This window comes from Daktulosphaira vitifoliae, unplaced genomic scaffold (genome assembly GCF_025091365.1).
Source record: "Daktulosphaira vitifoliae isolate Bord-2020 unplaced genomic scaffold, ASM2509136v1 Scaffold_1, whole genome shotgun sequence".
Lineage (NCBI taxonomy): Eukaryota > Metazoa > Arthropoda > Insecta > Hemiptera > Phylloxeridae > Daktulosphaira > Daktulosphaira vitifoliae.
Window position 1 is genome coordinate 18129743 of NW_026099572.1, and position 72089 is coordinate 18201831.

A 72089-nucleotide genomic window follows, 5' to 3' on the forward strand; every position below is an offset into this window, starting at 1 on the left:
ACGTTACTGTGACACACGTGCCGGTTTCAAATGTTAACTGTTGACCGCCGCCGCTGGAACAGAACACGCGTGTGTACCTGAGTTCTCAGCGCCATCTACACCTCAACATGAGTCAACGGTGCATTGTATTGTTATCGTACAGACAACTATGTCCTTTATCGGAGAAAGCCCAACGAAATGCAGAAAAAATGACCAAATGTGTATTAGACACGCTATCGAAATATGATTGGTCTATGACATTTTAATTGACAACTGGCTGTTGATGTATTCATTAACTTATTTTTTCATCAACCGACACTCATACACTTGTTATGGTAAAACCTAATTAAACAGTTGAAACTGAAAAAAATTATAAATTTTCTTCACACGAACATCACATTGAAAGCGGAAGTACACATACGATCTTATAATTGTTTTATGTCGTATAGTCTATTCTGTCTTCCTGATGCGCGCCCTAGAAAACAATAAAACGCGATATTAAACTACGTGAAAGTTTTTATACGTCGATTATTTTTACTTTTTTTAGGATATTTCGCACGTTTAAGGAAACAAATGCGTGTAATGTAAACCAACATTACTTGTAATGTTCAAAACCACTGTTCTCAGACTTAATATGGATGCTCCATATTAGCACCAACAATTTTTTCTAGAAAAGTAATAAGAAGTTTCTTTTTTTTAAATAATATGACTTCATTTGGCTAATTTGAATCATACCCAATCTATACAAATATTATTATATTTATGAGGTTCAATCAACCATTCGACTTTCGGTTTACAAATAATTTTATATGGTGTTACTTAAATGTTTTTATTATTGTGTGAGTTGTGTTATTTTTAATATATTTTTATAAAGTAATGTGTAAATAGTACTCTTTTTTTTTTAATATCTTTGAAAAATGTACCCAATTTATTGTACCATCTAGTAAAAATTAATGAAAATATAAACCTATACATTGAATCAAATATAGCTATGTTATACTTATCAGTTTTTCCACATATACGCGATTAATACTTAAGGTATTAGATATAAGAATGAATAATTATTGTGAAATAGAAAATTCATTAAAAATCATTAAATAATGTCACGTCTTGTATAATATATGTAATAATATGTTAATGAAATAAATCATCATAAAATAGTTTATTGTACATAATTGAGCAAAAGAAAATATTTAATACACATGTTTGAATACTACCGAAATTATTAAATGTAAAACTTACAAAATAATATTCATAAAGAAAAATATCATTATTTTTTAAATATTAAAATACATGTTATTTACATTTATCGTTTTCAGACGCTTAACTAAATTAGTTAAGCGTCTGAAATATAACGGTTAAATATTGTATTTATTTTTTATATAAATGTACTCTTAACAAATGGTATTTGGTGATACGTCGACAATGAAATTATTGCTGTTTAATGACGTACTAACATTGTTACCATCGTTACTGTGTCAAACGATGATAATATCAACAGGATAGCATATAAAAAATTATTTCTACATTAAAGTTTATTGGAAAAAGCAATTTTATTTCTATTTGTGTTATATTACAAACAATAATTATTATCGTGTTTCATTAATGGTTTATAGTTTAGCTTAAATGTGTTCTTTATGATGAGTTAAGAATATTTTGACTGTTGCTATAAAAACACCCACCGTACTTTTTAAGGTCTATTACGATTTATAAATACAAATAATTCTTTTCAGAAAATATGTTTATGAACGAATTTATTTGGTCAATCAGGTTACTAAATATTTATGTAGTAATTAAGTATGAATCATATACAGTGTTTCTAACTTCTTAGTAACAGTTATTTTATAACATTACCTTATATTTCTCAGCGCAAGATCACATGTATTTAAATTTATAATTGTACTCGTATCATATTGATTAGAAACGATTAAAATTTGAGAGCAAAGTTCACAATTGATAGATGATGGGGTCAAGATTTAGGATGATCTGGAAAAGTATTGGCTATTAATAATAAAGGATGTCATTGATTTAATAGCAGAGAATATGGAATAATGTAATACCTTTGCATTGGAATTATAAATGATATTTAATTTAAAAAGTTCGACGTATGTGTCAAATTCTTTAGAAGCGGTTAACATTTATTTATTTGACACTATTATGGAAAAAACGCTTCGGGTCAAAAGGAAAGTATTACAGGATAGCATATCAAGATTCATCTAAGATGTAGTACGTTACGTAGGTCGTAGGGGTGAACTACAACCGTGTCTGACCTCAGTTAAAAAAACAAACAAATATATTATACGCTTGTTCTAGCAAAAGGAAACTAACTTAGCATGGCTGGTAAAACACATTTGGATACTTGAACTTATTGTTATTCTCACGTTTTGCTGTGTTACATCATTACATTTTAAATATTATACCAAGAAATTAAGAGTTTATCTGGTTGGATTTAATTTATCTTTTCTAAACGTGATGCGAATACAAAGTGAATTGACAAAATGTTTGTGGTTTCTTTATTTTACATTGAAATTTAAATAAATACTACTAAGAATATAAAATTTTCCTTAATGAAATTACTAAAATACTTATAAGAAAGAGAAACAATAAAAATGGTTTTCACTAGATTCTTCAGATAATTATGAAATGCAAACCACTTAATATAAAATAAACAATGTAAATAAATATGTTATTTTAATTTTTTAAATCACTATACAAAAATACTTTATTTTATATTGATTTACAAAAATTATTCTCGGATATATAAAATTTCTTAAAAGTTGTACTTTGTAGATAAACTGTGAAAAATATCTCGGGCAACAAAATAGATGAACTAAAAACAACAATATAAAAGAATCAAATCATAGCTTTATTATAAAACATCAATTAATATTTTTTAAACTAATTACAAAATTTTGTTTAATAATATTATTATGTTCTATCCAGTTGACATAGCTTTTATAACATAAAGTAGTGGGGATATTCATCCCTCTACTACCTCCACTACTATGATTTTATGTCCGGGCCCTATGAATCCCTGTAAAAACGCCATTGCACTAGTTTATTTCAAGCTATGTCATTCATCTAGTTATTTACATTATATTAATGAATGCATCTACATATAATTTAGTAAATTTTATTATGTAGTTTCAATAATCAAGTTTTTATACGTGTGTAAAACATTAAAAGAATATACCTTGAAAATTTTTTTTCATTGACCTTGTACGTTCACTGGACGTAGTTAAAATAAAATAAATGAACCACGACGATCACTGCTTTATTACAATTTGTGGGCCCCTTTAACAGTAAATTTAATGTCGAGGTCAAAATTGGTTGTCACTTGCATTATCGCCTTAAATGTGTAGTCTATACCTATTAACAACTTGGTGTAGGCAAATTGATTTAGTGACTTGAATATTGCAAACGTATGTTATTTCAATTATTTAAAATCATTTGTTAATTAAGATGAGTATAAGATATTGTATAGAACGATGCAAAAAAAAAAATATCTGAAAAAAGTTAACATTTTAAAACTTTTTTTAATTAAAAAGATTATTCCTATTTGTCTATAGATAATTTTATTATAAAAAATTTGGTTGTATAATAACATACGTTGCATTATTATTCCTTTAATGAATTTTTTACTGAATGCATTTCAATATTTCAGTTGGCACCTTATTGATCTAAGTAAATTACTCTCTTAAAATGAAACTATATTTTTTCCAAATGCTAAAGTAAATGTTATCCAATGAAGTTAATTTCAATAAATTGATATTTCAATATAATCATTAACTAGAATTGTGTTAATATTTCAATGGCCATTCATTACAGATAATATTCGTAGTCTATTCTATATATTTATATATATTAAGCATAACTCTCAAGTAATTATTTATGAGTGATATACTGCGACTGAATAAACTAAACATAGCGAAGGTTAACCTATACAAATACTACTAGTGTCGTATATCGGCTTATGTAATGTATATTTTATTGCCTGATTGAGTGTAATTTATACGTTCCCATGTCCTGGAAATTAAGTGGCAATCGACATCGAACTAAAATATTTAAAACTACTTGTTAAGGTGCTATAAATATAAAAAGTGCTAATATAAGGGTTATTATTATTATAAATATATAGAAACATTTTTGCATTAGCAAGTCAATTTCATTGAAAGTGAATTTTATTATTATTATTATTTTTTTAAACATTTACAATAGTTTCTAAAATTTTTTCATTTGCTATAGTAGTAAAACAGATCTCACACAAATATTTCATTGTAATCTAATAAGAAAATTATTGATGTATGTAAATGATTTACATAATAAAATATAGAAATAAATTTAATGATACAAAATTTTGTGTTGATAAATTTTTACGCAGATTTCTTAAAATTACCTGATAAATCAATAATGAAACACAATGTAAACATGTTTTTGAAGTACCAAGATGTGGTAGTATCTCTAAAAATGAAGAAAGATACAAATTATGTAAGAATAGGTTATTCAAAATTCAAGGACAAATTAAATAAGCATTTGAGAAAGATGAGACGAGTATCTGCGTTTTCAAATAAAAACATAACCTACATAATATGTTAAGTATCGATTCGTCAAGCTCAGTGCATGTCATTGTAGTAGTTATAGGTATTTAAGTTAATGTTTTAAAATAATTAAGTTTCATGTCACTTTATTGAATTTTTATATTTCTTGATAAATTAAAGTATAGCATATTAGTTTTTATAATTAAATTAACATTATTAGAGTAAATGTAAAAATAACAATAATAATAATAATTCAAACATTATTTATTAATAAAGATGTTTTCTACTTATAAATGATGCTGAAAAATTAACTTTAACAATATTGTTTTTTTACACGTTTGTATTATCAACATTATTACATTAACAATAAAAACATTTTTTGCTTTAATAAAATAATTTCTGTAATTAAAAATGAACATATCTTTCTATTTAACTAAAAAAATATCAAATGAATGCTTTCTTTTACAAAATAAATACTCGTTTTTTAATTATTATTATTTATAAACTAAAATTAAATACAATTACTATGTGCAAAAGTCTAATGCTTAATGCCTTTTATGGATTATTTTTTGCAGAAATCTTTAAATATTCCAGTAGAGCCAGGAATGTAAAACAAAGTTTTTATATTACCACCCATGTGTAAATCATGTTATTTGAGTTATTACTGTTCTAAATGTATTATTATTATACTATTATACTACATAAAAAAATATAATAATTATAGAAATATTTGTTAGCGAAATTTGCCTGTATCAGCACTTTAAACATTTTTAGTGCTTCCCGTATCGAATTCTTGAAATAGTGTTTATTTAATTTGGGTGGCTAATATTTTTTCATCGTCTATTTTCTAATTTCAGGAGATAATGAGACCTCGATTAGATATGGTCGAGCGCATCTACAATGTCGACCATCTTGTCGCCGCCGTGAATTATGATGCCCGCATTATTTTCCGTGTCTCTCATCGCTATCAACCAACTCGGCACGTTTCCCTGACCTAAATCTTTTAAGTAATGCCCGTTTTTAATACCTAAATAGTATTGTACATTAAGCGTTACCGAGCTACGACATTTTAGAAAAAGTAATAATAATATATTTATATATTTATTAGAAAACGTCGCAAGTATTGTCATGGTGTATTTTACAAACATTTGAAGCAGTTAATTTTTAATGAAAATTGATGATTTAGAAATATTTTATTCTAATTTTATATGAACATTTATTTTAAATGATAGCCAAATGTAGTTAGTCTGTTAAGCTCAGGATTAATTAAACTTCTGGTTTTTAAGTTATTACAATTATAAATTTGAATTCAATAAGTTAGGTTTTGCAAGAAAGCAAAAATAATATTTTTGCTATAATAATAATATTATTCATTAGATTTTACTTTTATTCATAATTACTAAACAAAGTTTTATTTATAGAATAATATTATATACCAAATAAACTCGTTCGCATTAAACATACTTTTTGATAAAAACGGTTATATTAGTAGAGATACTCTCACTATTAAAGCCAATTTAATACTTATCAATCATAAAATAAGGATGTTTAATTCGATTTAATTTTAATTTTATTATTTATATGACTTTTTACCTAGAGCATATTTTTTAAATGCCAACTGGATTTTACTGCGAGGTTATTTCAGGTTTAACTACAAGTTAAGTAGTATATGGTCTTAGTTCCTCTACACTGCCACGTAACGGTCAGTTTAAGGTGTTTTATAAACTTTAATGTCTTATTTATTTATTTTTCTAAATGTCGTTATATAAAAAAATCACGCGAGTTTTAATTTTGCAAGTTCTATGAGTAAACTACTCATAGAAGTTATATTTACAGTTATTTATATTTTACAGTCGAAAAACATTTTTAAATCGACTTGTTATAATAAATTCTGAACTCTAGGTCAAATTGCTTTTTTTAAAACGAACAGTCCATAAAGATTAGTTTGTAATTAATGATTGGCAATTCGTTTTGCTTTATATGCTTATGGTAACTGCAAATAAATATTGTCACTAAATCATATATTTGGTCAAGTTACGGTTAACAGCCACAAGACTGTTGCGTATAAACTATTCGATTTGATTGGCAGAATTAATGCTCCCGGTTATTGTTCACTTGACCCGCACATCGGTATCTCATAATTGGAAACAATTATAAAATAAACCTCATGCGGGATGCATTTTCTGTAATCGAGGCTGGTTGTATTAAAAAAAATTCGCTTTAAGCTTGTGCGTGGTTACATTTCGCAAGCTCCGTCTAATCCAAATACACGTGTCTATCAGATTTCTCAAGTATCAATGATATGAATTTTGAAAGAAAAACACTGATACGTCATAACAGCTGGATCTACACATTGTGTGTAGGGGCACTATGCAGTGAAAGTACAATATTTAGGTCATATGTGTCAGGCGCCATATTGCTGTTGCTGCAAATTTCCTTTTCACGGGCAATGCCTTTGCGACTCGTTAAGAAATAATTATTCGAACCAATCACTCTTACTCTTCATCGTAAGTTTACTGAGAACGACAACCGCCTACTTAGCATATTCGAATACTTTTGTTATCTATCGATAAGGCTAAAATAATATCTATGCACTCGACCAGACTGGTGCCAGCGGGTCTCTCTGGGCACCTGTTTGACCGATAAACAACGACTACTTTCATTCCATACGCGCGTATAGTGATTATTGGCCTTATTAATGACCACTGTGCGTGTTATTAGAACTATGGAACGTGGGCTTTCAATGCCCAAACGCACCGACAGTGAAAGTTTGACCGTGAAAAACGCGAATGGTCAGCACGTTAGGCTTTTTGGCTAACATTATTTATAACGGCCGTTGCACTTCACTTTTCTCGTTATACAATTTAAATCGCTACTAAGTAATTATAATAAAATATCTGGTCGATTGGAAACTAAAATTATTAAAAGAATTTATTTTCACTTTGTATTTCACACAATTAATTTAAAAGTATCAATAATAAAATTTAATGATAATCTCAATTATAGGCGGTTTAACTGTTATTGCTTAATTTCTAAAAATAATATTCAAATATTGTTCGACATAAATAAAAAGTTATCAATAAATACAGTTTATAATAATACATTTTTTTTTTTAAATAAGTCTTTATCTATTTATCTTCAGATATTACTGACGACAATATTTTAGCTGCAAATACTCAAAATATGGCAGTATTTAGACGTTTTATATGGAGGGGTCCAGATAGATTTAACAACATAGAGCTTACGAGACATTCACCCTTCCGCAATCCCCAGTATAATACAATTCCAAATTTGTTTTTTAATGCATAAATGTATTTTTTAATGTACATTTTTTTCAAGTTACTTATTAAATGTAGCACATTAAGTAAATTTTAGTTGTAGCCTTATTAGTATTATACATAAAGAAACATTTATGGATAAATGATAACAAAAATAAATTATCCAATGAAAATAAAAGTGTAAGTATTATAGAATATATAGATATACAGTAAGTATGGAAACGGGTTTCTATTGTTCTTATTGTTTGTAACAAATGACCTGTTTCCTTACTTTTTGAACCCCCCTATATATAGACAAATACTGTTTTTTATTGTACAAACGATTTCGCATAGTAATTCATACAATGGATTATAAATGATATAAATTTTCGAATTTTTAATAAACTGATTTTATGTGTTATTTATTACTCCATTTATATTTTTTTAAATAAATCATAATTTAAAAAAAGGTACAAAAAATCGGTGAAAATCGTCTTTTATTAACTCTTGTGGTCACCAAAATATTTATAGATGTAATTATACTTTGCATATGTATAATGTTGTCTTACTACTTTCGACTTCGGCATTCCATAATCTACGAACGGTTCGATTATAAGTTAGTTAGCCGCAGTTTCTTGGTATATGGTAACTCTACAAATAATACATTTCAGAGTACATTCATGTGTGTACAATGTTATGTTGTAGTATCAGTCTCTCAGCTGGATATCTTTATTGTATAAATAATGATTTATTATGACGTGAAATGGTCTATAAAGAAAAACTTACACTGCAATCATTATTTATTATGTAACTTATCAAGAAGTGTATATTTGTCGTTTTACGCCTAGAAAACTCTAAACGGTTATTTGTGTACAGATGAATTTCCTAAACAGGCATGTCACTTTATTAAAAATTTGAAAAAAATATTTACTAGCACACAGCTAAAAGGTATTTTTATCATATCAATTATGTTGTAACAATTTAGTCGTCATATATGGATTTTGTAAATCCATGAAATCGTATCGTGCTGTCAGAATGATATAAAACACCTAAAAGTATCTATTGATGTAACTCAATCAGCAAAATTATCGTTATTACCGCAGAATATTTTGTGAGAACTTACGTGATCTTATGATTGTCAAGATTGTGTTTAAAATGATTAGATTAAATTTTTTGGTGTACAACTGTAAATTGTAACGAGTTTATAAATAAATATTAAACAAATTAAACTCTACGTGCACATTAGCCCTCAAATGGTACGAGATTAGAGATTAAGTTTTTGCACAATTTTTATATTTTAGAAATTTTATGTATAATAATTCAATTTAATACTTTTAAGCATAATTAATATGAACAAATTATTTAAACTACTAATCTAGGAAATTAAATTTTAAGACTTTGTAATAATATTCTCAGGTAAATTTAAAGGTTTATTATTCTAAAATAAATAAAACATATGAAATAGGCTTAATTTAAAGAGAGTCATTTATTTAAATATTATAGTCCGTAATAATATCTTGACATAGTAATTCTAATAAAAAGCTCTGAGGGCACAGCTCGCATGGTGATGATTTTTATGATAAATTTTTTAATAATCATAAATTAATGTATTATTGAAAATAAATAACTATGACTTAACCATAATTTTTTTTTAACAATTCAGCGAGAAAAATAAGTAACATTAACTTGTTCGACCTTGAAAATTTGGTTTTCCCCAAATAGAAAAACTCACCGGAGTTACTTAACTATACTTAATTTTAGATGAGGATTAATTTTTCGATTTTTGCTACCTTAAAATAAAATTACATCATTTACAATTTAAGGTATAGCAAGAAAAAATATCAAATGTACTTTACACAGTCTTTTTATGTTGTCAAGAATATATTTGAAGGTTTCACAATTGACACGAATTTCATTATTAACAAAAAAACCGCAATACGAGTCTATGTGAATACGTTTTTGACTAATTGTATCTATCAAAAAAATAATAACAATAATGGTTTGGTCGTGTGGAGCATCATTCTTATTATAATATAAGTACCATAGAAAGTGATGATCAAAAATAATAAGCGATCACAAGAGGAGTTTATCGTGTCCAAAAAGAAAAAAACTACCTCTTGCCAATTCGATCGTATACAGCCTATATGTATGACGTAACAAAAGAATATTCCTGGGAATATTATTCTGTAGATAATTATGAGAGAATCTATTATAAATAAAAATAAAACTGAATACGAATGTTATTAATGTCCTTCTTAATTTCATTAAGCATATTGATATTGAAAAGTATTTTAATGAAATAATATATATTATATTTCTATGGCTTCATAATATTAACTATCGAATACTATTCGATACTTTAAAATATTCAAAAATCTTAACAATGGTTATGTTTAAATGAGTTACTATTAGAATCTAAATTAAATATGTATTTTTTTATTATTTTATTATAAAAACTTTTCTATTTATTTTAAATAAATTTCTTACGATATGAGATTAGTATAATTTTTAAACAATAAAAAGTTTTCAGTTAAGTCAATAATCATATATTTTAATAATATAAATAATAGTATTTAATAATAATAGTAATTAAAATAGTACAATTGTTACACATTTTTACTCGGATTATAATGGTAATTTCATTTTTTATAGCTTTAAATTTATAATAATAATTATTATGTCTAAAAATTATTAAGCAGCAAATTAATACATTTTGGACCTTAAAAACAATTAAAAAATTTTCATTTTAATATATAATTAGATTTCTAATTTTGTGTGAATGTTTCAATATTTGTTAATCTTCTTCTTCTTCTTCCTCACCTTAATCCCAACTACTTGGGGTCGGCCACCCTTATCCTCACATCCACTACGCTCACATCAGCTGTCCTCATATCACATTTAATAACATCTCTCCATCTCTTTTTTGGACTTCCTCTACCTCTTCTTCACTCCTCATAACATGACCAAACCATCTAAGTCTATTTTCTCTCATCTTATCCACAATATTTGTTAATCTTTATTTTAAAAAATTGAAATTTTTGATATTTTAATTCGAAACTTAAAACTTTAAAATATTATTGAAAAAGAATATTTTGATTTTTTGCATTTATTTTCTTTATTACATTTTAATATAATGTTCAATTAAATTTATTTATATAAATTAAACTTTAAATTCTTTTTTACTATTGTAATTTAACTTATTTTATATTTTTGCTAAGTAGATTTTTATTTTTACTATTTCTATGTTTCAATACTACTTTCCTGATTTTATTTATCTTTAAATACATCGTTTTTATAATAAACATATTGATATTTCTAATCGATATACTTTTTTATTCTCTTATCTTTTTTAAAGAGTTAAAATTTTATTTGTAACCCTAAAATCAAAAATATATATATAATTAAATAAGTTCCATAACTAGATACCAGGATATAGGTTAATCCCTATGTTCACTATGACGAATATTTTCTGCAGCATCAAGTCATTCAGATCTAATAGAAATATGTAATTTACCGGTTTGATAAGCCGGTCTTCGTTGCCACAAGTGTGGATCTAGCTAAGATAATCTGTTTACAGCTCATAAAGAAAATAATGATAATAATAAAAATAATAATAACAGGTCTTCTACCAAATTATGAGAATTATGAAAATAAAAATTTATACTTATTTTGAACATGACTCTTTTTAGCGAAACAATAACTTAAGAAAAATTTGTGATTGTATATACTTAATATACATATCTGATTGGGTCGATACAATAAATCAGAAAAATGAACAAAAACATAAACATTATAAATAAAGACGCATGAGTTTAAAAAGTTATAAAATTACTTAATGAATTAACTAATAAAAATATTCCTATTAATTACAGATGCATTGATATTTTACATTTAGTTTTTATTAGTCAAAATTAGTTATCAATAATTTTATGGATACACATTATGATATTATAAAGTACCATTTATGTAAACGTTGTTAAATATAAATTATTACTTAATTATACATTTTTTTGTAAATTACTTAAAGAAAAAAATTGGTGGTTAAAAAATGTTAAAATAATTGTTTTTCAATACTCAAATATTATAAATTGACAAATATTTTGTTCGCTTTAGGTATATTGTGTTTATGATCAGTCACAGCCTCGAACTGTGTAACTTTTAGTTTCAAGGTCTTGAAACATGATTTTTAATTATCATTTATTTATTTTGAAAACATAAAACAAGTTAAGTACAAAATAAATAATGTCTATAGTTGTACAATAACATTTTTAAAAATATTTGTTATGCCAAAAACACTTTTATAAAAACAAGAAGAAGCCTAATATGGGTTTTGTTCTGAAGGGTATGAATAAGAAAATATTTATATTAATATTTATATATTTCGTTAACAAACTAAAAAAAAAATGTCTTTGCTATTACATTTTTTTCTTTGAGATCTAATCTTAAATCCTATTGAAATATGCTCTTTAAGTGATGTGGAAATCACGTATAAATAAACTTTTAGTTATTTTTTATATAAAAATTTTAATTGTTCTGCATAATTATGCTGTTATTATAGAGGGCTTAAACATTTTAAAATTTAGAATTTCCATCGTGGCTCAATAATTATATTAAAAATATAAATAATAAATAAATTAAATTGTTAATTATTATTCAAACTACTGATAAAAGTTACTATAATTTTTCATGTTTATAAAAGAATTTTTATACTGTTTATGTTTAGATGCCAAACGTAATTTATATCGTACGTGAGTGTTCTATCTAAAAGTATTTTTTATTTATCTATACTACACAGGGTCGCATTTAGGAATTTTGCCGCCCGGTGCACTTAATTTTGCCGCCCCCCAAAAGTGTTGGATTGGGTTTTTTAGTTGGCGTATTTAATAATTCCGAATATTCAATTAATTGATTTTCATTTGCCATGGTTTCAAAAGTACTATGTAGAGGATGTTCACTAAAAAATTATAAAATTTTTCATTTATATAAAACTGAAATAACGTACAAAAGTTAACATTTGATTTTTAAATTACTTTTTATCACTAGACTCATTTAAAATCTGTTCAGCTGTAGTCTCTATTTCACTTGGCGAATTGGAGATTGATTGCCAAAAAATGAAGTTAATTTTGCGGTTTGAGAAATGACTTTTTGTTCTTTTTCTAATTTTAATTTAGCAACTTTTTTATAAGCACTTAAACTTAAACGTTTTCTGCCATCACTCATTTTAATACGTTAATAAATAAAAAAATATACAAATAAAAAAAAAACACCTCAACACATTAACTCGGTCACTTGTAGTCGAGTACTAAACACAATGAGCTGTCTGTACACAACACATTATTAGTGTGACATTATTAGATAGTAATTTTGTGAAAAATGAGACAAATTATTGTGTTTTAACTTTCTTAGTATTCCAATAATAATCGACTATCAACGGCCGACGACATCCATAAAACCAGTTTAAGGGAGAAAATATCAATACTTTGTTAAAATTAGATAAAAACATGAATCAAATAAATTGCCGCCTACTTTATTTATAGTGCTGTTGATTATAAAAATTACTATGTATAATCAATACTATTATCTAACTACTAACTGTAGTCTATGTTGTTATACAGCTTTGATATATCTTCTTTTACATTTATATCTTTGTACACGTTATTAGTTAGAAAATAATATAGTACNATTTATATCTTTGTACACGTTTTTAGTTAGAAAATAATAAAGTAATATTTTTTTTTAGAAATAGATATTTTTGTTTCATAAAAATAAATTGTTCTGTTTGAAAAAATTTAAAATTAAATAAAAATAATTAATTTTTAAAAATTGTATACCTATTAAGATTTTTGCCGAATACAANTTTTTAAAAATTGTATACCTATTAAGATTTTTGCCGCCCTTCAAAATTTGCCGCCCGGGGCAAATGCCCCCAATGCCCTCCCCTAAATGCGGGCCTGATACTACAACTCGTTTTTCTGAAAGTGTAATGGAAGTTGAATGAACTATTGAATAAATGTATTGACTTATTACTATTATATATATATATTTGACCTTATTTGACATACTTTAAAAAATCAAATGGAAGAACCCCACATTTGGTTCTATGTAGTAAATAAATTTTTTTTGTAAAATTTGAGTATTCTAGGTCAACTCCATCACGTGCCTCAAAGGGGTTGAAAAATGACGAAAAGTGGTAAAAATATAGTATTTTGCGTGTATCTTTTAATATATTAAGATGATGGAAAAAACTATAGAATTAATTTTGTAGGAAAACATGTTAGCAAAATAAAAAGTTCTTACATATATTTTCGTATCATTGATCGCTAAGCATAAAAATTAAAAAATTTTATTTTCAAAAAAAATTCTTTTTTTTTATTTGTTGACAAAATCTTTCTAAATGTTGAGAATACAGCAAAATTGAGAGACATAAAATATATTTAAAAAATGAATTGATTCTTTAAAGTTTGTCAAATAAAGACCACCCTAATATATATCTATGTGTTAATTAACTCAATATAAAGACGAAACATATTGATTTTATTTGCTCGGTTAAGTAATTACGTGTACCTAAAGAACATATTAACATTATGTACACCATAATTATCAATATGATAACTTATAAAACTTTTTTTTTAAATGATAGGTACTTTTGGGTGTTTAATGACAGCTATTGTTGTTATCATTTGATCTATAGAAGTATGAAGTACTTGATTTACTATTCCAAAATGGTTTCTATATTTTTCTCACTTAATCGTATATGAAATGAGTTATACTGAAAAATTTTAAATGATAGGGAAGGAGATCATTTTTGGCATTGTAATAAAATTATTGTGAAATATAATATTTCATACATCAACAATTATTTGAATTTTTAAGCATTAATATTATAAGTAAAAATAAATATAAAAATTATTTTGATTTATCAAAAATCCAAATGCAAAAGTGTAAACAATTATAAAACAGTATAAACTTACTCAAAAAATCACTTTTAATTTAATATTATAAATACTTTTATTGTATAGCTCAATACTTTAACAAATAGTTATAAAATAATGTTCAATGGTTTAATTAAACATTTACTTTGTATTGACTTTATGAATTATTTAAGAGCCTATCCTTACACTGTGATGCGATGCTAAATTGTTCTTGAAATAAAACGATAAAACAATAAATCATGTAATGACGATTTTTTCAAATATTTTATTCATGAAATTTTTTTTCCATCACGTTATGTAAAAATTACATAAGTAATAGGTAGCTAATTATTATTTTGTATATATCCATAAATTATGTGTCTAAGTATCGTTTTCTTAGCTTCGTATCAAAACTCATGACGAGTATTATCGAAATAAAAAAAAACTCAATTATATAATAAGTTTGCTAAATTTTTAATGGCTTTTTGTAAAAAAAAAGTATTATTATTAATTTGGCTGTTTAATATAGTGAATCAATAAAACTTTTTACTGTTAAATGAACATGTTCTATTTAAATCAATAATTGTAATCTGATCTAATGATTAAAACTTCAAAAAAATTTTATTTATGAATATACAAAATAAGTATTTACTTCCTTAAATTTTACACTTCTTCATTTTTATACATTAGAAAAGATTATACATAAAATGATAAATAATTGTAATTTGCTTTTGATACTTAAGTGGGATTGGATGTTGCATTGCGTGCAATAAATAATAAAGAAGAATGTATAAATAGAAATTTATGAACATTATTATAATTATAATTCATAATAATGAGTTATACTGATAATATTTTAGGTAGTGTGAAAAATTATATTTCTTCATAAGTTGCTTGAAGCACTTAATTTTTTCTTCATTATTATAATTTAAAAACTACGCTCTCCAAGAAAAACATTAACAGGCATGTAACAGTATTAATAGTAACATAGAGGGCATTTTATTTTAACATGGATGTCACAATTTATCAAAGTATTGCTTAGGCAATTTTATTAACAGTCGTTTTCAGAGAAACTTTTGTTTTTTGTCACAATATAACAGTAAATTCTAAAATAGTTGTGCAATCTTTTTTCTTATTCATCGTCATAAGTATTCTTATCTAATTTCTATGAAGATTATTTATTTTGAAGCACTTTTCACGGTCGATTATTTGTCTTCGTGAACATGTTTACGTTCTCTTCATGTAGTCATAATCAAAAGTATTGATATTTTTGTACGAGTTAAGAGCTCTCATGAAATTTCGTGCACATAAACTTTGATCTCATTAAAACTATATGTCATATGTTTTTGATTCTTGTTCGAAACGTGACGAGCTAAATTCATTGATTTTGTATATATACTTTTCATTATACTATATTAAGTACAGTTAAAGTAAGCATGCCAAATAAAAATTTTCAGTTAAAAATAAAAATAGTAAGGAAGAGCAATAATTTTTCTAGTTAAATATATATACTACTTTCAACCTAAATGTAAATAAATTGACACGATTCATTAATAGTATTCCAAGCAATTATTCTAATACCATTACTTAAACTGGAAATCTAAACTATGAAATACAGTTTAGTATTTAAATTACAGTTATCACTAATAATAAGTGTACGCGTCCATAATAAAAATTTACTACATTAAAAAAAATATGAAATATAAATAATGTAACGTAAATTTGCGTGAGGTTGAATATTTATAAATTTATAAGAAAAGATACTTACCCTATATAAAAACCTTTTTCAACTTTTAATTGCATTATCATTTAAATATAAAAATAATTAATAAATATTTAATTTATAAAATTTGGCTAACTTTTATAATTTATAACTACTTAAAAGTATTTTTACGTACAAATAAATCACAAAAACATACTTGGTTTTATAATTTACATTTTCAGTTGAGAAAATACAAAAGCTTTAGAGTTTAAACAATAGTCTAAGAACTACATAATATTCAAATGATTGAAAATTAAAGGTATCTGTGCTTTGTACCTGAGTTATTACTATTTTCAGTTACCATTCAAATTTGACGTTGGTTCAAATTAAATTATCTTTAGATTATGTTAATTACGCATTTATCGACTCAACTGGATACTACAAGTAAATTTTTGATAGATATTTTTATTTGTCATCAAAATGTACATCTTAACAAGAGATCTAAACGGTATCAAGTGAATGTGGCACATGTGCTAAAATACATAAGAAATGTGTATGGGTTTGTTTGAAGTTCTATCACCTATTAATATAACTGATGATAATGAATACAAAAAACCTTACAAGAAACAATGAAAACAACAACAATATTGGTGCTATTATTTTCACAGATAACTTAGATTTATTAGTCATAGCGCATTAATGAAAAATATTGATTCGATTTGTCTTGAGGTCCGTTTCTGTCAACCAGTGTAAATCGTCACTGCAAAAACAGGCGACTATAAATTGACAAATAGACATAAGAATATCATTAGGATATGATGTCGTATGTATTGATTCCTAAACTTATATCAAATAAAAAAATCACCACTAAATATATTAATTATACAAAAAATGGAAACTGTTTAGAAGATTAATTCTAAATATAACAAGAGAAAACAGCAAACATTTGCATGACTTTTAACAATTCAAATTATACATTTATTTATTAACAATAATAATTCGCCTAGTAATAATTCAACGATAGATGATGAACACATTATATTACAATTATTTTATATAAAAACATAGATTTTTAAGTACAAGTTTTACAACAATAAACATATCAATTGTTATCAATTAAAATAATAGAAGCGATAAGTAACTATTTGCTTATTATGGTTTAGTTTATGTTAAAAATTAGAATAAACTTAAGTCAATATACATTTGTATGGCAATTGTGAAAGTCAAACCATAAAAAAGCATCACATAAACTGCATTTCTGTAACATTTAAATAATTTTCTAAATCTTAGAATGTTATTATATCTTTTTGATTTAAACAATACTTAGCAAAATAGTTAAAACTTAAATGAAACTGTTTTAAGAATGATCAAAATTACAAAGTTAATTGCAATACATTGGAATAAGAGTTATATAATCACAAAGATAGAAATTAAATATTGATATGTTATGAATAAAATAATTATTTTTTTATATATATGTAAACTAAATAAAAAACTTTAGTTTCAAAACAAATTAAAATTAAAATGTATTTTAACTAATAATTTAAAAAATAATTACTATGTAATAAAAATAATAGGAAGTCCTACTATTATATGTATTGAGATTTCAATTTTTTTTTTTAATTCGTAATATATGTATTTAAATTACTAAAATAAATTGTATATAATACATAATAAATATATTCTACATAAAATATTAATAAAATCCGATGTTATAATGAATAATCAATGTTGCTTTTTTAAAAAACTTATTATAATTTTTTTTAATTTCTATTTTAAAAATTATTTTAATTATTTTTACATATAGTGCTTACTATATTTATTTATTTGGCCCATTAATTCCGGTGGCGACTTTTATACGACTGACTTTTAAATACATCGTGCGATATATTTATTAAAATTATAAAAAAAACAAGCATTTCACTTTCAAGGTTGTTGGTAGTTTCTAGTTTGTTTTGAATAGCATACAAATCAAAGAACTAGCTAGTTCTTTTATTTTTTACTAGCATAAAATGGTAACATTAATGCGAATACTTGAGCTTAAACAATGAACAATAACTTTATACGACACACTATGAACCCTATTCTTAAAGTATTCTATAACTAATACCAATGGTAACAGAATAACCGCGATGTTTAAATAACGTGTAATGACACCTTATAAATGGATTGCACCTGATACTATTATAAATAAATGCAAAATGAGTCACGAAAAAGCGTGTATATCGAATGTAAAAGGTTGAATTATATTCAAATAGCTTAACAGGAAGATGAAGTTTATTTAGATTATGACTAGGAGATGGGTTAAAGGTAAAAAGTTTCAATTTTTCTTAATGTCTCTTGTTATATGGATTGTTCAAAATTTCAAAGTCGTCCACAGTTGGATCTGAAGATTCGGATGGCGGCACAAGAGGATATATTGGAAGAGGGTCATCGTACCGCTTAGATAAAATAAAAAACTCTCTGTGAGCGGCAACTAGTTTTGAAATCTTCGACGTGACTTCATAATCAGTTGAAGATGTCTCCAACCCTAATAAATTGAGTATAGTTCGCCGAAAATCTTCTAGCTATGGGTTGAAAAATTCATCTTTCAGACTTTATTGATAACTGATTACACTAACTAACTTACAGTACTTTCCCGACGTTTTAATTCGCCGTGTTGGAACTTAACAGATGCTAGATCGTCTTGTAAGATACGTATACTATGCTCATTCAGTGTCTTATCTTGGTGTTGAGTTTCCGCACACGATTTCAACTAAAAACACATTTTATAGTTTTAATGTAATAAACCCAATAAATGAATTTATACTAAAATGCATTTACGCAATAATATACATTATGAAAAATAACCACATTTTTTAAATAATATAAATATTGTTACTTTTTCTTTTAATTCAATAACTTTTTTTGAAAAACGCATCCTTATCATTTCTGATTCAACTAGACGTTTTTCTAGATCTTCAATCTTCTTAGCTCTTTCTAACGAAGTTAACTAAAATTTAAAACAATGTTTCATAAATTTTTATTAACCATAAATTTTCACGATTAAAAATGTTTCAATTATTCTAACTTTGCAATCTCCGGCATCTGAAAGTTGAAGTTTCAAATCTTTAATTTGACTTTTGGATTCGGCCAGTTGTAATTGAGCCTTGTCCAATTGCTTTTGCAATTTTTTCGCTCTACGATACACATACATAAATACACTTGAACATTTTTAATAAATATATTGCGCGAATAGATAATCTTACCGTAAATTGGCTTCGTCTCTTTCACTCTCCAACAGAGTACGCATTTTTGTGCTTTCATCTTGAACGCTAATTTTTCGTCGTAACAAATCCAAATGAAGATCACGTCTTTGTAATTGGTCTCTTAAAGTTCGCACACGTCTCTGAAGTTGGTAAACGAGAGCACTCTATAATATAAATTAATTTTTAAAAGTTATTTACTAATATTACAATTTAAATTATTTGATTAATGATAACAAAGCTATAAGTGTCAAAAAATATTGTAACTTATCATAGAGAAATACAACTTAAGTGAAAAATACTACAACGACATAAAATATTTTTAAATATGATTTGCTCATCAGCCTACCTATTATATCATGAAATATACCTAAAACGCAGTGGTTATTTTGCGAATTTACAATAATAAAAATGAAAATAAATTTCGTAATGGATAAAGTAATCTGCTCGCCTGTCTAAGCTACGTACATAACATTAAAGAACTTACGAGACAACAATAATATTTAAGTGTCACTTTATTCTACTTAATCTCTTAACTAAGCATTTTACGGCTGATAATAAATTAGAATTTGCTGCAGTTGTTCATTATAGCTACGAATATAGTGTGGATAAAAGATATTAAATAAAATGATATTAATCGTTGTTTGAAATACTTCTCTGTAAGGGAAATCGTTATACAAACGATGCCTGACTAACGTTGTTGTATAAGGATAACCAAGCAGTAACTATTACCACGGAAAAAAATATTATATCATAAACGCCATAACCATTAATTATTTAGTTGAATAATTGATTTATAGATCATACCTTGTCGATATTTTTGTCATACTCGAGCTTAGCCAATTGTTCAGCTCTTAATAACAAAGATTCCGTATGGAGGTCAACTCCAACGTCTTTAGCTATTTGGTCCATATGCATTGCTCTCGATAATTTATCGAGAAATGTAACAAACTGAAAATAAAAATACACTATTTAAATTAAATGGACTAATATACTTGCATTTTTAATAAACAAATCATTATTTTATAATTTGTCAGTTTATTTGTATCATATTTAATCTTTTAGTTGAAGAAATGAATTGTAAATATTTATAATAGGACAATTCTGTGAATATTATTTTAAAGTAGATATTCAAATATGAATGTTTTAAGAAAGCAAAAAAAAATTTTAAATTACATTGGTGTCTTATCGTCGTTGATTAATTTAAAAGAAAAAAATCCTTCTTTATACAAATTTAAATATCAAAAAATCACAATGTGACTTATCAAGTTTTAATACAAATCAAAAATTAATTTTTATCATCCGGCACAAGTTGTGCCAGTTAAAAGGATTTTCTAATGGAATTGCCAATAAATTAGAATGAATAAACAAAAATTACCAATATTTGGTATCCTTTTGAAAAAATTCTGGCAAATGCATTATATACCATTTTAATTTTTACTTACAATGGTTTTATCATTACGTAAGTGTTCTTTTGACATTTCACATACATTAAGTTCACTTTCAACATTGTTAAGCCGTGTTTCTAAATTACGTTTTTCATCGGCTAATACGCGATTTTCTAACATCGCTTTATCTTGATCTATCTGCGAACGTTCTAGACGATCTGTTAGCTTAATTATTCTGTCCTTGGCCTCTTCGTGTAACTAAGCAATTTTAAAAAGATAGACATTCATTGTTTTTGGTATTTAGTTAACGACCAATTACTGTGTTTTTAGTTGAAAGTTCATTAATGATTCTTTTAACTGCATCCTTTACTGCTTTTTCAGTTGATTGAACGTATCCATCTACTGAAGATAAACATACCGCTAATGATTCTAAAAAATTCTGCATTTCAAATTGCAATTTTTGGCATTTTTCGTCATGTCCTCTCAAATCGGCTAAAATTGCAATATAACACTACATATTAGTTAAATGTGTTGTTTATTAATACGTGCAACAGATAATTACTTCGAAGCGATGAAATAGTAGCTTCTTGACTAGCCAAACTACTCGAAGTTATTCCCAAGCTTCTATTAGTAGCCATAAGTTTATCTTTTAATTCTGACAACTCCCTTTCCATTACTCTTTGTTGCATTTCTAAATGTTCCTTTTCCTGCATATCAAGTAAATTAAATATGATTACACTTATTTTTTGACCCATGCTTTACCCGTATTTAATATATAATAATTAAAGAGCAAATTTATTAATAAATACTTATAAATGAGCTTTAATGTAAATATTGTTAGACTATTTTAGAAAATATCCCAATGAAAATATTGTGAAAACCACTACCATCGATAAAATTAGAATTCGTTTAATTTTAATGATTTGGCTTTAATACAAAAAACATATTATCTGACTTGTTTAAGCTTTTCGATTTCGAGAATGTATCCAGCGGCTTGCCTCTGTAGATTTTCTTTATCCATCATCGCTCTTTCTAAATCATCTCGACATTTTCTTAATTCCATTTCTACGGAACTCAAACTTTCACTTGCATTAATATTTTTTCGTCGAAGTCTAGTCAACTCCTAATAATTATGACATTTTATTTCCAAAAATAATTTATTTTAATCAAAATAAAATTGATGAATTAATAAATACTTGGTGTAGCTCAGACACTTTTGATATAACTACATCTGTAGCAGCTGGTGAGTCAGAAGATAATGATTCATAGCCTATAGCCAACGAAGTTCTATGGACAAAATCTGCCATACTTCTTCTAGCCGAATCTCTTGCATTTTCAGCTTGAGTACAATTTAATTCCAATATATTTATTTTACGTTCCAATTCCGCACACTTTTCAGCATTATGCCGATTTTCTCTCAATAATGTTTCAGAAGACAATTCCACTCTACCTAAAGAAGTGCTCAATGATCTTTCTTGATCTTCTAACTCCTAATTTATAGACTTAATTATTAAAATTATAATCACAAATAATTATTTCAACCATACAACAACATGAAATAGTAAAATATTCAGAGGCATGTGTCTAGACATTCACTCGAGACTTACCTTTATTCTATTTCTTAGGCTAGCTATAATTGAATTTTGTCTAACTTGCTGTTCTTTTAACATTTCTGTTTCTGCTTCAAGTTCAGCTGTTCGTTGATCTCTTGATTTCAGTTGTCCTTTGGTATCTTGTAGCTAAACATAATGTTACACAGTAAAGCCATAAATTCATAATTTGATTATGTTGTTATAAATTCTTACTTCTGATACCAAACGATCTCTTTTGAATTGTAATGCAGCTAACTCACTTTTAAGTGTAGATATTATTTCGCGGCTACTCATTGAATCCTCAGAATCCATCTACATACAAATCAAGATATTAATTTTGCTACAAACTTTTTGAGTTTTTTATTTTTAAAAGTTATTACTGAGACCAAAATAAAGTGGATAGAAAAAAAATCAAAGAGTAAGTTTTTGTAAGTGGTTTTCTAAATCCATATAAATGGACTAGAATCACCAACACAATAACATCAGCTCATATAATTTATTTATACATAAATTAAAAATTAACAATAGATACATAGCAATTATTTTATAATTCACCTTTAAGAATTGTACTTAATCTTCGTTTTGTTTTCACTAGTCAAATTAATCTTTTTTATCAAAACAATAAGAAATACTACTAACTACTGTCAGTAAGTAAGCCGAATACTAAACAAAGCCACCAAGTGCGTAGTAACAAAATAGTGCGTGTATGAAAAACTCGATGGCATTTATCGATTTGTATGTCACATTTTATAAAAATACATAAACTTAGAGTTTACTTCGGAACTAGGTTAACAAAATATTTCCCAGACATTATACAATGATTAATTTTTAAAATTCAAGATCATAAAAATTATTATTTCATCAATCAAGTACAAGTAATTTTTTTTTTTACAAAAATTTAACTTGACCACATGTAGTTTACCAAATACCAAAAAAAAATCGTTCTAAATCAAAGTTTTTTTATTAAAAATCTTAAAAGCTTAATAAAAAAAAAATTTAATTAAAATATCATTGAATCTCTTTCATGACTAAAACCCCATTGAATATATTTTCATTTATAGTCCTTTAATTTTTTTTTGATTAAATATACCTATCGTTGCAAGATTATTTTAATACGCGTATTTGTAAAATTGTTATAATAGACCTTAATAGTCAACCTTGCGAAATATATTTAGCGTATCTACTGCCTGGTACCTAATAGGTCACTACTGTTTACAATTGTGCGTGTGTATTATAATAAACTTCAAAGAAAAAAACGCAAATATTGTAAACATAGGCAGTCATATAAATATTTGATATAATCAAATGTTTTTATCAATTTGATCATTGATATAATAAATCAATTGTCATCGCTTTGCATCCTATGATTAGAAAAAATGTAAATTAAGCTGCTCTCAGTCAACCATTAAAATTTAATGGTAAAACACTTATACTATTTAATTATATAAGTATTTTCAAAAATTAAAAAAAAAATTCCGACTATAAGCTAAAAGCTGTTTCCAGATGTTATATTTTCAATTTTTAATTAATATAAAATCTAAATTGATTAACTAATTCTATTACTTTCAAGCCACATAAGATGTCAAATATTTGCCAGTCTTCATCATTTGCTGATAGGGTCATCTCCTTGCTATTCTTTAAATGAGACACATCCATATAAATTAATTATGAATATTAATTATTCTTTCATCATTATTATTTTTATTTATAAAATTATAAGACAACTTAATATTTAATACGAACATAGTCTAAACTATTATGACTACCTTGCCTATTGATTCTCTAAGAGCTCAGTGCTAAAATAAAGGCTCCAATGACCCGACGCCTCGTGTGTGAACGTCATAAGCCTGTGCGTGTTCATAAACATACCTAAAGCAGGGTTATACTAAATATTTTTTATTTACAAACTTTTTAGATTATATTCTAGAAACGATCGTTACTGCTGCGGTTGATACAAGATTTATTTAACAATTTTTTCAGTGTAATTACTATTCCGCTCAGTTTTATCGCTGTATATTGATTAGAGATCTAAAGTTCATTAAAAAAATGTGTTTGTAGATAATTAATTGTTATTTTGAACCCCTTATTATGTATGTAATGAATGCTCCCTTGTTGATATTTATAGGATCGCTTTTCAGGGGATCACATTACAAAATCAGGATTAATGAATAATCTACACACGTTTGAGATGTATTTGAGTTGTTTAATGGTTTGAATGATATAGTGTGAGAATGTGAAATTATTTTTTTAGTGTCATTAAAAAGAAGATAAATTATTAAACCTAAAGAAACAACGTATTTTTTTACTTGATATGTATCATAACGCAATTTTACAAGTTTATCATCATTATAGATTTAGATTTAGATATTTGGTCTTATATCTAAATTATGTTCTTAAAATATTGAGTAAATTAATTGTCTGTACAGCAGCTTTACATATAGACAGGATGGACTCGGTACTAATCACATGTTTATATTTTTTCTCAAGATATCTAACTAGTGGACGTTATATATTTGATTAGATTATAAGATTATTTCCCAGATCATTACAAATTATATAATTTAAAGCCTAACTTAAAATATAACATTAGTAATTATTTTGCAATATTAAGGTTCAATCATGTATTTTATCTATATAATTAACTATAAATAGACATTAAAATGTACTATGAGCTATTACATTAATGACACATTACATATAATTTAATTAAACTTATTTAATGATAATATTATTAACGTTTTAATCGTTTAAAGCTTTACAATTTTATAAAAAGGTATTTTATTGGCTTACAAAAGTATTTATGGTAGAACTTTTTTTAAATTATCATTATTTTAATACTAGTAAGATTCAAAAAAAATTTTTTTCATTAAAAATGTGTCTATATTGGTATAATAATTAGTTACAAAATGTCACATTTTAGACATTTGATTGTAATTCTTAGATTAATCAATGTTTCATCTAATAGTTTTTTACGGCTAAAATAGATATGCACATATACATACCAAATAAAGTTCTATTGAACTACTCGTTAACGTTTCTTAACATTATCCTTGAACTCCATTTAAATGCTCTTGAAAGAATAAATAAATTAAACTTTATAATCGAAGTTATTCGGTCAAATTAAGTTGTGTTTATTACAATGTTATTATCATCAGTTAATATTTTATAAAATATATTTATTTAGTTATATTCGTAACTAGTTTTTACTCTGTACAAATTTAATACTAATTGTCTGTATTCGTATTATTTAGAACGGCAAGTTTAATTCACCAAAGTGCTATTAATTTATTTAAAATACCTCTTAAATTACAATATTAATAGGAGAAATTTTAGCATTTATAAAATTCTAATAGAAAATTTTGTAAACGAATTTTATGCCAAAAAAGTATTTTAATAATGCAATTACGTTGATTATTCATCGTTTGTCCTTTCAATACCTGTAAGTATTGATATATAATCACCAGGATGAAGATATTAAAACATTTCTAACAGTTAATTTAATTGTAGAAATATATTTTTCTAAGAAAATAAAATAATTTCATCAACATATTTTACTATCTTTTATAACTTTTCAAAATTTATACTTATATGGTATGTGAGTTATAATGATTCCTAGGAAATATATTTATTACCTAGTACGCATTTAATGAAATAATATTTTTTCTTCAACAATTATTATATCTTCATCGTTATACTTCCAAGTATAATAAGATTGTTTTAAGCTATTACATAGAAATATCATAAAAAATTTGTTATATATAATACAAAATTTATAGTATTTTTTTTTGTACCACTAAAATGTCACTAAACAAATGTCGAAGAGAGAAGATGTAGAGGAAGACCCAAAAAGAGATGGAAGGATGTAATTAAATGCGATATGAGGTCGTCTCATAAGTTCGAGATGATGTAAGAGATTATGTCAAGTGGGAATTTAGGATAAGGATGGCCGATACCAAGTAGTTGGGATAAAGAAGAGAAAAAAGAACAAGATCAGTAAAAACTTTTTAAACTGAGTAAATTAATGTTAAATGGCGCTATCTACTGATGATTATTATATACACGTTATATAGAGAGATCTATTTGTTGAATTCTATATTAATGTATATAGGCAAAACAACTATAGTTAGAATATTTAAAAAAAAACTAATATTAAGTATGTTTAAATTTTTATTCTTATTGTATATATTATCACCGTTGAACTTTTCCACTTTTCCACTGAACTTTTTTCTGGACAAAAATAGATTAATGTTTAAACAATAATAAAAAATGTTTATACAGACAAAAATATCAGTGAACAGAACTATTATGGTTTATTCAAAAATGATTAAAAGTACGAAACAGTTCAGTTTATGTTATGTTATATATAAACTAAGGAATCTTACTAGTTTCCTCTATAATAAGGTTGCATCAGGTCGACAGAATGTGCAATTTTTATTGAATCAATAAGGCAGAGCCGACCCCAAATAATTGGGATAGAGACTAAGGGGATGATGATATAAACTAGAGTATATAGTAAAAAAAAAACATGGTGTCACATTTATAATAATTATTTATGCAATTTAGTATTATTGTAAACAAAAAAAGACATTTAAAATATTTTCTTTTGTTTAAATGTATGACCATCACATCGTTGTCAAACAAAAGTTATAAAATACTTCCATTTAATTTGATAATTGATAATTTGTTTTCCTTTTGAAAATACAAAATGTATATGTATATACATATTTTTTTTAATAAAATAAAATTGTGATTTTTTTGTAAAAGTTACTAAAAAAAAGTTTTTCGCGTCGTTATTATTAACATAAATTTTAAGAATTAAAGAACAAGCAACATAATTTTTACATTATTTGTATTAATAATTTCAATAACATTCTCTTTAGGATATAAAATTATGTAAACAATAGAAAAATCTGAGTTTTTTTTCTACGATATTTAAAATTCCATGACAAGATTTGAGGATTACAATGCACTCGCATGAATTATTATTATCTAAAAGCACAATAATATATTAAATGTATTTGTATATATACACCGATAGACTAATAATGTATTTAGATAAAATGTTTAATGTATTAAGATAGTAGTGTGTATTAGTAATGATGATCGCGATGTGTGCGAAAATCAATGTTAAAGATGCAATATTGTTGAAAACAACCCGGGTAATTGTCATACAGTCTAATTTTGGAGATAACTGATCAAATTTTTATTATAGAAACCTGTTACGTATAAATTTTCTTGAAAAAAAAATTATACCTGACGGAAAATGATATGAATGCAGTGGCGATGTCCAATGAGATTCGAGAAAAGGCGCTCAACGCCGGCGGTGGTAGTGACGACTAACACAAAATGTTCAACACACACCCCTAAGGCCGGCGTGTGACGAGCACTAACTGTGGATTTTAGCTACTTACACATCGCTAATACATTTTGGTCTTTTCCGCGTCAACCGTTTCTGTAAGTCATTCTATCCTATTAAATGTTTTTTCGTTAAAACATCTTTCAAGCAATCATAATTCGGTTTTATTAACTATTCGTAGTTGGTTGTATTTTAAATGTTAAGCCTCTGTTTCTAGAATTTCAAATTATCAAACGGTCAGCAACTCGACGAATGGTACTTTAAAAAAATATTAAGTGGCTGTCTTCTCAATTCTAGCATTATTCACAGGTAAATATGTTCTAAGAAACATTATAAAAGTTAATTATAAAGATACACAATTTATATATTCGTTTTAGTTTAGTTTTATTGTTATCTAAGTAGATAGAAAGTTTTACCTTTTTTATAGTAAATCAAGATTATAATTGTATCACATAATGGTATTTAAATGAAAAATTGATTGAATACTCTACATTTTTAATTTTCGAATTTATAATTGTAAATTAAATGTCGAATATGAATTAAAATTTATGAAAATAATAAAAGCACATTTACATTAATTATATTAGACACAGAATATATCGAAATTTCAACATTTAAATATAATATTGTATGAATATTTTCAAATCATCATTATTTTTTAAACAGTAAATGATAAATATTCAGTTTAATAACCAAAGAAAAAAATTGAAAAGCTCAATGAAGATAATCGAGACTAGTTTACTTATTAATGAATAATCATGTTTGTAGTAAATACCTACTTACTTAATTAGTAAGGATTCAATACATTAATTAAAATAAATTTCATATTTTGAATATGTTTATTGAAATATAATAACTTTATTTATTTTTTAGTTTTACCTATTTTAACAATGAACAAAAATATGTGTAATATGTAACTTGCATCATACATAGACTTACTATTAGCCTTAATAACGCTATTAGAAACCTCATTTAGTAAGTTTTTGAATAGGATTTTTAATTAAAAAGCTTTAGTAAACACATCAACATAATTCATTTGCATGATACCCTTAATTCATTGTTTACTTATACTCAATAAAGATAATTGAGTGAAAAATAATTAATTTTTGTAAAATTATTTACTATTAATATGGGAGGGTAAAAATGAGCCTTTCTAAATAAATAAAGCGTTATTTTATGAATGAACTTGATGGAGAGTTAATTAAAACTCTAATTCATTTTATTAGAATATATTCAATGAACTTCTAAACTAACATTAATACAATTTTTATATTAAATATGTGTAAGTAAATAAATGAAATAACTAAATATAATAGTAAATTGATGAGATTAAATTAAGCATAAAGATTTTCGAAATTTAACTTGTGTAATGAATCATAAAAAAATCAAGATATTTAATGAGTAACATAAAACGGTTAACTGGGACGATGTAAATGGCAGAAAAACGTAATAAAAAAGTACGGTAAAAATTAAAGAACTGAAAAACAAAATAAAACTATAGTTCTATAATAAAAACTAAAAAATGAAAATAAACAGTTTAAAATAAAAATTATAAAATCTTAATACCGAAAATATTCATAAAAAACATTTCGTAAAGAACCTAAATGTTTCTCAATAAAAATACAGAGTGCCTATATTCGCTACAATAATATCAAGACAAAAAAATATAAAATGAGTTAAATATAGTATCATCTTTATTAGTAATATTTCAATTAGAAGTTATAACATTTGGCATCTATGTTGCTTCTGTTGTAATAAATAAAAATTATACATTTTATTAATTATAGTTAATGTTTTGCGAATTCCATTTGAAAGTAAAATGTAATAAAACTTATATAATTATTAATGACTACGTCTATCATAAATTAAATAAATAGAAGGACTTCCTTCCATTTTACAATTTTAAAGCAAAATATAAAAAATCGTATTTTAAAAATATTTCTAGAAACTTTACTGACATACTCTATAGATACATTAATGTATTTATAAGATCACAAAAAAATTTTTTTTTGCTTTGAGTATTCAAATATTTAATTAAACATTGTTATTTACCCAAATTTTCAATTCAAAGTTATAAATAATCCTATTAACTAACATATTAAAGTTAAAAAAACTGCATGATTGATTATCAGCATTGACTTCAATAATTTTATTTGTAAGTTTGAATATCATATTTTACTCTAATAATAATTAATTATATACAGGTACGTTTGCACTTATATAAAAGTTTTTTATTTGCTAGTCTTCAGTTATAAGAAAAAAACTTTTATTTCTTTAAACAAACTATTCCGATAAAACTTATATTTATATATATTTTTAATAAAGAATAAAAGATTTAATTACTAAACGCTTAGATTTTTCCTTTTCGTTAAAAATTATAACGAAAGGAAAATTATAAGCCTCAAAAGTATACTATCAAAGTTACTTTTTAATTGTTTATAACTTATAAACAATTAAAAATGTTTGGATTTTGCAACTTGTTGATAATTATGTAACATTTTGGTTTAATGAATAATTTGCCAACGTTTACTTGGAATTCATTAGTTATACGTAGTTAATAAATGAGTAGTGTTCATTAATATAATTTTTTAGTTCGATACATTGCTGAGAAGGTATTAATTTTACCATGGTATATTTATTTATTTATTTTTTTGTGTCTGTCTTTATTTTTTCTTAGCTTGTTCTCAACAATACATCAAAGGTCACAAATCGCATTTAGTTCGAAACATTACCCTTAAAACATGAAAATTTCTTTCTTTAAATTTTTTTACTTAACTTTTTTAAAAATGGTTGAATGAAAACAATTTTTTTTATAAATACGTTAAGTATTTCTTTTTCTGTAGATATATTTCTTTTGAAAATCTGATTCTTAACCTGAGCTTTGGGGAATTCTGGAAATACTCCGAGTTTTAAACATAAGTTTATGTTACATATTATATGTTTAAAGAAAATTTCCTGAAGACTTATCTTCTATATGTATAGGACCCCCGAAAATAAACATAATATATTATTTAGGTGTAAAAATTTCACGGTGTTTCATTTTGATATCATTTTTTATTTTAATTTTATTTATATTTTAGGTCAAACGATATAGTTAGTAATGGAGGCGGATAACACCATTTACAACAAATTAAAAAAAACATTTAAGTATTAGATATAAACATTTTTCAGTTTTTAATGTCAATCCAATAAGTATATTAAAAGTAATGGGGCTTCCCATTACAAAAGAAAAACTAATCAGCTAATTCTAGCTAATCAGAATAATCAAATAAATAAAGATAACATTCTCCCTATTTTTAATAAATCTTTACTTACATTTTTGATTCAGTTAGTCCATAAAGGTAACAAAATATACAAGTATAATTTTTTATGATTTCTCAGTGTATAATATTAGAGAAAATCAATTTTTTACTAAATTTAATTTCTATAGCATGTATTTATTAATATATTATAATCGTAGTTCATAGAACTAGTAATCAGAATATAATCAAGGAAATATGAGTTAATGTTGTTTTTAGAATAATCCAACAACTTCAAAAAATTAAATACTATAGATTTTCATGGAATTGTTTTTTATGATAATTGTATTATTAGTTAGATATTATCTGTATTTGTTCCAACTATGCGGCGTGCTCACTGTGCTTAGTTCTTTTTAATTAACTTTACGTTAATGAATGAAAATTTTTTTAGGTGAAAAATAAGTTTTATTTACTACACATACAATAAAATACATTATTTTGATATTAAACATTCTAATGCAGAGTTCAATACTTATCAGTTAAAAAATTATTCGTACCTAACATTACTTACGTTATCATTAAATATTTTAAACATTTTGGTTGTAATTTTAGTACTTAATTAATATGATTTTCTATACCTTTTTATGTATAAAGAGCATAGAGTATTTAATCATTTAAACATTAATACCTGGACATGTTCTGTATTATTAATTAGATAGTTACGTGTTCAAAAAGAATTCTATTTCAGTATGGTCTTCGTGAAGATAATAGTATTTAGTATTTTACGCAGATGCTTTGATGTCAAGCTTTGTTTATCCTATAGGATTAAATGTTCTTCATAAAGGTTTTTTTCTTATGCACTTAAATTCTTTCATGTAATATTTTATTTATAATGAACTAAAACACAAATTATGTATAAAGTGTCGGAAAATAGTATTATGTTAAGAATGAAATCATTAATTAAGTTAATTTAATGTTTTATGTTTTATTTTATGACAAATAATTTATCAGACTGATTAAATATCCGTAATAAAAACTATTATAAATCGTTCATTAGTTTAGATGTTTTATTAAAAAAATAATCCAAACCCTAGTGTATGATCTTAACATTTGGAACATCGTTTGTTTTATATGACCACTTGAATAGTAATCATATTATAATTCTTCGTTATTATTCGTGGAATGCTAATAAAGTAACAATGCAAAATATAGTTCGCTGTAGCTCTAATATGTATATACTAACAATTTATTGTGGCCAAATAAATCAGGAGTCAGAAAAGTTTTAAAAGGAAATTCCGGCGCCATTTTTTTACAATGTTGTTGTATTTAACGTATCGATTTGTACGGGATTATAATTGAATTCGAGGGTACAATATATCTTCAAATTGTGATTATAATTCAAAAATCATATGTCATATAATAATTTGTTTTTGTCCTAAAATCTATTATGAAACTCACACTTGTGAGTTGAAATTTTTTAATTTATAAGTAAAACTAAGTTGATACTTTAATGTAACAAATTAAATAATAGTTATTTATGATTTTATATAATAAAAATTATATTATATTTTAGTAGGGTTCTTTAAAGAAATATTTTTGGATATAGATATCGCAATATCGAAAAAAAATTGTTCTCGGTATAGAAAATAAATTATAATCAATAATTAAATTTAATATTTAATACTTTCACAATTTTTTTTTTATTTTCAAGAATACCGTTAAGTTACCATTGTTGTAAAAATAAAACTATGGTACATCAACCAAATCAGATAATGATATTAATATAAAAAATGTATACATAATAGTTGTATGTCATAACGATAATCAAATATTTTCAAATTACTTTTTATTATAAAGAAAAAAGTATTTTTCGTTACAGGACTTTATCATTATACAGATAGTTCAATAGTAAGGTTAATAAATAAATAAGTCACTTGTTAAAAACAATGAAAACATTAGAGACCCCTTTCTTACTTACTGAACAATCTATATATTGGTTATATTAAATGCATAAAATTATTCTTTATTGAATAATAGTATTATAGTTTCAGTGTTTTGGTTTAAGTAATAATAATAATGAAAATATTATAAGTGCTGTTGATATTTTTTTGTATTGCTTTGTCATGACTGAAAACAATTTTTTTTCTTTTCAAAAATAAAATTTTAACTTTTATTGAATAAAACATTATTATCGTCATCACTATCATCTAATAGGAATTCTTTTTTGAAGCACAATAATTTCATTCTATTTTTTAGATTGAATTTCAATCAGTTATTGCTGTATATTTTATAATTCTGAAATTTCATTTTCTAATTGTCCTCATACATTACTTTTTTAGTGTTTTATTAAAAATAGGGATAACAACAACGTCATAATAAAAAACGTAATTTAAGAATAGAATTTTGTATCAATAAATATCATTTTTCGTCTTATCTCGTTTTTATATTTCATAATATATTTTATTACAAAATATATTAACAAGATATTCAGGAACGGTTTTTGGCTTAATATCAAATATATATATTTTATAACAAAATGACCAAAATTCAAAATTTCCAAATTTTTTTTTTTTTGATTATTGTGATATTTCAAAAATAATGGATACTGTGGGAATAATGAAAAAAGTCGGCGATATTGTTGACAAACCTTACTTTTAAGTATGCAATGCTAATACCGCATTAAAAAAAAATATACGATTATATTTAGGCACATGTGTTATAATAATTCATAGTGTAAATATTAAATTAGTATTACCTTCATGTTAGTTTTCATTGTATTTTATTAATAAATAATTTTCTGATTTTTCAATATAGTACATTTACTTACGAAAACACATCAGTTGTTTTAATATGGGAAAATCTTGTTGTCAATTACAAAAGAAAATATTAAGCTTCACAATATAGATATCACGATTTTTTTAGAACATTTTACTTACACACATTTTTTTTAAGTGCATATGTTTTGATTAAAAATATTTGAATTATAATAAAAAGCATATTTTACTTTAACAAGCTACACATAAATCAGGATTTATATTACTTTATAAAAACAATGTATGAAAATATTTTTTATTTAAATAGATTTTCTCTTTAATCGGGGTAAATAACAATAAAATATCAAGTAAAATGAAAAATGTTGTAATCATAAAAACATACAAGCTAAAGTGCTTATTTTGAATGGATGTACTTAGAAATTATTTGTTCATATTAAACTTACTTACACTTGTGAAAAAAGTGCATAGTATTTTAAGAAAAATTGTATAAAAAACGTTCTAAAAAAATATAAATATAAAAATAGGTTCTATTTTTAAATTACTTACGTTTGTGCAATAATACGTCATAAAAACATGTCATAAGTCTACAGATTTTGGGATTTTATTAAAAAATTAAAGGATTTTGAGGAAATTTTTAGAAAAGCTTCTTTGAAAATTTAAGAGTAGCATATAAATAACAAACATAAAAAATAGTAATTAAGTATATTAGACTTCAGAGTTTCGTCTTAGGATATGATATACTTAAGAAATTTATTACTACTCTCTTCCAAAATACATCTTTACCATACATTTATTGGCTTAAAGTGTGGTTCTATTTCATATCTACCCCATCAGATTATAAATAAATATTTCAATAGACTTTTCAGTAAACGAACTTTTAAAAACATAAAAAAATTAATATAAACTATTAGGTGTCTTTTTCATTTAATAAATGTCGTTTTGTTTATATTCTTAGATTATTATAAATTAGTTTTAACAAGGAACGGGCTTGCTCAAAATGTGACATGGTTAGCAAGAGTGCAAATTGACTGGTCCTAGTTTTTATTAAAAATTAGGCTCAGGCAAATGCCAAAGTTTCCACCCCTCAAAAAACGTCCCTGATCAAAATTTATGTTAATATGGTACAATTTATTCAAGTAAATACTTTATAGGAGAAATAACTATTCATAAGGAAACCTAGTTAGGTTTTAATAAAATTTCATTAATTTATTCACCAAAAATACAAATAATAAAAAAACGTATATCGGGTGGAACAGAGCTAATAATTCTTATAACTCTTGATACAATTATCATTTCACTATCATTTTTTTTTTTATCATTAAAAAATGAATAAAATTATGTTTTTAACATAAACTAAGAATGCAAAAAATGACAGTGATAAAGTTATAAGAGTTGACAGTTCCACCATCAATTTATCAATTGATTTATTAAATAAATTTACAATATAGATTATTATATTATACAAATTTCTTAAAAAATAGTTGATTTTAATTTAAAAAAACCTTTCTTAGTTTTCTGTCATAGTTAAAGATCATTGTGTGTGTGTATATTTATATATCTATTTTAATAAGGTTATCTGTATTGTATGCTTTATTAATTAACTACATATTTAATAAAAATGCAAATAATACTTTAAACGTTGTTTATAAGAATTAATTCAAAATAAACTTTGGTTAAATTACTAAAATTAATTTAAAATATGTAGACTAATTAACACTTTGCAAATATCATAAACATGCCTATAAGTTGTAATGTTTTTTCAATTAGGCGACAAAATAAAATATTTTAATACAAAATTAATTAGTATAGGCATAATTATCTCAGTAATAAAATGCAGTTCATAAACTTTTTAACTTGAAATGAATAATAAAAATCAGTAAACTTTTAAACCTTTTAATATATTTTTGCTGCCTATTAAATTTCATTATCCCTGTCCTTAAAAAAGTAATTTCAATCGTAGTCTGAAAAAAAAAATTTTATTGTTGAATATATAACGACTATTATATAGAAAACAGATTTGTTTTTATATTCACTTAAGTTGTAAAATATATGATATAAAAACATAATATTAATTTCTCATTTAAAGATAAAACAGATATTAAATAATTTCTAATAATATACTTGACTAGAACTTAACAATCTTATTTTTTTAATTATATCTTATAACTTTTATTATTACGGTAAAAATAATTTCATCAGATTTGAACTTTTACGTTAATAAAAAGAAGTAAACCATTGCATCATTTAAGTTAATTGAGCTATTATAATACGCGAGATAAATAAAATTATACATCCATTGTATATAATTGTATATCCACTGATTTTATCGCATAATTTCCAAAGCAAAAAATCATGATTCGCTACAACTGTTTTTTATAAATATACAAGCGGGACTGTTTATTCTTTAAAAATGATTTCTTATCAAATAATTTACTGGGAGTTGTAGTAGTGTATAAACAACTTAACTTAAATATTACTGATATATTTGGTTATATATTAAATGCCTTTGTCAGTTTTTAAGTGGATGAAAGTGAAACTTTTGCTACTTAATCATTTGTAACAACAATTAGTATTTAAGTAAAGTAAATAATTTCATCACTATTGGAATTAATATAAGTCAGATTGTAACAGAGACAATGTTAATAGTTTTGTTTTTGGCAAGTGAAATTGTATGAATAATAGATTAATAAGATGCAAACTCACTTTAAATATTTTACATAAATTAATTGATAGAATACAGGAAATGTTCTGAAGTGTAATAACTTAAAAATGTGTCAAATTTTTATTTTTATATTAAATTTTCATGTTAACACATTATTCCGTTAAACACATTTTGTTTGACAAAATAATGGCTTTCAATTCACATAACTATTTTTGGAAATATTTAGTGTAATCAAAAAAAAAATTAGACACCATATTCTTCATTATTAAATCCGGCAGAAGGGCAAAGCCGCCAATATGTTTCTGGCGTAACTCGCCTAGGGTTCCCTTCTTTAAAAAGCGTCATATGTGTATAAGAAAAGCAAAAATAGTCTCTTCTACTAAAAATTATTTTTAAAAGGGCTCCGTGAAAAAGTTTTTGTATTTAATTTCAGAATATAATCGTTGTTTGAAATATTTTATGTTTTAATCTTTCAACTTTAGTTACAATTGTTTTAATATGATCTAAAACAACTGAAAACAGTATTATTATTAATTTTTATACACAGAGTGATTATGTTATTATTAGCTACTCGATTTATCTAAATTCAATAATTATTTAGGAAAAATTTTTCTTATTATTTTTTAATTTTATAAATTTATTTATTGACTATTAAGCATTTTATTAATTCATCCCTTATACGTTATAAGAGCGTCAACGTTATTATTTTTAATGACAACTTACATATTTTACTATAAAATAAAAAATGATCTAATTAAGAAATATATTTCGAAAGTTATAACTATTTCAAAATATACAATTAAGGTGAGGTGTGAATTATTTTATATTTATCATTACGTATTACTCTGACGTGCTTGTCTTCCACTTTATTTTCATAAAACTTTAATTACTTCCAAAGTACTAGTTCAAAAGTTAGTATCGACCAGTCATTTTTTTAATTAAACTATTTTTTAAACTTGTTAAATATGAATATTGCCATTAAAAAAATAAATAAAGTTAACACCCTTAAAAGGTATAAGTGATGAATTGAAAAAATATTCAATAATCGTAAAATCAAAAAATATATGACACAAAAAAATACCAAAAAAAATTTTCTTACCGTAATTATCATTTCAAGTAAAATCGGTATGCATTAATAAATATTTATGGAATACATCAGATTTACTTTTGGTGCATTAAAATATTCCCAACTGCGTAAGACGATTTATGAGAGACAACACGTAAAAACTTTTAGCTTTTAACAAGTTATTTTGAAATAATACTCTTATATTAACTACTGATTACTGAAATATAATGTTTATCATAACATTCTAAGAATATAAATTTAAAAAAAAAGTATACGTTGACTAACTACAGTAAAAATGTATGGAAAGTGTTATACGTTGAATTGGTTAGTTTTGATTTCTGTAGTTACATTTATTCTACTTTGGTTCTAAAATAATTTATTTCGCAGAGATTAATGTATACGTACCAAATCATTTTTTAATTCTTTTTTTTTTTCATATTAATTTATACAAACGTATCGGCAGTACGTGGTGTATCGGAATTGCATAAACGAATCGCTTTATAACTATGCCAAATAAAAAATATATTAGACATTTTAAAAGGCGACAACTTGTATAATATACAACATAACAATAATACTACACAAATGTTTCTTAATTAAATTAAACTGTTATTAAGGTAATACTATAATTTTTGTTTAGTTTTTATCTAAATTATTCTAATACTGTACTTTTTATTTTCTACAATATAACTTTATTTTAACTGTATACTTGTTAACGTTCTACAATGTAGAAATAATAATTGTATTAATGCGCAAAAAAGTAAATAGGCTTATAATTAAGTATAAATGTTAGATGTTTTAAAGTTCTAAAACAGAAAATTATCAGTTAAAATAACTTCAAGATTTTTTTTATACTATCGCTTATCTGTATCATACAAATGAATTATCATATAAATATATAATCACTTAATATTTATGATGTTAATTTCTAAGACAGTCTAAGATATCATTTTATTATATTATACATTAACGCTAAAACACTTTTAATGTTATTTATTTTGCTTTCAAATCCAAAAATAAATTACTAAGCAATAACACGTATACTAATTAAATTTCCAAATTTGTGATAAAAAGTTGATTTTTCATTTAATTTGCATTCATTCATTCAGCGTTTTTAATCTAATTTATAAGCAAATTATTATTATTTCGTATTTTCTTCTACGACAAGTGCTCAAACTTTTACATTTTGATAATAATTGTATACATTATTTTTATTGTCAAAATTTAGTATAAAAATTATATTTAAAAATAATTATTTGTGTATATACCCCTCGTTATTCAATCAATAGAACATTTCGATTATTAAAATAATACTAAATTACTTTAAATAAATTTTAACATTGCTAAATTTTCATATATTTAAAAAAAAGTAAATAATCATTTATCTGTTGATTGTTGCCGAAATTTAAACTACAGGAACAAACATTCAATATAATATATTGCAATTCCGATTTTTACTTGGCATTTCCATTTACTTACATTTTCATGACATGTATTATTATCATATTGTTTATAACCCAAATTTATGCATTGTTATTCTCGTTATGATGTATATTATGTACAGTAATCTATTTCTGTAATATAATTTATTTACACGCATATTTTCTCTCGTCAGATGCCTAGTTACTACAACCCCTGCAGTTAGCCAGAAATTCAATACCTTATACCTATACAGTTTCTATTTTATTATTGGTCATAAAAACAGTATCAAACTGCGTGATTTGAATAGCGGAAATAATCTAGTGTCAATTCAACTTTACATTTTATGGATTAGATTATATTGGAGATTTTCTTTTTTTTTTTACGTACTTACACAACTCAGTTTACTATTGAGATGGTAATCACTAAAACTGGTTATAACTAAATTTTCCATTAAACGAATTAAAGCAAATAAAAATAATTGACTACAAAAATATATTTACAGTCATTTGTTTATTAAAAAATAAACATTAAATTTTTGTTTATGTTTTATTATTCACGCATATAATTACAAGTTGAATCTAATTATCTTATTAAACATAAATATGATAATAATTATTATAATTTTGTTCAACTTATATCAGTTATAATGATATAACTACTCAGTTATACCCTTTTCAAAAGACAAATTAATTTGTGATTATTAAACATAATCAATAGATTTTTTTTTTTTGTTATATGATTTTTTTATACATATGTGATAAACTTCCCTAAACGGGATTTGAAAACTGTTTTGCATCTAAAAAATAATAAACATAATCAGGGTGATTTTTTTATAATAATCCACTAATTACATACAGTATAAAAAAAAACATTGATTTTGCTACCTTTAGTTACATATTATTATTAAATAATGCTTAGTAAAAGTATCAACTTTATTTTTTAAAACGGGAACATGTATTTTTAATTTAATAAATGTTTAAGATTTTAGTTTAACAATTGTGTTTTTTTTTCAATTAACTATCGACAATTATGTTTGCTGCATTATCAGTTGGTGTATTTATAAATGTTAACTCACAACAATATGCCTTTTTTCCATACTTAAAGCATATCTGTTGATAAAGTGATAATAGACAATAATTGCTGCGTGTATAATAAATCATATATATTATTTTAAAAATTTGAGATTTTAAAGTTTTATATCTAACAAACAAATAAAGTTATGTTAAAAACTCAAATACCATTACTATTTAAATAAAATTTTAAACATTTTATTAAATTGAAATTATATGTTCCTATTTGAAAAGAACAAAGTTGATACCCTTACAAGGCATAAGGGATAAGCATAAAAAGTAATACACAGCTAATAATATAGAATAATATGTAACTTAACGTATCCAAATGTTATTTTTTGAATAATTGAATAAGTTATGATAAAAAAATCACCTTGTACACCTAAATATAACTGAGGATTTGTGTAATGAATAGGTTTAAGTCATGTCTAATGAAAATTGCAGTTGCTGACGATGCAATTTCGTTAGGACCAATTTGTTTGATATCAAAAATCTTTAAATGAAAATAATTATGAAAATAAAATTTTATCAATTTACCATTATATGTGCCAGTATAAACTGGACTCTTAATCTTTTGACGAGTAGTCTTTAAACCCATTAACATCTAAGCTGGGTCGGTCATTAATATTTGACTCAGACAGAGGACTATGAAGCATTTGAAATGACCAAAAACCTTGGTAATGGCCGTCGAACTTTTTCTTAGCTTAACAAACGGATGAACCGATAGTCTTTTAATGGTATGTTTGTTTTGCATTGTTCCTCCTACGCAGTAGTCTATTTCAAAATAAGTGTATAGAAACCGTGAGAAAATTCACATTTGCCAGTGACTCTTAGCTCATCTTTCTTTACCGTCATTTACCAATTGTTCATATCTGTTGTTTTTAAAACTTATAGTCTTTTGGCTACTGATTGGGGACATTGTATCGTTATTTGTATGTTGCCAATCAAATATACTTTAAGTATAAAGTGAGACTAAGAAATTGTTTTTTTAGAAAATCTAAATTAAATATATAAATCAAAAAAAAGAAAGAGTTATGCATGTCATTAAAAAACATGGTTTATTAGAATAAAATTACTGTTTTTGTTTAGGGTTTTCATAACCTATATCGGATATTATTTTCTAGATTTATAATCAATATTACTGATGTAACTACATGCTGTGTTATTCTCTTATTTTCATGATCAATTGATAATAGATCCGGAGGCTTTGACCCTCTGTAAATTAATAAAAACTAATAATAAATAGTTAATAATAGAAATATTCTGGATGGGGTAATTTTCCAATTTGGGAATTCATCTTTACTCTAATCATTTGTGCGTACTGGTTTGGAACTATTGTGCAACTAAACCTTTCGGGCTAACAGATTCAAATAGGTTAAATTTGAGCTAGACTTCTCTCTTTATGAGTTTTAGTTGTATGCCTTCACATTACGATAGTCTCAAAAGAACCGAATCGTTCACCGGAACCGGCATGCGTAGGTGATCTCAAAAGTGATAATAAAAAATAACTAAAGCTGAATAATAAAATGTTTTGTTTAAAATATCTTCAGATTCATTCACGTGTTCAGTTGAATCCGAAATGTTAAAACTCAACTGACCATATTGATACATCTGAAAATATTTTAAAAAATGCAGCCATCTTCGAAAACATTAATACATTCATAATAAAATGCTTACAAACCGAGTACCGCGTAAAACAAGAATTCTAAAAAGAAGTCCAGGTAACCGGGATTTCCTTGAAAGCTGAATTAGGTGGTTGGGTTAACTCATAACCTTTATCCCTTGTCTCGCTACTACATATACTTCATTATTACGTTCACTCATTAATCAATTTGGCCCACTTAAATTATTTATCTACAGCTTTAATAATGAATTTAACTTTGGCATTACTGTGTTTTGTTGAAAAATAAAAAACTTATTTCAAATGTGCTTTTGAATCTTCAATCAAGCTTGAATATCTAAAAGTATAGATTTAAAATATAATTGAAAACATTGTTTTTTATTCACCAAGATAATTTGTTATTATTGTTAATTTTTAAAACTATAGGTTTTTATATTTTCTCAGTGATTAAATGATGTGCATTTATTTATGGTGTACATTGTTATCAATAATCGTATGGTCTTCTTCTGCTGTTGAGCAAAATGAGTTGTATGATGAAATTCAAACAAAAGAATTAGATTGTAACAGAAAACTATATTCTTTTCGAGTATCCAATACAGATATAAATGGTAGGACATGTTCCGACGAAATTGAAGTTATGTCATGTTGGGGACGATGCGATTCAAATGAGGTAAAAATTTCAGATTAATAGACATATATCTAATATTTGTACTAAATAGTATATTTAAGGTGATTGCAGATATATTGCACAATAACCAGTCCACTATTTTTGGAGATTCAATTTTTTAAAAAAAAGAATTTAATTACTGAACAAGATGTCCTGTGAAAATTTTTTTATGAATTAGTAAATAAAACAAACATATCTGATAATAAGAGTTATAATAAGAAATAACTCATACTTTTTGCTATGTTTTAACATAAAACAGTTTTATTTATTGTATCTCCAGGAATATTTTTTTCAAGTGGACTTTTCTGGTTATTATATTGCGCATTTAATTGAAATCCAGGTATTTATAGTAAAAGTGATCATTCTTTTGATTTTATTGAACAAAAAAAAAAATATATATATATACATATATATTTAAATAATATTTAAAATAAATGCTCTTTTAGGTAATTTATTTTACAGAATTTTTCGGATTATTTTTGAACAACAATTTAGTAATAATGTTTAAAATATCTTTCTAAAAAAAAGATCATATGTTTTATTATTGGACGTAAACATATTTCATTCGTGAGCTGCAATAGTATACCTACCTGAAGTAAGCTTTAACACAACAATCATATATTATAAATATGAAACCTCCAAGGAGCACTTAGTTATTGTTATTGTAGTACAGAATATAAGCTCAATACTTCAAAAAAATCAGGCTACATTTTTATTACCATGAGTATCCAGTACAATAAAATACTGTCACTGTATCTCAGCATAATTTGTTCTTAGAATACAACTTACAAGAAACCTTTTTGGCAACTTCAAAGTATCTTAAATTAATTAAATATATAAAACTTTGTATATAATCAAGCACTAGCAATCGACCATTTTAAAACACATTGTAATTATTGCGTGAACTACTCATTTTTTTGAAACGTCATCTTTGTTATCTTTTATTTTACATAATGCGTATATTTTGCCTAAAATATATTAACCTTGAACACTACCCAGATAGCTATTTTGAAAAACAATGTTAACAGGGAAGTAGGTATAAACAATTGTGTAAAAAAATATCCGAGAGTAAAAATTTTGTTTAATAACAAATTATAAATTTTTTTTAATGTTTAAAGTCTAATTTTTTGTAAAATACTTCCGAACTTTTTTGTCCAAAGGTATCTGATTGGCGATTTCCTTATAAACGTTCACACCATCCAGTTTGCATACACGGTGGCCGTAAATTAACTAAATATATCTTAAAAAACTGTGAACTGGGTGTTGAACCAGGAACAGAGGTGTACGTTTTTCAGCAAGCGACGTCATGCAAATGTCACGCATGCAAGTCTTCAGAAGCATCTTGTGAAGGATACAGATACAGAGATTTTCAATTTATACCGTCCAACGAGATCTAATTAAAAGAGAAATTCCTGGTTACAAACCATTATTATTTTATTATAACTTTTATATAATTTATTTAAAAGAAAAATTCCATAAAATCATTGTATTCTATGTAATAATAGTTATAATAATGTTAATGTTTTGAGTTGATAATTACTAATCTAATATACAAATAAAATGAAAATTTAAAAGCTATGTTTGAGTTTATTTTAATACTATAATTTATCAAAAATATATATATTACGAATTCAAAAATTGTTATTACTTTTGTAGTGCAATTTTAGAAATGGTCCTTGGATATCAATTTGAAACTTAAAATATTTATCTGAAGCGTTTAAATCGCCTTAAGACAACAGAAACATTTTTAGTAGTTTGTAAAACAAACTATATTGCTAGTAAAAAGATATTTTCTATATTGTGTGCATCGAGTGAAAATAAACTTATTACTGATTATAAAATAGGAAGTATGATAAAACTTTTTTTATGTGCAACTAAAGAAAAAGTACCACACATGTCAGTCAACAAACAATACCACAAGGTTAGGTTAGGGACAATTTTGATTGGCGTTTGCATACGTCATTTATCGTGTGCTTCTATTGTACATCTATGATGCGTTTTTATGCAGTTTCTTTATGCTCTATTGAAAATAATTAAAAATTTATATTTCAAATACTTGAAAGTAGAACAAACACAATGACATTATTAAGTATATTAATTTTATTGATATGACAAATTTCCTTTCGTTAGACATTTAGTTTACGTTGAAAATTGTGTTAGTGTGTAATTTATAATACGCCAACAACGATCTATGAACAAATTACATGCCATCCCTCAAGAAAGTGATATAGAAGATTAAACAACTTTATTACCCAATATATACATTGCACGTACATAATAAACCTGCACTTTATAAGTGTTTTTCAAAGTAAATAGACTCACCATTTTCGATACGTTTTATATTAACAAAATACTTTTATGATGCAGAAGTTAATCTTGAATAATATTCTTTAAAAACATTTGACAACCATAGTGTAGTTAGTATGAGGATGTGTGAGTTAAAGCTTTCATAAAGACATGTGTAGCCCCAAAATGTTTTGTCGGGAAAGACGGAGATAAAGCAATGCTGTATGGAAGTTTCCCCCAAGTCCGAAACTGAATATAAGACTGTAGTCCAATTAGACAAAATATTTAAAATACGCCTTTGATTGCAGGTAAAATATATGATTTTACTATTGTTTTCTTTTGAAAATTTAAGTATTATTATTTAAGTACTATTATTTAAGTAATAGAATATTTATTTTATTCATAGTTTTAATACTGAAATTAAATTATTATTTTTCTGTTTAATGAGCTCATACTGAATTATCCTTATAAATTTAGTTGACTATAATAAAATAAAGAGTATATTCCTAATTTAATTTATTGATTCAGTGAAAGTTGAAAATCTATCATAACAAATAAAAAATTCCGTAAAATATTATTATACCAATGGCATAACTAAGATTGTGTTTTGAAGAGTTATGATAAAAAAAAAACATAATCAATACCATGTAATTTTATCGTCTTGAATAATATGACACCATATTTTTCAGCAGTTACATCACTGAGACATAATTGTAAATTAGTTTATTTCTCGATTAACATCGTAGCAAACATTTATTTCAAGTTTTCATTTAAATAATTTTGATTCTACAACTTTAGTAACAAAATCTTTTACTATCAAATAGTCAGTATAAATTGCGTTGAACTAATTATCATTAAATATACTATTATAAGCGAAAAAGTTTAAATTAAATTAACAAATATTCTTATCTGTGCGTCATGATAAAAATTGAGCGTCACTAAACACTAAGCCGCTTCTCACTATTTATATATATTTAAATGCTAATATCACTAAAGGTAGTATTAAAAAACTGGTTATAGATCAGTCAAAATAATTATTATTTATCACTTCATTTAATAGTAAATGCATATTAATAGGTTTTTAATTAATTCTTGAAAGTTACCCCTAAAATGTATTCTTAGAAATCATTTTTTCTTACAATAAACGTGATAATTACTATGTGTTTAAAAATAAATCGAATTTTAATTTGTAAACTTTTATGAATAAATCATTATTTAAAAAATATCTTCTTAAAATATCACATTTTATAGATTTTTATTTTATCATAACAAAATATTCGTATTTTTTCCAATTTTTTATGAATAAAAATCAAAAACTTTTCCAAAATAAATTGGTTCTAAATTATTTATTTTATTTTTTTAATTATTTATATTTAAGAGCCTTTTTTAAGACCATTTTTTTAGTGAAAAAATAATTTTCTAATTCCAACAATATAATGTAGTTTTTAAATTAAAAATTGATTTTTGAAATTGTATTTTAATATAAATATTGCAATAATAAAATTCATTTTTAGGTTTTATCAGTTCATTATTAATACATCGAGTTGATACTTTTTTAAAGTAAAAAGAAACCATATACATTGTATATGTTATTTTACTTTTTAACCTCGAAATGGGAATTTTTAATAACTGTAGAATTCGCTCTTAAAAATGTGTGTTATCATAAAATTGTTGAAATTGCATTGAATACAAATTTATTAAATTTACTATAACTCATAAAACACAACACATAAATGTATGGTATGACAGTAAATGTCTATCGAACAGTTCGTTTAACATAAATTTAATTTGAATAGTTTTTATGCATTTTACATTAAACATTTAAATATTATTGCCGATGATAAAGCATTATTTCATTACAATAAACACTAGAATAACAATTTTAAATAAAAATAATTACACTATACTTTTTGATAGTGGTAAGAATCATTCGGTTTTTTGTATACATATTTGTGAATTATTTGCAAGCATATGTATACCTAAAAATCTTAATTCTCCTAAAACTTCTATTTTTATCTATAGGCATTACTGTAATGACATACAATGAATATAAATGGTTTTATTTAAGAAAGGAAAATAAATTTACATTCTTTAAAAAAATTAAATTGGAAAAGTCAATTTTAAAGTATTATTTAAGATAAAATGAATAATTATCATGGGAGTTTTTATTTAGTGGGAATCCGAAGTTTTAATTATTCATTATTCATTTCAGATATTATGTTTATTTTTTATTACTCAAATAAATAATCATAATAGTAGTTTTATTTGTGCTGTTAAACGTATAAACATAATTTATCATTTGGTAATTGCAAATCCTTAACAACGATCTGCACTCATCTTGATGCTTATGTACATTATGAGTGAAACAATTTGTATTTATAGTTTATGGATTGGTACGACAGCTTAATGTTTCGTAGTTGAAAAACCTTTAAAGGAATGGAAACTTTTAGAGTACTTAAAATGTTAACGGAAAAAATTCAGGGGATACGGATAAACGCACGCAAAACGTCAAAGACATGACGTAAACAAATATGATGAATAAAAAATGTCTGACCTTGGTGCATTTACCTAAAATTCGTCTAAATATCTTATATTATAAATAGCTTATCGTTTTGTAGTATCGTATAATTTATTAAAAACATTTTTTCAACACATTCATGATGATTGGAAGGGGCACAGATGAATTTACCACTTATGCTGACACCTGAAGTCATTGTTTGTTTGAATATAAAGGATGTATATAATGGATTTTATTAGGATAGTCCGATTAAAGCACAAGAACTATAAATTTAGAGGATCTAATCGGGGAAGTGAAGTGGTCCGATAACATAATGAACTAACTTATGAATTAAAACAATTTAGTGAAAGGTCTTATAACTATTAATAAAAAAAAATTGATTTAGTAGTATCACAAATTTATACTAATAATTTACCAATGATAATTACAAAATAAGTTTGGTAAAGTTGTACAATAGATACTACTTTGACACAATTATGTACTTAATTAATTTAATGATATATAAAAAATCTGAAAATTAATATTAATTGACAAATGACTTTAGTGCTCAAAGTTACAATGACGATGTGCGCTCGACCCAGCTGATACACTAAATATATAAATAATTTGCAAAACAAACAAATTGAAAAATTATTCAAAAAACAATGGTAACAATTTAGTAATATTTAATAGGATTTCGACTTAAATACAATAAATAAAGGAACATTTGATAAATTGAATAATCACTTTTGTGGTTACTGAATTTCTAAAAAGTCTATGATTTAACACAATGCCTAATTTTAAACGTATTCGATGTTAACTATTACTTATTACTCGATGATTAATAACGAGAATATATAATTTTCTTTTATTCAATAAACAATTAATCACTATTCGGCAAAAATCGAAAATTTTTATATTTAAATAATTTTACTATGTATTTTAGTTTGTTTGGTTGTGTGATTAAATTTCATTTTAAACTATTACTTGAGATATTTTTTTAAAAAATTAAAAAAATATTAAAATTTGAAAATATTAATTTCACTATCTTTTTTTAAAAAATTTTATAAGATTTATTATTAATATTTTTATTTAAATGATCCATTACGACATATATATATATAAGAAAATAACGATTTTAACAAAATTTTGACCATTTAAAAACAATATGGAATCAAAATTGTATCAGACGTTAAAACTTAACGCTATCAACTTAACGATTTCATTTTTAAAATAGTTTGCTCTTAGGGGACCATAAATAAATAGTGCAGTTAAATGTAGCAATAAAAAATAAATGTAGATTTTTCCAACTAAGAGAGTAGATTTTAGCAGGAAATCGAAAAAAATCTCTAGGGATGCGTGAAAAAGGAAGTGTTTTGTGTTATTCGTTGTAGAAAAAACACGTCTTCGGCTATGTTTTTGGTCTAGATTAGAATGATACATCACTTGCTGCCAAAATATTCATAAGTAATAGTAAGTATTTTGAAGAATTATTGTTGCTTCAACTTTTATTTTAAATGGACTCGTACTTTTTTTTAGAAAAGAGTAAAATCAATTCTTGATTTAATAAAGAAAACTTTTGATATGGCAATCAATGATGCATTGTAGTTAAACGGGAAGCTCATTTCGTATCATAAACATATTTGTGGTTTTTACTTAACATAACTAAATTTATAACTTTTGAATCTAAATCAGTGTAAGTTTTTATATTATTTATGTGGGAAGTAGATTCAAAATAGTTCCTATAAGATGTAAAAGCAAATAACCAAAATAAACTCAAAACTACATAATACTAGAGTGTATTAATTTATAAAAGCAATAAGCTTATTGAAAAAATAATAAATGACTCATATTATATAGATTAACATCTCTGAATTTCTATATAGAGTATGTGTTTTCACAATGGTTAAGAAGCAAATAACAATATTAAAGAACATACATTTTTACATTACATTTTATTGTTATTGGTATGAAGAAGATAATACTTTTAATAAACAAATACAAAGCAAAAATATTCCTTGATCTTGAGGTCACGAGTTCAAACTTTACATAGAAAGCTTTCTTCAAGAAACGCACAACTATTGTAGGAGTATTCAAACACGAGATAATATACAAATATAAAATCAATGCCACTACTAAATTTGTACGTGTAAAATCAACTCCATTTGCCTTTTAACCAAAATTTACATTTACCAAGCTGTCCGCTATTCCGTATTAACAGAAATAGTATACAATCTAGATAGAATATTATTGCAAAATCAACACTTACTAAATTATACAAAATTATACATGTTATTGAACTTACACATCACAGAGCAGAGTAAGATTCAATAAGCTAACATAAATTGACTAACAATTTTTCCGTCAAGTTAAATTTAAAGAGTATAGATAACACAACAAATATTGTTGAGCTACATGTTACAAACTATAAAAGTAAAAAATAATGCCTCAAATTTCACAAATAAAACATCACATTTTTGTTTTATATGACAAAACTGTATTAGAAAATGTAAATTTAAACATACAACTCGTTTTTTACATATTTTTCTTATCTATATGTTACAGTGAATCACCGAAATTTGTAAATACGGGTAATCGCTGGCATTTTTTTTATTGTTGACATTTTTTAATAAATTAGTTGGAACGTTAATTTAAGTAGGATTGATTTAATTCATAATAAATTTTAAGCATTCAACATTAACATTGATTACACAGCAGTTAAGTTATAAAATTTTAAAGATTCAGTTTGGTATATTTTTATCAACTTAAATATCAAAATGTAAATGTAAATTCTATTTAATGAATAAAAACAAATTTTGTTTTCGCAAGTAGTCTGTAAAAACTTTAAAAATCATTTATTGAATATTAAGTTATTCTAGTAAATTATCATTTGATATAATATTTAACTTTGTTATATGTCAAAAATAGTTTATATTAACTGAACAATATAAATAATATATGATAAAAGCTCTTAAGTTTCAAAGTAATATAAGTGCCTAAACTTAGAAAAAATGTTATTCTCAAGAATTCTCTTACTAGTAAAAAGTTAAAGAACACATACAATAANGTTTCAAAGTAATATAAGTGCCTAAACTTAGAAAAAATGTTATTCTCAAGAATTCTCTTACTAGTAAAAAGTTAAAGAACACAATACACAAATATTACCACAAAAACAGTTTCAGGCGATAAAATATTTTCAAATATGCAATGTACATTAAAGACTATTGAAAATAGATAAGTTGTACCAAATAAAAACGTGAATGTAATAATACTTTTTCACTTTTTTACTTGACAATTTATCTATTATTAATTTATTTATTATTTATTAGCCAAGTAAAATAAACAAGGAAATATTTTTAAATTACTAAGACACTGTTCGCTAATTTCATGTTTTACAATATTTTATAGCAATGGCTTGACTCTAATTATAAAAATATTTTTAAAGAAAAGAAATTAAATATTGAAAAATTTTAACTAAGTTTTTCAATCAATGGTTCAACTCGTAAATTTTGTTATTTTTATTTTGAGTTTCAAAAATACATCCCCGAGTTTGGTTTTAATTTTGAAAAATGATCACATCACTGTTTATTACTTCTAACTCACATTTTTCTAAGTGTTAACTGTATATTTAAATAAAAATTTATTCGTACAAAACGATTATACTAAAATAATTTATGTTAGGAACACAGTCAATTAATTTTTGTATAAACATAAATATAAAACAAAAATTATGATTAACATTCATTTATTTTTAATATAGAACATGTGAGTATTGAATTTATATCAGGTCGTACTACTTAAAAATAAATAATGTTGTATAGTTTAACAAATTTAAATTTTTTAAATAACAATTTATTAAATATACATTTATGAATTAATAAAATACATTTACTTAAAAGTAAAATATTTCAAATAAAGTAGATAAATTAAATGTTTTGTATGCTACAGTTATTTTGAATCAGCAACAGTCATCGGATCCATATCCCCCACTACAACCACAACTTTTTCCACAATTACTTCCAAGCCCACAATTATTATTATCGCAACTACTACCCCCTTTACAATTATTATTATTTCTACAATTATCACCAGTTCCACATCCAACACCAGCGCTATATCCACCGCAATTACTTCCTCCCCCATATCCTCCACAATTACTACCACCTCCGTATCCACCGCAATTACTTCCTCCCCCATAGCCTCCACAATTACTACCTCCTCCGTATCCACCGCAATTACATTCTCCTCCATAGCCATCACAATTACTGCCTCGTCCATATTCACCACAGCCACAACATCCACCGTAACCACTGCTACAACGTTTTTCTATTGTACTTGAATCAATGTAACAAACTAGTGATATGAATAGCTGAAAATTAATAAACCTCGGTGAGTTATATAACTATAACTAAGAAGCAATATTTTTTTAAATTCAAAAAGCACGATTTAAATAATTATTATATATACAGAATGATCAGATTATCATAAACCGCTTGATCACTCACAAAATAAATACAATATTGGAAAAATTTTTTTGATTTTTTTTAGTTACATATACTTCTTGAATTATCAGCTAGTAATTACTTTTTGGAATTATTTATAATAACATAGGATGTTACTAAACTTTACGTTTTTTAAAGACAATTATGTACATTGTCTATATTGTATAGTATCACCCAACAACTTGATAAAATTTAAAAGAGAATCAATATTTCTAGAAAATTAACAAATTGTTTTGGTTAAATGAACATAAAAATCTTTAATAACTCAGATAACATTTGAAAACTCTCATTATATTTTAAGAATTTTAGTCTTGATATAATATTTTTAGATGGTTTGTACTTAAAATTTGCGTTAAAATATTATGGTGTTGTTATCAGAAAATTCTTTCACTACAATTCTTATATCCTGAGAATATTTTGTAATATTTTAAAATATCTTCTGAATACTAAACACTAAATACTACAATAATTATCTAGTAATATTACTAGGATGTTATAGGCACAAGTAAAAACCATTTAGAAAAGTCAACNTATCTAGTAATATTACTAGGATGTTATAGGCACAAGTAAAAACCATTTAGAAAAGTATATTGTTATTTTAAAATTCAAATTAAGAAAATATTGTTTTATAGTTTTGTTCTGAAAATGAAATTTGTTATTAATAATTATTTATAAATTAATTTAATTGTTTAAAAAAATAATTTCACAAATGATTAGTTAAAAGTATTATTAGATGTAAATTAAAATATTCCATCTTTATTACTACCTAGAAAAAAAAATGTAAATACTATACAATTAAAAATTGATAACTATAAAATAATCTCCATCAAACACGAATTATGCTCAAAATCATTTATTTTACTTACATAAATAAATGTGTTGATAATTTATATTGTATGTAGTACATTTTAGATTTTACTTACCATAATAGTGACAAACGTCCATTTTCGTAATGCAGCCATAAGTTATAATTGTTACAATAAAAAAAAAATTAATAATTTTTAATCAGAACTTATTGGATGTTCTAAAATGATCGGCATAGATACTGTCGATCTTTTTTATAAATAGTTGTCAAATTCAATCAACAACCTTTATAGTCACTGTTTTTAATAGTTGACACTGAAAAATTGACATTTCACCCACTGAATAAATATAAATGTATCATAAAAACGTTTACACTTGAATCTCACAAGCCAGAAAACTACGAAATTAAATTTCGTGCAAAAAAATTCAACTATCAGTAGCTAATTGATTAAAATCGGAGACTAGTACATATGATTTCCCAAGTTCTTAAAAAATGTCTTTAGTTTTTCATTGCCTCCAATATTTTAGCCACAATTTGAGTATTTGTAAAACAACAGTTTTCAGAAAAATGGTATAATTAGAAAAATATTTACACAGTAATTCATCTATGATGAACCACTGTATTATTCGGAGAATAAAAATAATATTAATAACTTATTTATTTGTTTCTTTTAGTTAAATGTTTTTCTCAATTGTTCAATCATAATAAAAATTTTTATGTTCATCCCTTAAACCTTAAAAGACTGTTTACTTTAATTTCATAAATGGCAACACCTCTAATTAAATAGCTTATTTATTAGATAATAGTTTACTTAAGAAAATAATGGGTAACAACTTTTGGACTAGTATTTCAGAAGTTATTAACAATTTTAAGCAATGACTGCTGGTGGAGAGTGGGTGCTTCTTTTTATAACTTGACATTTTCCAGCCTCTTCCTCTTATCTAAATATAAATATGTATATTTAAATTTGTCATCAACATCTAAAATACTGATCCAAAAGTTGTAATGACATATTTATATATAGGAAGAGTAAGAGCAGGAAATGTCTAGTTATAAAAGTAGCAGCACTCACTCTCCATCTTCAATCTTTACTTCCGAAGTACTGGTCCAAAAGTTGTTATCGAACAGTCATTTTCTTAATTAGACTACTATCTAATTAATATGCTAATTAATTTAGTGTGTTGAAATTTAAAAAATTAATTTAATTGAACTAAAATAAACCAATAAAAAAATCATTAATATTATTTTTGTTTTTCATTTAATTAAGTGGTTCATGATACACAAATCACTCTATATATTATTATTTTTATTATCTCTATTTAATCTATAGTGTCATGTTGATAGTTTATGGAAATTTTGAAATCATTCTATTAAGTTTCACCTTTGACATGGACTTTTAAAGTTGAGTTTAACAGCATTTTTAAAAAGGGTATATCTGAGCTGTTTTTTATAACTTGATTTTTATTTATATTTATTTTGTAATTATTTCTTATATCAATAAAAAAATTTTATGAAGTTTAAAAACTACTATGTTATTGTTTATTGTGTCACTTTTAGTTGTAATAATCGTTATAAATGTGAAAAAAAATTAAGATTCATAATGACCGCTATAACAGAAATATTATACATTTTTACTTAATGTTATGTCAAAATTCGAAATTTTTAATGGTTTTGATTTTTACTATAATTAATAAAATAGTCGACATTTTCAAAATCATGAGATTTAAATTGCCATGGACTTTTACAAAAAATACATGTCTATAATTTTTTTTTCTTCTTAATTTAACTATGTCTGAGAAATTAAATTTAAAAAATATCCGTTACGATTTATTATAAATATTTTATAAAAAACTCCAAATTTTTAATAAGTCAAAACTCGATATCATAATAATCATAAGTGTTCTGAATGCTATACAGAGTACCCATATAAATTTGCTCATATACCAGTATCGTTTACCTTTTATTGGTTTTTTTAGGTAAATATAGGTGAGGGTGCTATGAGTACTTAGTGTATTTTACTGTTTTCGTCTAATAGCTATTAATAAAAAAAAAATTACGAAAATTCTAAGTTAGATAACATAAAATATTTTACATTAAAATAGATATTAAAAAAACCCTAAAATAATAAAAAATACCAAAATTAAATCAAATGATTTAAAATTAAAAATATTTTATTAAAAAAGCCACAAAAAAAATACTAAAACAACGCAGATAGCTATTTCGGGAACAATGTTATCATTATCAACGCTAAACACATACTGACACGCCTACCGGAAAAACCCCCATTATATACCCCATGTGTTGTTATCACTAATATTATAACATTTTGTCAGTTTACACAAGTTTAATAATGTATTTTATATTTTTTAATCTCAAATAATTCTGTAGCTTATATCCAAAATCTGATACCAGAAAAACGGGCTTATGTTATATTTTACCGTATGTATATATATATTATTTTTTTTACTATTACCTAGCAATATTAAATATTTAAAAACCCTAGAGCAAACATTATTGTATTGATTATTTATATTAATTAGAATAGGATTAATCATACTACATACCCCCATTTAGCATAAACATCACTTGTGACATTTTGTCGTCAAATATTATTAAAAGGTATCAAATAATTAATAATATAATTTCTGCGTTAAGCGTACAAACAGTTGGTACGTACTATTCAAAGTATTATTTAATGTAATTAAAAAAAAAATAGTTAATAAGCCATTTAAGATATACATATTAAAGAATATTTTTGTTGAAATTGTAATTAAATTATTTTATCATCTCAAATAACACATCATATTTGTTTATAAATAAAATGTATTCTATTGGTCAGATAAAATAATCATATCTTAATATTATACTTATTATTATAATTTTTATATATTTAGAACACATGATGTATATTATAGGTGTAGAATAAGAGTAAATTGTGTGTTCCATAGGGAAACGTACGTTGCGTGACGGATAAGAGAATTATTCATGAACTGTTAATTATTTTTTCCATTAAACGTGCCTTGTTTTTAATGTACCTCGCACCATACGTGCAATGCAAAAGGAATCAAATGAATAAAAATTTCAACCCTGTCCAATAGTCTCAGCATGTATTGCAATCTACTGCTTCAATAACTTCATTATGCAACTACATAAATTAATCGTGAAGAATTTGTTTTTTACCTCTAAGCAAATTTTATCTTATTATAAATCATAGATTAAATATTGCACTACTTAAATAATTGTGTAACTGCTGTTTAGATGATCCAACATTTTGATATACACCTATAAAAATTTATTCATCACACTTATAGTTTTTTTGACATAATTTGTATGATTTTTTAAACATTTTATTCGTTCCTTTTGTATGAAAGTTAAAATAAAATTTTTTTAGATCGTTTTTTTGTTACTGACTGCTAATTATCTTGTATAATTCTATTCTATTTAGGTTTCCTTATCTTACGAGCAAAGTTGATTTTGAAGTTTGGTGGCTTAGGTAAATGGAACCATTTATTTCCTAATTGGAGAGCAATTTCGGAAATCTATCATCTATAGTAATAGTTATTTCTGTTAATGCAGATTATTTTTTTTTAATTCTCAAGCGTTGAAATAGTTTTAAAATGTTTCTTTTTTGAGGTATTCTAAAGCTTTATACAATTTTAGGAATTAACTAATTATCATGATTGTAACGATACCAAGAATCAATTATGTGATAAACTTTACAAAATAATCATCAAATCTGCTAACATGTTAAAAGTTCTACTAAAAGTGTGTTATACGACTTGGATTATAATAAAATCTAATAGAATGAAATATATGTAGAGAATGTAATCGAATTTTTCAAGCATTTTATTTGTATATTAGGGAAATTTATTCAATAAGCTTGCTTTATAAAATGTTCATTATGAAGTCGTCGAATTTCTCAGAGATAAAAATACATAAATTATTTTATTTTATTTCCTTTAAAGGAAATAGATAAAAATACAAATCGTATTTAAAAAGGTCTTTTTTTAAATTAAAGAAAGACATTCTCGTCATCGATTATTTAATTGATATGTTTTATACTTAATTATAATCAAAATATTTAAGTACCTTAATAAAACACTCATACAATAACTTAAACATATTAATTTCAATATAAAATTATATCTTAATCAAAACTAATAGTAGAACTAAGGAAATGAGAAAACTACAGTACGAGTAAATGTCTGGAAAAATTCAATAGCTTCTAATTGAATGTACTAGAATATCCAAAAATTTATAAATACCCTATTAGAAGTACAAGAGTGAAAATATGGTTACTTCAAGAAGACGTGTACCCGTGTGAAATTCTTGTGATATATTTAGTTCTGAATCAATCTTTTTTTATGAATTCACTTCAGCGGTAATATTTACTACTCTAATTTAATGGGTTTTATTATTGAAAAAAATATTATTTAAGTGAAAATTATAATAATTGAGTATTTTAGCTAGAAATTCAATTAATATAATTTTAAATACATTTTAAATCACCATTAACCAGAAACATTGATACTTAACTCATATTAGTTTATTTCCTTTAAAACGGAAATACATTCTATCGAATATATAAACAAACAAAAACTTTCAACAATTAACTTATAAATTGGTCTAATAAACTATATTGAGCAATAACTTTCATAAATTATATAAGCTTAATATAATTTGAAAGCTAGCAAAACCTATAATGATGACTTACAATTTATCACGCTACTTATAATAAACTACTATTCAAAGTTCTTAGAAAATGTCACTGATAAACTGATATAGAAGTTATTGACTTACAATTACATTCGGTAGTTAGGAAGACCCTACCAACCTATTTAATAAGTAAAATGACAGTTGCTAATTGCCCTTCCAGTTATTTTAAACTTTTGTGTCCTGTAGATGTTTTATTTATTAAGAAATGTATTATGTGTTAACTTAATAAAACCTTGAAAATGAGTTAAATTACTATTAATGTACTAGCAAATCTTATTTTATAAATTAAGAAATTAAAATCATTTAAAAATAATACATTTTTCACTTAATATAAAAATATGTCATCTTCTCTCTTTTTTTTTATTTTTTCAATTGAACAATGATATTTCTTTGCGTTATTATTAATTATAATGTTTACTTTGTTACTTATGTACAATTTTTAATACCAGTATTAATAATTTCCGTTTGAAATATTTTATGCCAATCAACTGCAGACAACAAATAATAACGTCATAAAATTGTACAAAGTTTTCAATCATTTTGTAAATTATTCTTTAATATAACTTTTATTGTGTGTCAACTACAGCAATTTATAAACAATCATCATTAATAATAAGTGAAACGTTTATATATTTTTCCTCGAGATATAGAAAATATTTAATATATATTATGAGTTTTATAATAATTGTTTAAATATATTTCATTAACATCAGCAAAAACAATTTTCATGAAGTAGGAATAATAATTTAAGTTGATAATTAATAATTCGAAACTGATTAACAAAATTGATCTAAATTTTCTTAAAGAAGGGATATCCCAAAAAATTACTATATATCAATTCATAAAATTTTATTATATTTTTTTATTAAAATTGCATTAACTTTTTGGAAAATAACTAAATCAAAATTGACATTTTTCGACAGCACCGCAAAGATGTCCATTTATGACGCATAATTTTGACAATTCGATCCTTTATCTGCTCATAGAGTGTTTTAAAATAAAAACTTTTCAACTTAACTTTAAAAACCTTCCAATAAAAAAAGGGTTTTGCAGATTTTAGTGTTAAGCCAATACATTTATTAATGGGAAGCTTTAGGGGTCACCACTTTCAAAAAAAAAAATTTAAATAATAATACTTGCATTAAGCACAATCTCATTGAAGTATTTTATGATAGTGATTTTAATCACTGGCACATTTCAATCTATAATAATCCCCTTTATGCCGAGTCCCAGCTGTATTATTTAAGTTTTTTGTTTAAAAAACTCTGTTGTGAAAATATTCTTCAAAATAGGACAAAATCAAATGAATAAGTTCTGTTGGCGCTGTTCTTTAATATTTTCTCTTATCTTTCATCTTTCAAGATCTCTCATCTTTTAAAAAAAAACTTTTATCAATTATTAAACAATTTGATACTACACTTAATTTAGTTCAGCATGCGTTTATAAAATCGCTCAATTGCATAATTTTTTAATAAGATAATATAGTATATAAAAGATAACTTTTATCAATTACAATTTATAAATAGAGGACTAATCATGGGAAAAGTACATCTAAACAAAAAAGTTTTTAATGTCGGAATGGTTTTTATTTCTGTTGGACCTTTGCCTATTTAACTAATATGATTACACTATCATTCTTGTTAAAGTTTATTGCTTTTGTTAATTGGCCAAACGATTCTCTTTTACTAAATAGCTCTGGACTTATTTTTACACGTAAGAGCTAATAGTATTAGTGTAGGCTTACCATATAAAATATATTGTTTTTAATGAAATAACTTCCTGATTTTATTGTAAAATATTTGTAGAATGTCGACATATCATACAATAACGTGTTGTGCACGTCCATCTTCAATCATTTTTAAAAATAGACCGTAATCACAGATTGACGTCATTTGATTTGAATAAAAGTAATGTATATTTAATCAAATATCATTGTACCAGTTTTAAAATAAACACACGTGTTTCATTTCTAGTTTTATGACAAATTTCTTTTTGGCGTAAGTAATAATAATATAAAATTAATTTTTTCAAATTATATATTGAACTAATTTTTATAGTTTTCAAAATATTAACAGAAACAATCATTTTTTAAATTTATTTATACTTTTTATTAACGATGCAGAATTTATAATAACTTTAATATTATTCGTATATTATTAATAATGAAAAATAATCGTAGCATGATTAAATAAATAGTGTGGGAGTTTGCTTAGGAAGAATGAACTAAAAAATTGATAAATCAATTAAAATTAATTATTCTCCCGATAATTATCCCACAGCAATGATATAATCGTTTACTCGGCAAATGAATAGTTACTACCTCTGAATTTAAATATATGTGGTTAACCGATAGATAATATAAATAAATAAATAGTTCCCAATGATATTATAATTAGCCAGCACTTAAATATTTGTATTCTTAAGCAAATGATTCAGAAATTTTTTTCCTTTTAATTTCAAAAAATAATTCTTTTGGTTTTACATCTGTTTTATCCTGTTAAAAAGTTATTTTACTTACTACGAAGTATTTGTGTCTAACACATACTCTTGATAATTATTGTCGTTGAAATTCTCACGAACTATATTTTCAGCTCATTTACACGCACATAAACATGAATATTAAAATTATAATTCATTATAATTTTAAAAACGTATAACAAAAAATATAAAAAAGTTATTTTTTTTATATTTTATTATGATGTATTTTAATACACTTTTAAGTAGCCAAATTCCAAAATTATGAACGATCATCTAAAGTTGCTTATGATGTTCTTTATAATAAAAATATCTAGTTTAATACATACTTCCGTTCACTAAGAATTTTTTTTTTTTAACCAGTGTAGACTATTACTAAATTAGCTCCTAAAGTATAAATCATTGAAGTTTCTGCACTTACATAAACATATATAAAAAGAGGAGTCTGTGCAGCCTTCATAATATTTACAATAACACTCAATTTTTCTAAGTTGTTGAATAGATACTTTTAGAAAAAAAAAAAAATTAAGTTGAACCCCAAAAAAATGTATTCAAAATCCGTCAATGTTCAATTGTGTGAGTTAACAAATAAAAATTAATCTTTAATAATATATGTTTAAAAATATATTGTTCATAAATATACACAGTAAATATATTAAGTATGTAGATCATTTAGATGTTTTAAAATGAAAACAACAATAAAATAATATAAATAGATAATTTTAAATACTATAATTCAGGTATTGTGAAGAAAAAGAGTATGCAATAAAATTACATTAATGTTAATACAGACAACTGAATGTAACATTAGTACAGGTAACTAAATTATATTTTATTCATCAATTTTCGTTGTTAGAAAATTCTATGTGAAAAAATATATATATGTAAGTGTCTTGAAGCATGAATTTTATTCAAGATTAACGCAATTCACGGATATCATTCTTTCTTACAATGATAACAAGAACAGCTGATGGCTGATTTGAACACCAACTTTCTGACGCCATTCAAACATAACACGTTCACTTCCACCTGACAAATAACAATATTCGTTAGTCAAAATATGTGTAATCTATTGAAAATTAAATCGTATAAATCCATCAAAATTCTTCAACTTATACTTATAAAAATTATCATTTTATATTAAAATGAAACCTCACTGTAATAATCACCACCAATACCATAAAAAAACCTCATTACAAAATAAAGTTCTACAGACGCACTTAAGAGAAAAAGTATTTTAAATTAAATGAAAATCTAATAATTTAAAAGTTAATACTACAAAACTTGTGCTATTTTATCAGAACATAAAATCTCAATTAAAATGGCAAAAATTATTTTAATAAATAATTTTTAATTAATATAAATGAATATATTTTAAATCTGGAAATTTTGAAAGTATAATTAGGAGTATAAAGTATAGTTTTAATGAAACTAGAAGTATTATAAAAATAATTCTTCAATAGAACAATACCCGTAAAAATAATAATAGTTAACCTGAAAAACGACAAACTTTTTTTTAAAGCTAATTATTAACATACACTTTTTATTACTTTATAAGACAATAGAAATAATTTCAGTTATATACAAAACAGTTACACTTAACAGTTATATAGAGCTTTACTTTCATACAAAAAGTACCAAAAGTATACTAAATCTAGTATACGTTTGAAAAAAACAATGTTATACGTCAAACGAACCAAATTTTTTTCCGTAACACTTTAATACGTTGGTAACGCTAATTCTAATTCTATTTATTACAAAGTATAAGGAATTCATTTAAAAAGTAATTAATACTATATTATTTAATTGAAATTAAATAATACCGGAATAAATTTTCTTGATGTACTTTCTGGCGTGCGTATGTAAAAAGTGAAAGATGCTGCCAATTCAATTATATGGAAGAGTATGATAAGTGTTGTTGATTATTTTTTTTATCGTTATATTCAATTGTTATGTCGAGTATAATTGAGTAGATTTTTGTTTTTACTTATACGCATTTCCTGTGTACTGTTTTTTACTATTATTATTAGTTTATTAGTTTTTTTTTTTTTGTACAAGAAAAAGACCTTTTTTAACTATTTGAATAGATCAAAACAAAATTTTCAGTGATAATATAACAATTATCTAATTTTTTTGGAAATAAAATAACCAATCTAAGAACAAGAGGGTAGAAAATAACATCTTATCAAACATAGCTTTAATACCAGTTCTATGAAATATAGATAGTTCCAGTCCAAATAAATAATATATATTTTAAATAATGCCACAATTTCTTCAAGTAATTTTATTTACATTTACACCAATTTTCTTTTAATATTTTAGAATATTATCTAAAAATAATAATGAACTCAAGTAAACTACTCACATCTTCAGTATCCATAATGTTACAACATTGTCCCACTGATGTAATACTCTGGTGAGGATTTATAATAAGTGTATCAGTTGGTGAAGGAACTGCCCATGATTCACAATAGCCTCTACATGCATTAGTCGTTATACGAAACTCCACACAATTTGGAATACTTATTTTTCTTGTATGGCCTATAAAAAAAATTAAAAAAATTAATTGTCGTAATTTTTATAATACGAACAACTGACAATAATAGAGAGTCCATCTTTTGTATTATTGTCAGATAAAAATCAATTTATATAAGATATATATCATGCAATACATCAAATAACTGAAGCCGAGGTTCGAATCAATTGAGCTAAACTATGTAGATTATTTTATTGTAAAAAGTATTTTAAAAGAAAAATCATTACATTATTAATTGTTTTTTTAATCGTTATTTAAATTTTATACTAACAAAAATAAAACCTATCATTGAAATAATGTAATAATTATAATTAATGTATTTATTTTATCATTTTAACTTATTAACATAATAATATTATTATAAAAGCTAAACAAACCAAAAATTAACATCTTATAAATTATCTAAAATGTCATAGAGTGCCCTTACTGAGTTTTATAGCCTGCGAATAAATCAATATTTAAATTACTGTAATGATATATTTTATTAATTGAAGAAGTATATGATGAATTTAATGTGAAAAACATTTTCTTCGAACCACTTTACAGATATTAAATATTTTCTAAAAATGATCATATTTCTTTGAATATATATATATATATATATATATATATATTCATTAAATTTATACTACATTTTAAAANTATGAATATATATATATATATATATATATATATATTCATTAAATTTATACTACATTTTAAAAGGACATAACACTTTTGTATTTTTAGATTAGTATAATAATAGATAACTGTAATAATTAAAAAATTTACTTTACTCACCTACTTTATGGCAACCGGGTTTTTGCCAAGTATCCGAACCATTTACACCCATAATAGATAAGTAAATAAAAATAATAATAATTGTATTGCTTGCTACCCACCGGATCTTGTCCGCCTCCATTTTGTGGACTCGATCTGTTGACAATTAATTTTTCTTTTAATATTTTTAAGTATAACGTAAATTATTAGTACACAAAAAAAAACGTAAAAATTATGAAACACTATTAAATGTGAATAATAGAATTTTTTTTTATTTTTCCTTAAATTTATACATGGGATGATTCCATTTATCTTAAACCACTTAATCAAAAAAATAAAAATAATATTGAGCATTTTTTATTTGGCTCTATTAGATACGTATTTTTCTCAATTTATCCAATTATGAATTATTATTTTGTTCATCCCTTATACTTTTAAGGGAGTCAAGTTTATTTTTCAAATGGCAACATATATAATTAATTTTATTTTAAACTATAAAAACCAAACAGCTGTTATAAATAGAAAAATATTGGAGACCACATAAATAAACTATTTGTAATAAAAATTAACAATTATCATAGAAATAATTATAATAAAGAAATATATTAAAATAGCATAGCGAAAGAATATAAATTTATTATAAAGTATAACTAATATGTTTTAAATAAATAATTAATGAACACGAACAAGGGTAAAAATAGTTATCAAACCTCGACATATTATATTCACCCAATATTCATATGGTGGTTGTGGTAATAAAAAATTGAATATGTTGGATTATAAAAAAAAACATTAATTCTAATGTTATGCAAGGATATTTTGTACAATATATGAGAGAGGAGGTCAGAAGTTGGTTGAAGTGGAAAGAAGCGTCTAGTGTCTTATACAATAAAAGGATAAGAAATGAGCATATAAGAGGGAGTATAGGTGTAGCGTCAATCGTGGATAAGATGAGAGAAAATAAACTTAGATGGTTTGGTCATGTTATGAGAAGAGAAGAATCGGAAGCCGTAAGAACAGTTGTAGAAATGAATGTTGAAGGAAGAAGAGGTAGAGGAAGACCAAAAAAGAGATAGAGAGATGTTATTGAATGCGATATGAGGACAGCTGATGTGAGCGTAGAGGATGTGGGAGATTATATCAAGTGGAAGTTTAGGATAAGGGTGGCCGACCCCAAGTAGTTGGGATTAAGGCGAGGAAGAAGAAGAAGATACGAGAGAGGAGGTCAAGAGCGTCAATGGAATTATTGAGTGTGTTACTAATAAACTGCGAATCAGCATCATACTAGCGGGACGTTAAAGAAGGAATATTAAGGATACCACTGATATCGGAATAATCGTGATAAGGTGAAGGAAGTTGAGTATAAAGTCAAAAATTTATTTTGGAAACTATAAAGACGCAATTAATCCTAAGTATGATAAAGGTGCCATACAATAACATAATATTCAAGTAATAATCTCACCCGGGCAAAAGACAAAAAACGGACGGAATTTATTGGGCATAAGAATTTTGTGTTATGTTGTAAAACCGAATACCTTTAACGCTCTGCCAATGACCGAAGAGAGAGTGCTTGAATAATAAATACTAAGATTCTTAATCTAGGAATCCCCTTGTGGTAGACAACTACTAAGGATATAAGAATTGTATATGGAGTTTCTTGATTGGGAAAAGGAAATTAAACTAAACTTACATACATTCTAGATAAAATTGAGCGTATTGCAATTCAATGCCTTTTTTATTAGATGTTAATATGTCAGATTGAGCAAGTTTGAGTTCTGTTATAGCCATCATAATATTACCATTGAAAGAGACAGCCATATTACTGCAGTTAGTTAGCTATACGAGGAGTAAATGAATTAATGTATAGTGAACACAACCAAAGATTCAAAAAACGCGAATTAAACGTATTGTCAAGATTCACGCGAAAGATTATTACAGCCTGAACAGACAAATGATCTGCCTCTCCTATTTAAAAGTTGATTACAGGTATGATAAAGGAGTCAAATATATGAAAACACATGTAAGGTATCTAGTAAAATATATAGATAGCGTATGAATTCAATGAAATAATTAAGCACATGTAGACAAAGAAATATCAGGATATGGCGTCAGTAATTATGTCAATGAACACACGTTATAATTGTTGAGAACTAAATTCTTAACCAACTTCAGGTGAATAACAGCTATTTAGAATCAGAGATGTGAAGCTCAACAAATAAGACCATAATCAAGTATAAGATATAAACTGAAACTTGTAAGTAGAGAGGTGGTTTAAAGTATAAATAAAAACTAAGAGAATATAAAATTAGAAAATTATAACTTAGTATTAAAAATATAGTAAAAATACTAAAAATATTTAATTAAAAAGTACAAAAATTTGATATTGATAATATCAAATAATTGCTCTTAGCTTATTTAATAGATTCGAACATTATTTCGGACGTATTTCAAAAATTGACATGTTTATACCAAGGCGAGATGGAAAGTACGGCCATTAAGTGATTCATGATAAATGAATCGCCATGTATGGTGTTCCGTAAGTAAGGAAAAAGGTTCTTATTGTTCTCATTGTTCATAACAATTGACCAATTTCCTTTCTTTTTGAACTTTCTGTATTTATCATGGCTTATTCGATAAGATAAAAAACTATTTGATACGTGTATATTATCCAGTAAAATTGATTTAAAATAGTAATTATAATAATTACTTAAAATTTTATTTTATTATATTGAACCATTGCTCTGTTTTAACAAATAGTGCGTGAAAACATATAATTAACTTTGGTCTAGATTTAAATTATAGTTAGATCATTGTATAAAATTAAATGTGCATCATCAGAGGGGGGAGGGATAACACAATTGATCAGTCAATAACATTTTATAATATTATTTTTGCTTTGCTCATCATTTAATGAATAAGATAGATATTAATTTTTTAATAAAAAGGGATGACATAAGTCAATTAATATAACATAACGTGTTGTATATACTATGTAAAACTTACTCACCTCCAATAAAAAAAATTATTGGACTGACTTTTGTTCTTATACTATTAATAATATTTCATATTTCAATTGCCTTAATTACATTTATGGACTTTGTGATTTAATACAGTCTAAAAAAGGAATTTGATGTAATCGTGACAGTATAAATGTATAGAAATGTTATTTAAAATGAATAAAAGGAACTTCAAGTTTTAAACTTTATACAAATGTGAAGTATCCTCACTTAAGACACTTATTACCACTAAACTTAACAGTTTAGTACTTTATATTTCATGCTTTTATTCTACAAATTTTTCAGCAAACAAATATCAGATGAAATATATAATAATAATACAGTTAAACTTAAGATAGTGAATATACAATATTATAATGTTAGTAAAAGGAAATTTTTACTGTAAAAGTACTTTATTTATAAATGTTTCTGTATTATCTCAAAGTTTCAACAATAATTTATTATTCACTTTTTTAAATTTATGTTCGAAGTGATCAATTTTGTAATCAAACTTTAAATTAAAAAATTGGAAAAAAAATTTTACCTTTTTTTTTGGTTCGAAAATCGAACTAGTATAATCAAATATCGCACTGAATTTGTTAAACAATTATATAAAAAAATGTTTTGCCAGATATTGGTAAAAATTAATGTTTGGTCCGATTAAATATTTGAATTTTTCGTTTCAAATTCGATTAAATTTAAAATATCAGAGTTCATAAAACCGCTACCTTTTTTATAGTTTATTAAAAAATATTATCTTAATGATATTGTCTATTCACAATTATACAATTATTATAATGTATAGTCATAATTTCATAAATTATAGCTAATAATGAAATGCACTGAAGGAAAAAATGATCCTAGAGATAATTTTTATAGTATTTCATTTAGTAACTTAATAACGTTAATGAATAAAAAGTCTACTAAATATTCTAATATGCCAACATCTAATGAATTCAATGAATGTTTGGGTAAGCCATAATACCTATAAAATCGAACCTGATTCAACGACTTTTGGTATACATTTTATAAGCTCATAAAATGTATACCAAATGATAGTGTTGCCATATTATTTCAAGAAATGTAATTCATTCATTCTCACATGTAAGTTCTATATCAATTTTGGTAACATATACACTTTGACTCAATCATTAATTCACAGAGTCCGTTTATAGAAAAAGAAACATTTAACCACTAAACCATTTTCTTAGAGACAGTGAAGATGATAAATTTGTAGACTAAAATCCAATACACTTTTATACAAAGTGATTGATGACAAAAATCTTTAGAGGTTACTAGTCATTTTATTTTTCACCAAAAAAAATTAATCCATTGCGACATGACACAAATTTTGTAAAATAATTACTATCTCACAATTTAATTCAGTCAACTAGTAAATAGTTGCCAAAAATGTATTGTAAATATTTACAATTGCTTTATTTTACTTAAATAAGCAAAAATAATTATCAAAATTATTATTATTTATATAATATAATACGCCTTGCTACCGGACAATGCTTAAATTGTTAATAACTTATAAAATACTGGTAAAAAAGTCACTATCGACCAGTCATTTTTTTAATTACATCATTTTCTATTTTTAAGCTAGTTAAATATGTATGTTACCGTTTAAAAAATAAAGTTGACACTCTTATCAAGTATAAGAAATCAACATAAAAAATATTCTATAACAGAATATTGGAGTTGAAAGAGACTTGTGAAACGATAGACATTGAATAATAGTAGTCAGTAGTTTTTTATATATTTATAATATCAAAATTCAGGTGACTACATTAAATGAATATTTGGGTTATCAAAACCTTAAAAATGAAATATGATAGTTATAAGTTTATCTTTGCCTCCAAAAAGTGGTCATGAAGTTTTATGTCCAATATTTTGTTAACACATAAAATCTTTTTCATGGTATGTTTATTTTTATATATATCACTTAAGTTATAATATAATTCACGAACAGATAGTAACAATTACAAATCTATTATGCAAATTTTGTTACACTAGTTAACATAAAAACTAGTTATGAATTTTTAAATCATTTTAAAATTTAAATGATTATCATTCTCTCTTTGTAGGAGGAATCGTGATCATTTTCATTAATTTTAAAACCATCAAATTTTATTATATTATATTTTATATGTTAATACTTTATTTGCTAGTAATTGCAAACATTTTTTGACTAACGGTTTGACAGAAATTTAAATTCTTGATAAGCAAAAAAAAATCATTTCTTTAAGGGAAATCACCATTAAAAGAATCACTCAGTATATGGTTCCATTCAAAAAAATTAACTTGATAAAGTTTTAAGGGGAAATGGAGGAGAGGAACACATTTTAGTTTATTACAATAGCATATGGGGTAAAAAGGATTCACAAATTAAAATAGGGTGCGTAATATCAAAATACAAGTTTGATATATATTAAATCGATTCATTTATGTAGAATTTATTATTTTAATGTCATTTTAGCTTCGATGCGAAGCTGAGAAGGTATTGGTTTTACTATGATGTGTTTTTTTTTTGTATCTGTTACCACTTTTTCTTAGCTTTCACCGAACCGATTTCTTTTAACGATACGTCAAAAGATCACAAATCGTATCTAGTCGAAGACATTACACTCAAAAATTGAAAAAATTTCTCTCGTTCCCCGTTAATGAGGGAAATCTTCAAAAAAATTACAAATTTAAAAATTGCTAATTTTTGACAATTTTTTTTACTTAAAACTGCTATAACTTTTTTTAAAATAACCAAATCAATATAATTTTTATTTTTGTAGATGTTTGATGTCTTCACCTATCATTTGGTATATTTATTTTTATAAATCTGACTTTTTACTTGCTTACAGGGGGGGATTTAAAATGACAACTTTTTCAACTTAACTTTTGAAAGTGTTCCGGAAATACTGACACTTTTATATATATCTTAAATTAAAGCTAATGTAATATACTTTATCATGGAAAAAAAAATTTCGGGCTATATTTTGTCTTCACTATGAAAATAGTTACCAAATGCTATTTTTGTGTGAAAATTCTGGATTTTATTTTTTACATTTTTAACTTTATAATGTTTTAACTTATTGAAAAGTGTATGGATCAATACAATTTTTTTATAAGAAATAATATTTATATCCCTCTTATATTCGACATACTTTATCTTAATTAGGATATAAATAAGTAAATAGAAAATCATGTATCTTTTGTAATAACCCACCAATTTTTAAAATTAATATCTAAAGATTTGCATCGAAGCGTTTTTTATGATAGTGATTTTAATCACTGTCAGATATCATTATACTTGACCCAACTATGCCACATCACCACTGTGCTACGACCTCCCTGTGCTGAGTTTTTATGATTGTCAATAAAATGTACACTATTTGTCAAATAATCTACTTTTTGTTATTCGGCAATTTTAAAAGTTAAATTACACTAATTTTTTTTAAGAAATTATAATTAACAGTTTACAAACATGGTGTATACTCTAAGGAGCAATACGGGATAGTGCCGATTTCTCCTACACATATAATTAGAAATTATTTATACTTGTATATCTTAATTTCAAATTAAATTATTTAATAAAAGTACTTTATGATAACTTTTAATAAATTAATTTTACAATGGTCTGCGACTATAAATAAAATTATGATTGGAAGTCTTTAGTTTTTTATTAATTAATATACTTTGGACATAAATTCAAAATTAAAAAAAAAATTATTAATGGGTCTTAACCTATCTAACAAATACAATACGTGCAAAAGAAATAAATCTATCTACTGGCCCATTTTACCCCAATGTAGGGCAAAGTTGAACATTTAACGTTCTTTTTAAATGTTTTGTTATAAATACATAAATTTATATTTTAACTAATTAATGGTCTTTTTCGTAGCATATATCTTAAATTTCAATTTAGTTTTTTATTTATTCTAAACAGTTAACATATAATGAGTTACATGAAGTTGTACATTATATGTTCATTATTCCTTGGGTTCTCCTTCTATTAACTTCAAAAAGTAATATCATATTTTATATTTTTAAAGATATTGAGTGAGTCATAACATAATAATCATTTGACATAAAAAAAAATTTACACTACATCTTTAAACAAAAAAATAACCATTTTACAATTAAATAAATTTTCTTACAGAAGATCTGTTCTTAATTATACCCCTAAACATACGTTCCTAATAAACCCATTAAACATATCATATCGTAACATATTATCATCTATGTTTTAAATATCACATTATTTAGTTATAAGGTCTTGTTTTATAGGTTTTCAATTCTTATTCAATGCAATAATTATTTATGGTATTTTATAACTAACGAGAATATCTGGTAGTTGAACTTTTATATTCTGTATGAAATATCAAAACTATTTTATAATAGTTTTAATAATTTTATTGATTATTTTTAATTTTATAACAAAATGTTACTGTTAATTTTAGTCATTCAATTTCTCATAAATTTCTTAATTTATCAATCATTAAATGCTATTTATGCCCCACCCTCATACCTTATAAAAATTACAATAGTTATTATGATTTATGGAAATAGAACATGGGTGAGACGTGGGATATAACTATTTTTATCAAAATTTTCTGGAGCAGGAACATTTTGGCACGTTTTTATATTAAATATATTTTAATAATTTAGTACATTGAAAAATAAATATTATTAATAAATTGTGGAATTATACAATATATAAGTTTCCTGATCGGCTAAAAATTAAAATACGTTCTTCTACTGGTCTACCATCATATAATAAAAATATTTTATTCATACCTTTAGATGACGAATAAATACATATAATTATCATCTAAACTATTTTTGATCACAAAATGTTTCCTTCATAATATCAAAATGCTGAATGTTATGTCTGTTGGTTGTCAATAGACAACTCACAAGTCACATTATTGTAATCGTTACATTACATATCCATAAACTGACTACAATACAGAATGTTTAAATTATTAAGTAATAGGTATTGTTTGTGTTTTTATTTGAATTAAAGCAAGTCATTAGAATGTGTAACAATTTTCATGAAAAAATCCATACACATATCATATTTAGTGTGAAATGATTATGTTTACTTCTGTCCTTTTTTTATAAAACATAGCCAGGCCTTTGATACCGTAGAATAAATACAGAAAAATTTGAAATTTTACAAAATTTAAAATGTCACAGAAAATTAACTACAATAATAAAAACATTAATAAGAAATTTTTTCACCAAATTATTTCTTAAAATGGCTATTTTGAATTTTTTTTAACATTTCTTGTAAATTTTTAATATTATAATTTTGTTATTTAATTATAAAAATGATATTTATTACATTACTTTTATAGCCCTTTAGTATATTAAATAAAATATTAAAAAAAAAATTAGCAAAAAATATTAACTGGATCAAAAGTTATTTAAGTTGTCATTGAGTATCCTGTATAGTATCTCATGTCAACATATCCTAAACTCGGCTTTTTTTTTAATATATTAGGCAAATATTATTAGGCGATGTATTAGAAAATGATTATTTAATACGTGAGATAGTTAAATATTTATTTTGCCATTACAAATAATAACATCCATATAAGGCCTATGAGATAACCAAAGCAGTACTTAATGTTTTTTTTGTGCCTTAAAAAATGTTTTAAACAAATAGAAAATAAATTTATATTTAACAAAAAGCTAAAAAAAAATGTATCAAAATACATATTATTTGACAACTATTTTATTTTTCACTCATGCAACTTATGTTTTATGATCAGTGTAAATTACCATTTGGCGTTAATTAATAAAATAAATAAACAATTTCATGAGAAATGGAGTGGTCAACATTTAAAGAATTACTCTGATGATATAATCCTTATCTAGTGATAGAGTAGTAGTTATGTATTATTTAAATTATTGATATTATACTACAAAATTACTCGAATTCCCATTAGGTATAGTTTCTCAATCTAACTAATAACTATGCAAACATGATATTAGAATTATTCAAATTGTGTACTGGATATTTGCT

The 72089-nt window shown here is 24.4% G+C and overlaps 5 protein-coding genes and 1 long non-coding RNA gene across 9 annotated transcripts in view; 1 reads left to right on the forward strand and 5 right to left on the reverse strand.

The window, feature by feature from the left end:
- The window catches only part of LOC126894469 (uncharacterized), a 19267-nt gene extending 19221 nt beyond the window's left edge, over positions 1–46 (reverse strand). The window contains exon 1 of the mRNA XM_050665520.1: positions 1–46. This exon is cut by the window's left edge and continues 233 nt beyond it. The gene's annotated coding sequence lies outside the window, so the exon portion shown is untranslated.
- Positions 47–18007: 17961 nt separating this feature from the next.
- On the reverse strand, positions 18008–24456 carry LOC126894463 (coiled-coil domain-containing protein 170). 4 transcript variants are annotated; one of them, XM_050665501.1, is made up of 16 exons: positions 24379–24456; positions 24176–24247; positions 22826–22924; positions 22628–22759; positions 22217–22510; positions 21976–22143; positions 21583–21727; positions 21340–21512; positions 21078–21278; positions 20440–20583; positions 20286–20357; positions 19636–19799; positions 19458–19566; positions 19269–19379; positions 19017–19142; positions 18008–18954 (listed from the first exon to the last, which is right to left on the reverse strand). In XM_050665501.1, the coding sequence occupies exons 2-16, from the start codon at positions 24233–24235 to the stop codon at positions 18718–18720; spliced, it is 2235 nt and encodes a 744-aa protein (XP_050521458.1). In that variant the 5' UTR covers positions 24236–24247; positions 24379–24456; the 3' UTR covers positions 18008–18717. The 4 variants fall into 4 exon arrangements, with proteins under 4 accessions (XP_050521458.1, XP_050521457.1, XP_050521461.1 ...); XM_050665500.1 differs by having other exon boundaries at positions 24176–24383; XM_050665504.1 differs by lacking the exons at positions 24176–24247; positions 24379–24456 and adding an exon at positions 23168–23305 and having other exon boundaries at positions 18010–18954.
- A 3476-nt stretch (positions 24457–27932) lies between these two features.
- On the forward strand, positions 27933–44063 carry LOC126894472 (thyrostimulin beta-5 subunit). The gene is made up of 4 exons (XM_050665527.1): positions 27933–28066; positions 28186–28277; positions 42267–42492; positions 43650–44063. Exons 3-4 carry the CDS (start codon positions 42274–42276, stop codon positions 43884–43886), a joined length of 456 nt encoding a protein of 151 aa, XP_050521484.1. The 5' UTR covers positions 27933–28066; positions 28186–28277; positions 42267–42273; the 3' UTR covers positions 43887–44063.
- On the reverse strand, positions 43651–44335 carry LOC126894475 (uncharacterized). The gene is made up of 2 exons (XR_007701419.1): positions 44138–44335; positions 43651–43882 (listed from the first exon to the last, which is right to left on the reverse strand). It is a non-coding gene; the product is annotated as an uncharacterized LOC126894475 (long non-coding RNA).
- A 6665-nt stretch (positions 44336–51000) lies between these two features.
- LOC126894473 (loricrin-like) lies at positions 51001–52833 on the reverse strand. The gene is made up of 2 exons (XM_050665528.1): positions 52698–52833; positions 51001–51641 (listed from the first exon to the last, which is right to left on the reverse strand). The coding sequence occupies exons 1-2, from the start codon at positions 52734–52736 to the stop codon at positions 51231–51233; spliced, it is 450 nt and encodes a 149-aa protein (XP_050521485.1). The 5' UTR covers positions 52737–52833; the 3' UTR covers positions 51001–51230.
- Positions 52834–60430: 7597 nt separating this feature from the next.
- LOC126895050 (thyrostimulin alpha-2 subunit) overlaps positions 60431–72089 on the reverse strand; it is a 15636-nt gene continuing 3977 nt past the window's right edge. Inside the window, exons 2-4 of the mRNA XM_050666511.1 lie at positions 63087–63221; positions 62136–62311; positions 60431–60799 (exon numbers count right to left, since the gene is read on the reverse strand). Coding sequence (XP_050522468.1) covers positions 60707–60799; positions 62136–62311; positions 63087–63207 — 390 coding nt within the window. The 5' untranslated portion in view covers positions 63208–63221 and the 3' untranslated portion in view covers positions 60431–60706. The remainder of the gene's footprint in view (positions 60800–62135; positions 62312–63086; positions 63222–72089) is intronic.

Bases quoted from the DNA above. Each gene is read 5' to 3' on its own strand.
- LOC126894463 (XM_050665500.1), bottom strand. From the start codon at position 24,268: ATGGATGTGTCTCATTTAAAGAATAGCAAGGAGATGACCCTATCAGCA. The intron at 22,144-22,216 runs GTATTTATTAAT...CATAATTATTAG, and splicing joins AAGTGTCTGAGCTACACCAA to GAGTTGACTAGACTTCGACG. The intron at 19,380-19,457 runs GTTAGAATAATT...TTTAAATTTTAG, and splicing joins CAGATGCCGGAGATTGCAAA to TTAACTTCGTTAGAAAGAGC.
- LOC126894472 (XM_050665527.1), top strand. From the start codon at position 42,274: ATGATGTGCATTTATTTATGGTGTACATTGTTATCAATAATCGTATGG. The intron at 42,493-43,649 runs GTAAAAATTTCA...TTTTGTCCAAAG, and splicing joins GACGATGCGATTCAAATGAG to GTATCTGATTGGCGATTTCC.
- LOC126894473 (XM_050665528.1), bottom strand. From the start codon at position 52,736: ATGGCTGCATTACGAAAATGGACGTTTGTCACTATTATG. The intron at 51,642-52,697 runs GTAAGTAAAATC...ATTAATTTTCAG, and splicing joins GGACGTTTGTCACTATTATG to CTATTCATATCACTAGTTTG.